The sequence below is a fragment of the Lampetra fluviatilis genome, chromosome 4 (genome assembly GCF_964198595.1).
Source record: "Lampetra fluviatilis chromosome 4, kcLamFluv1.1, whole genome shotgun sequence".
Classification (NCBI taxonomy): Eukaryota; Metazoa; Chordata; class Hyperoartia; order Petromyzontiformes; family Petromyzontidae; genus Lampetra; species Lampetra fluviatilis.
In genome coordinates, this window is record NC_136278.1 from 1934427 (window position 1) to 1997968 (window position 63542).

At 45.7% G+C, this 63542-nt stretch overlaps 4 protein-coding genes across 4 annotated transcripts; 1 reads left to right on the plus strand and 3 right to left on the minus strand.

Annotated features, from left to right (window-relative positions):
- Window positions 1–388: 388 nt before the first annotated feature.
- Window positions 389–8343, minus strand: LOC144931464 (uncharacterized). The gene is made up of 3 exons (XM_078855304.1): window positions 6899–8343; window positions 5984–6097; window positions 389–3866 (listed from the first exon to the last, which is right to left on the minus strand). Exons 1-3 carry the CDS (start codon window positions 7816–7818, stop codon window positions 2948–2950), a joined length of 1953 nt encoding a protein of 650 aa, XP_078711430.1. The 5' UTR covers window positions 7819–8343; the 3' UTR covers window positions 389–2947.
- A 2766-nt stretch (window positions 8344–11109) lies between these two features.
- On the minus strand, window positions 11110–37447 carry POLD2 (DNA polymerase delta 2, accessory subunit). Its single transcript, XM_078855306.1, has 10 exons — window positions 36847–37447; window positions 34446–34567; window positions 33586–33709; window positions 32784–32898; window positions 31317–31515; window positions 29660–29740; window positions 19655–19812; window positions 16006–16133; window positions 13940–14041; window positions 11110–12929 (listed from the first exon to the last, which is right to left on the minus strand). Exons 1-10 carry the CDS (start codon window positions 37112–37114, stop codon window positions 12763–12765), a joined length of 1464 nt encoding a protein of 487 aa, XP_078711432.1. The 5' UTR covers window positions 37115–37447; the 3' UTR covers window positions 11110–12762.
- Window positions 37448–42289: 4842 nt separating this feature from the next.
- Window positions 42290–48976, plus strand: LOC144931375 (uncharacterized). The gene is made up of 6 exons (XM_078855180.1): window positions 42290–42336; window positions 42628–42728; window positions 43142–43287; window positions 46200–46449; window positions 47544–47803; window positions 48317–48976. The coding sequence occupies exons 1-6, from the start codon at window positions 42290–42292 to the stop codon at window positions 48482–48484; spliced, it is 972 nt and encodes a 323-aa protein (XP_078711306.1). The 3' UTR covers window positions 48485–48976.
- A 383-nt stretch (window positions 48977–49359) lies between these two features.
- BUB3 (BUB3 mitotic checkpoint protein) lies at window positions 49360–56939 on the minus strand. The gene is made up of 8 exons (XM_078855307.1): window positions 56745–56939; window positions 55909–56130; window positions 54988–55057; window positions 54704–54855; window positions 54007–54165; window positions 53416–53593; window positions 52831–53047; window positions 49360–50224 (listed from the first exon to the last, which is right to left on the minus strand). Exons 2-8 carry the CDS (start codon window positions 56101–56103, stop codon window positions 50215–50217), a joined length of 981 nt encoding a protein of 326 aa, XP_078711433.1. The 5' UTR covers window positions 56104–56130; window positions 56745–56939; the 3' UTR covers window positions 49360–50214.
- Window positions 56940–63542: the final 6603 nt, after the last annotated feature.

A 63542-nucleotide genomic window follows, 5' to 3' on the forward strand; every position in this document is an offset into this window, starting at 1 on the left:
AAACACAAAGACAAGAAAAACAGACGTGGGGACATTCACGCAAGACAACTGGAGTGCAAACACAGACACATCACAACGTTCTGGATGTAGGTGTACCGAAGACATGCACCATCGCTTTATACTCAGGGGGTATAATTTAAATAGTATGGGATATATTGAAATCCTAGGGGGTATATTTAAACGCTTATAAATATACTCGCGTCATTTATCTTAAAAATGATTATTTGTGTTGCTGTTGTTGTTGCAAACATGCACCGAGACAAGCCGTGCCCCGTGTAGCTCTATAGACCGGAGAAGGCAGCGCTGTCAGCGAGAACCTATTACGGCTGTCCCAGCGTCATGCCTTGCTGATGGCGTGACCGGCACCACGCCCGGCCATCTGTGTCTCCGGTGGTGGCGTTTCCACATTCCTATGACGGTAGACCGATCCATCCATATGGAGACGTCCACTGTATTCGTTTGAGTAAAACCCCGGGGGGTAGGGGACTCAGGACGAACTCCATCCAGGAATTGAACTCAGGACTTATTTTGAGTGAATCGCTCCGACTACAGAGACACCCAGCCCGCATTTTATTTGGTCGTCTTTCGAAATTCTATTCCAAATGAGCGTCACGTGACGCGGTGAATACATCCGTTCGAAAATCCCAGCGAGCAGGGCATCGCGACGTGCTGGATAGCTAACGGCCCGTGGAAGGAGACATCGCAGAACTACATCTCATGTGATACACCGTCAAGAGGCCATGTATCCATCCAGTAGGGGGGTCGTTGAACTTTCCGTCACGCGCTGCTGCAGAAAAAATATTCATCACATGGTCATTTAAATATTTGTTTTATTATTATTATTGTATAGCTGGCCTTTGGACACTTTGTGATCAACCGAATGTAATGCATTGGTTTTCTCCTGTGCAGTCATCGGCGACTGTCAGGGGACATGTTGTTCGTGAGCACCTATGAAGGCCGCAACGATGAACGATGGTGGCGGTGTAGCGAGCACAACGATGATGATGGTGTAGCGAGCACAACGATGATGATGGTGTAGCGAGCACCACCCGCGGTCGCATTCGTGTATCCCCCAGTACTGGCGGTTCGACACAGAAACCAGGCACATCTACCGCACGTTCATCTGTATCAATGGTGAACTCTTTTGCGTGGCGATAACGATCTGCCCGCCACACGATTACAACTCTATAATAACGCAGTAACAGATCATCTGCGATGGGCTAGATCTGCACATGTCTTGGTTGCGTACTGCGCTGAATATACGCGCACACACACGTACAAAATACTATGTATACATTATATATGTACACACACATACACACCACGATAGTTTCAAACAACGAACACAAAACGTGCTCAGAGCACGCACGCGGCAGCAGCCTGCGCGCTTTGCACTTTTCCCCGCTGCGTGCGATTTGGCGGCCAGCGCACTCACCCGGTTTCGTCAATTTACAGATTTGATTACCACGGCAGGACAACGATACCGCCCGAACGTGCACTTACATTCTGGTCATCATAGACTCTATCGCCCCCCCTCCGCCCCCCGCAAGCGTACACACGCATACATCGGGCACGGCAACAACCTCCATTCGCCAATAAGTGGCACTGATGTCGCCGCATCGCTTTGTGCCAGGCTAGGTGCGCTTTGAGGCCACGTGAAGTGTCGAAGGCTCGCTGTTGGCAGGAGGTCACGGGACCGACTCAGGTGTCAATGGGGTTGACTGACTGAGATGACTGGCAGATGCACCAGCTGTACCCCCTACTGTGCCAACTTGCTGCGTTTAATCCACCCGGCGCTCCGCTCGTTGTTGTGAGCGTCGCTCCTCTGCCCTCCGCTGTTGTTGGAGGGCGACCGCCTCCAACTGCCCAGCAGCAGCAGCAGCATCCTTCACGAGCCTCCTCCACAGAGACCGATCTTGACACCGCTGGTACCGGTCATCGGCAAGTCCAATAAGCTTCACGTCCTCGTGTACCACACCAGCCCATCTCTTCTCCAGCCCGTGTCGCGCCCGCTTGCCAACTTCTATCCGGCCAAACCAACTGCTTGGCGGCTGGGCATGCGGGCTACGTAACCCACCCAACGCAGCCTCGCATGCCGGAGGAGCTCGCTGACGAGACTTTGTCCAGGTCACACAGTCCCCCCCCCCGTGTAGCCTTGAACAGGCTGTTGGGACAAGTGCTGTTAGCGAGCACCTATAGAGACCGGCACGGCACGCGATGAGGTGGTTGACCAACATGACGCCCGAACGACCATTGTCTCCCCAGTGCTGAGCTGATGTTTACACACCGCAGCGGGTACTCATTTAACGCCGAGTCGCTCAAATGGGGAGGCCCAGGACCGGTTCGGTTAATTCGTTAGCCACTCGTATTGACCGTGAGCGGAAATGGAACTCGGGACACCAGCGCGCTCGCCGCCACGCGATTGCTCCGCGGTGCAGCGGCACACGCCCGGGCAGGACAAAGGCGCGCGGACAACCGCGACGCACCCACGGCGCCTTCCGCAACAGACGCCTCTCAGCGGGGTTCTCACTCGGTTTAAATAAGGGAATTCTATTAGCGAAACCCGTGAACGCGAAGCCAACTTTAGCCGCAGCCTACCGCTGGTCCGCCCACTTCCCCCCCCCTTCCACTCCCCGTAGAGGAGACAACAAGGGCGCGTGAATTAAAACCCCGAGCCTCCGCGTCCTCCTCTGGGCGATTGTTCCGCGGAGTTTCGGGCAGCAAGACCTTCCATCGCTCGTCGAACTTTCAGAATCAAGAGCTGTCCGCGTGATGGACGACCACACCACCACCAGCCCCGGCTCCGAAACTCTCGCCTCTTGCCTCGATGTTCCTCGACTCGTTCTTTCGACGACGGTTTTCCGATGTCTCTCATTATTCCACCCGGGAACTCCTCACCCTCATCGTCATCATCCTCCTCATCGTCATCCTTCGCAGTCCATCCCCCTTACACCGTGGTTCGAGAGGGATTCGCCCTCGCGAGAGGCGATGTCGCGTTCTCCCCCGAGGGGCACGGGTTCAGGGTCGAGAAGGGCGCTACGGGACACGAGCCGGGACACGAGCCGGGGCATTCCTCCATCACGGTGCTCAGAGGGAGACTCACGCCTCGCCGCCCGGGCATCTTGCGGTCCGCCCTCTGAGGCGGCGAGGACGATGAGGACGTCGATGAAGATGGCGACGACGAGGAGGAGGAAGAGGAGGAGGAAAAGTCACCGCTGAACCTGTCTGCAGGTTTCAAAAGCCCGACTTCCTCCACCAACGCGCGTTCCGGGTGCGTTGCCCTCAGGGACGCCCCAACGTGATGAGGTCCCAACGCGGCTCCTCCAACTTCTCCTCCATCCCCGCGTTCTGCTTCTCCTCTCACCTCCTTCTTCTCCTTCTGCTGCCCACCACCACCGCCGTCGTAATCGTCGTCGTCGTCCTCGTAATCATTCTCATCTCCGATCCTGACGCGCGAGCTCGCAATCACCTCTGAGACCTCCACCTCCAACTCCATCTCCTCCATGGGCCCCGAGATGTCACAGGGATCTTCCCGTCCCACGGGGCTGTGCCTCTCCGTGAACACCACGGAGTCGCTGGCGTCAGAGGCGAGGGCGAGCGTGGAACGGGGTCCCGTGGAGCGCGAGCCGCAGAATCGGTGGTGTCTGTGGCGGCGGTTGCGGTGGCTGCTGTGGTGGTGGTGGTGGTTGTGGTGGTGGCTGTGGTGGCGTCGCAGGTGGAACATCTCGGCAAGGACGCGGCGGCACTGGCGGCGCAGCAGCGCGTACACGAAGGGGTCGAGGGCCGCTTTGCTGTAGGCGAGGCAGCGCGTGAACAGCCCCCAGCGGCGGTCAATGAACGGCACGGCGGGGCTCAGCTCCACCAGCCTGCACGGGGTGGGGGGAGGGTGACGGGAGGGGGGTGCAAGGGTGGGGGCACGGATGGGGGGGGGGGCGCAGACACATCCTCACTTTCGCGCTTTCATACTGGTAGGAACCTCCTGGTTAGACCAGCCCACAGGGGATTATTGTGTCCGTCCGACCGTCGTGAAGGGAGGGGCTGGGTGGGGAGGGGAGGGTGGGGAGGGGCTGGGTGGGTAGGGTGGGGAGGGGCTGGGTGGGGAGGGTGGGGCTGGGTGGGTAGGGGCTGGTCACCCCGTGGTGCCCTTATAAAACTCAACGTTTAACCTACTCACGCCGGCTTGTGCCCGCCCTCACAGTCGGCCATATTTGCGGAATAAACTACGCCGCCGTTGACCCTGGCCATTGATCGAGCAACCCAACGTTCCTACCAGCTCCCTCTGCAGGAATGTGTTTATAGACTGTATTGTGTGCACGACAGTCTATGTGTTGCCTGTGTAGACCGTCTCCACGGTTTCGACTTCAGGAATCTGATCAGCTATAAAGCTATTTTTCACAGATGTCCAGTAGACTAAGAGTATGTATTAGAGTGCCTCTGCGAGAATATACTGCCTCTGCCTCGTGGATAACTGTCTTAACAATGTGTACTGTATTTGTATTGTGTACTCTATGTACTGTCAACTACCTTGTGTAGACTTGTGTAGACTGTAACTGCATTGCGTAGACTATAAAGACTGTCAGACTGCGACTGCCCAATATAAGACTGCCGCTGTTTTGTTTCGACTGTCAGTAGCCCCTGTAGAATGTAAATCTATGTTGCGTACAACATTGACCGTGACCGCATAACGATCTGTCGACGCACCACCGTTTCCCCAATGCACACGCACGGTCCACACTTTGCACGCAGACTCACTCACGCGGAACGCTCAGAGAGTCAGTCGTCTGTTTGTTATGGGTGTGGGTGGGGATTTGATTTGAGATTCCTGGCACTGAACCCAGTGGGAGGAAGAGCGTGTCGGAGCTCATTCCACTCGAATTTTGAAGTCGTTACTTCAAGGTAATACCCATCGCTAAGAACTTGCATCTTGGAATCCCTGCCTCACTTGATACAGCAAATCTGGCTGTGACGGTCCCACCTGGTGACGGAGACTTGTGTTGCCTCCGAAACGTCGTGCTTTTTATTTTTATTTTTTTATTTTTTATTAATTTAATTTCATTTTTTACCTACGTGACTTTACCGAAAAAACTAAGAGTACTGAATGTCGTTACTTCTGTCAATCTGTGTGTACAATTTGTTAGCATTCTCTCCCCCACCCACTACCCAGGTCTCTTAAGTAAACAAATATATAATTGTCTCTGCGACCTTGCAGCTGTTTATAGATTAAGTTGATGTGGTGTATATCCATATCCAGATTATTGTTATCCATTTAGTTTTGTTGTTGTTATTGCGCCTGTTTAACCCTGGGAAATTCTCGCCGAGTCTCATGGCTCCTTTTTAAGAGAGTCCTGCCAAGATTTCACAGTATTGTAGTCGGGAATGATCGGTATCTATAATCTCAATTGGGTAATGTTATGGTAATTGTTGTTTTAAAATGTCCAACACAACAGTAAGTTAACGGCGTGCATGTCAAATGAAAAGATGTATTGAAGTCAAGCGTTTTGTGTTCCGCATATCAAGTAGGCAGCACTTCCCCGATATTATTATTAAGCAATAACCTTAATTTATAGCGCTCGTTCAATCCACTGCTGGATGTAGAAAACCGCCACGCCATGTCAGTCAAGAAGCTTGCTTCAGCCCACTTCACCACAACTCCCCACACGTCACCACACTTCACCTCACTTCACCACACTTCGCCTTGCCGGACATTGCGGGTTGGTAAAAAGTGGTGGGTGGGAGGTGGGGGAGTGGAAGCTACCAGAACAGTTTCAGACAATCAAACGCCACTGGTGTTTAATGATTATGATGATATCACGATGCTGATCGTCACAGTACTAATGCTTAATATCATCACTGATTATTCCAACTGATTGTTGATGATCGTCATTTGTATAATGGTGGCGATGATTGTGATGATTACCATTATTAGTATTTACGATGATCGTGTACGGTGGTAATGGGGACAACCTGCCGCGTGGCCTCTCACCTGGTGATGACGTAGGGCGCGAAGCAAAGCACGAAAGTGCCGATGAAGGTGCTCACGCGCCGGGGCGCGCGCGTCCTCCGCGCCTTCTGCTCCTCCAGGCAGCGCGCGCGCACGCTGCGGGCACGGGTTCACGCGAGGCACGGGTTCACGCGAGGCACGGGTTCACGCGGGCACGGGTTCACGCGGGCACGGGTTCACGCGGGCACGGGTTCACGCGGGCACGGGTTCACGCGGGCACGGGTTCACGCGGGCACGGGTTCACCAGGCACGCGCGCGGACTCTTGGACGCACGCTGTGGCGTGGCAGTCGAGTGTGCGTGGTGGTGCGACTGCATCGGGGCCCGCGGGCCGGAGTGAGCCAGGCGTGAGGCTAATGAAGAGTGGCGGGGATAGTGGAGCATAGCGACGGAGCCCCCAGTCCATTCCTCGTGCCATGCGACGTGCACGCTAACCGCGCGTGCATACGGGACATCGGAAATCACGACACGGGCACACTGGATAGTCACGCGACTCGGTGGGTTTGCTTGACAGAGCGCTGGAGCGTTGGTGTTGTCGTTAACGCACTGCCGAACTAAAAACCCGGCAAACTAAGTTCGATTCCCGACCCCCGGTTAACATCAGTGGCGATTATCTGAACCGGTCCAGGGGCTCCCCGAGGTCGAATCAACATTCAATGAAGTATCAACGCGATGTGCAAACCGTCAGTAGTTCGGGGAGACAAATGCAACCGGGCGTGGTTCCGATCACACCAGCCCCTCGCGCTCCGTGCGGGCATTCCAGAAGTGCTCACGAACCGCACGTGTTACCAACATCTTCCGTAGGCTACACGGGGAATGTTCGTCCTTGTACGCACGCACGCACGCGCGCGCGCGCGTGATTGCAGCTGTGATCGCGCGCGCGGGGCATCGCAACCCACCTGGGGTGGATGTCCACCAGCAGGATGAGCGCGTGCATGGTGACCACGTCGATGCGCTGGCAGTGCGAGCGCGCCACGCGCAGCACCTTCAGGTAGGTGAGGCACAGCACGAGCAGCGACAGGAAGAAGGTGAGCGCGTGGTAGGCGAACGAAAAGGCGGCGAACGACGCCGAGGACCCGCGGTGCGCGCTCGCGGAGCCCGCCGACCCCAGCGGGCCGCCGGGTGCCGACGGCGGCGGGGGAGGCGGCGGCGGTGGCGACAGCGGAGGGCCCTGCACCAGGGTGCACGAGGCGTACGAGGGCCCGTAGGCCAGCCACGAGGGCGAGTGAGCGAGGGCGGCGGCGGGGAAGGCGAGCGAGTGAAGCCACGCGTAGGCGAGGACCAGCGCCGCGTCGCGACGCCGCATGTGGGCGGCGTAGCTGAGCGGGAAGAGGACTGCGACCCAGCGATCGAGACCCAGAGCAACCACGCTGAGCATGGCGTTCGTGGTGAGGAAGGTCTCGGCGAAAGCGGCAGCCTGGCAGAGGCTCTCTCCACACGGCCGCGACGATGACGAGGACGACGATGACGACAGGGAGGAAGATGACGACGACGACGACGACGATAAGGACGCGTGCTCGTCCTTGGCGAACACCTGGTGCTGATTCTGCTGGCGCGGGTCGTTGGAGTTGGACGCCGTGAACGGGACGGTGGGAGTCCCGGTGTGGCCGGAGCGAACGACGCCGGCCAGGGTGAGGGGCATGTTGAGCAGGGTGAGCAGCAGGTTGGAGCAGGTGAGGTTGAGGATGAAGACGCCGGGAGCTCGCTTACGCAGCTCGCTGCTGGCGCCGTAGCAGCAGAGGACCGTGAGGTTTGACACGAGTGAGACAATCAGCACCATCGCCGTGGACAGCGCCAATAACAACTCGACGGTATCCATTACTCTCTGTCTCCCCCTCGATGCTTTCTCTGTCTCTCTCTCTCTCGAGATGATAAATTGGCTGCTGCTATTATTATAATTGTCGTATCAAAGAGAGAAGGCAATCAATGTAAGCGCACGCGGCCACGATGCCAACTCGACGAGAGCAGCAGCTGTTGCGGTGAATGACAGAGAGACGAGAGTTGACGGAAGACGAGATCAGGAACGCGCCTCCGCCGGTGATGTCAAGAGGCTGGAAACGCAGACGAGGCGTCGGTGTGCGGCTGACAGATCCGTGTGCTGTGCCGGCCAGAGCGCCCGGCCGCTTTGAACGGACGGATTCGCGCCGGGTGGTCTTGGGAGAGACACAAGAGACACACACGGACACACACACACACAACGACGCGACGCGACCGTTTGGAGCAGGTTACTGCAACAAGGAGGGGAGGCGTGAAGAGATGATCCCCACCACTCGTGCGTGATTACTTGAACCAGGGAGGCGCACGGGACTGCAAAAGGGTTAACTTGGATTGTGAGACGGGAGGAGGAGGTTCCTGTAGTGGCGACTCGAACGAACAGCAGCGCCGCCCCCCCCCCCACCTGTCCTCGCCGCCCGCCGCCCCCCTAATTAGGGGCAACTTCCGATTTGGCTAGGAAGGGAATTAAGTTCACGGAGGTAATCACGGACAATGCCGCAGAAGCTACCGCACCTCGCGATCGTGTATTTCTATTTTACCAGGTACAGTACCGCAGCTCTAGCATTGTGAACGCACAACCTTCAAAGTCTATTCCTACGGCATCCCATCCACTAACAGTGATGGTTTCAGGGCTTCACCCTGGCTGCCGATCTGTGGTTGCAACTCCAATGTCCGTCTTGCTATCCTGCCCTTCTCCATCCTGCACACGTGTCCTGCCGGTCACACCGCCTCGTCTCTCTTGCCACTCAACTTCAGTGCTGCATTTCATTCAAAACGTCCAAGTTACTTACGCTGTTACCTCCACAGTGGCTCTAGTATCCTCTGCATCCACCTCTATTCAAACGCCAGAATAATTTATTTTATTTTCTATGCATCTGATGAATATACTGATATGCTTTCTAACTACCAAAGAAAGCAAATGAAAGCGTTATTTTAATCTACAGAATGTCAATGTAGATCAGTTAATATCACTACCTTCAACGTGTAACACGAAGCCGCACACAGTATTCGCTCACGCTCGAAGGCGCTTGGAACAACAGACAAGCTGGAAGGTAGCCACACGGCGAGTAGGTGTCCACAATTGCCCACGCTCTGCGGCCCTATATATATTAAGGTGTTATGGACCGATTCATGAGTACTACACGTGGAAGAAAACCAGAGCACTTGGAGAGAAACCACGCACCTGGAACAGGTGGTGGGGGGGGTTCCACATTTTGCTGTACCACTTTCTCTTGGCATGCCAGCAGGGCGTCTCGATGTCCACGTGAATGGAGCTTCACAACATTTGTTTGATCCACCAACCGTCGCCTCGGCATTGATAGATTACAGGCGTGCATATGAAGGTGTATAACCTTTAATGCCACACTCACCCAATAATTACCGCGAAAACTGAACTATGGATGTCATATTTGTATTCCGCTGCCGAATCTGCTGAAATAGGGCGCCACGATGGCTAGGAAATGTTAACTATCTCACCTGGTATACAGGAGGTCGTGGGCTCGATCCCGACCCTGGAACCTATGTTTAAAGTTTGCATTTTGCGTGGATTTTTCTCCCGGTTATCCCCTCCACATTTAGAAGCGCGCGTTTATAGAGTATTTGGCTGCAATAAACTTCCACCTGATAAGCCACTTCGCTGAGTCATCATTTGCGATAGCTAGGTCGCTTTTGAAAAAGAGCTATATAGCTCAGTGAGTCTTACCTGGTAGTATAAAACTTGAGTTTATGGTCAAAAACACCATCGTGTTTGTTGTGCATAAACTACGGCCCACAGTACTCAGCAGTTCTGGTTTGACCAGCAATGAGGTCGGCTGGTAATATGAAGGAGCAGGGGGTGGCAGTGATCACTGGGGATCACCAGGACGCATTCTAGATATTTTCAATCGCGACGCACAACACATGGAATTAAGACTCTAGAGAAATTAAATTAGGACTCCATGGACTCAGCAGAGTGAGGAATAGAAACCAAGTAAAAAAATGGATAGTGTAGTAATTGTATGGGTCAGTGTTAAGGTCAATATGGAGACGTTTAGTCTCAGAAGCAAACATAGCATTTTAGAATTAGAAAGTATTTTACAGATAATTATCCATTTCATATGAAGGCTCTCCAACAACTGCAAGTCTGAACAATCTAGGACGTGTAAATAATCCAAGGACGTGTTAATTAAATACGTTTGGCAGCGATTAAGATAAGACGTCGTATTGTATCGGTGCAATGTGCTAGTTCAGCCACTCACCTTTCTTGTGACCTATCCAAACTATGTTGCACTCACAGAACCTCCACTCGGGGTCTGTACCATGCACCGCTTGTGAAGACTGTCCCTTGAACCGTTCCGAGTGCGCAAACGAGAGTGAAGTGGGCTACTCACACAATGCTCCTACACGAGTTGACCAGAACATGCCAATGTCACGTCGGTCAAATTAATAAATTAAACTTATGAGGCCAAAATAGACATAATTAATGGAGGACTTCAATGCAGAGATGAAGGTGCAGCGATAAAAGGGTGACTGGTATATTTAGCGTCAGAGTAACTGATGACAGCGCTGGAATATTAGTTTCATGCCAGCAGGAACTTGAAGCTAATGAACACATTTTCCATGAAGGCGTCTAAAAAGCTCAAATGTGACATTGATTTAGGTAATAACTTGGTGTAAAAAAATAAGCAAACGTTCAATGTCTCCCCAAGAATGGTCAATCCTTTATAAACAGCAGGTAGAAAAAAATGGTTGCGCAGAGGTCGTGGCGACCTTGAACTTTGCACCTTTGAACTGAAAATCAATCCCCAATCGCGATACTGCAGTCGTGAATGACCCCGAGGCTGTTTCAACGTTTATCAAAGGGATATCGGCGAGAATTCACGGCTTTTAAGCTTTAGTGGGACTGGGTCTATGGGGGGTAATAGGGTGGAAGTGATAATGAAGTGGTCTTATCAATAAAAACAAAACAATTTAGCAAACAACATTGAGCATACCTTGAGGAAAGATGAGTTTTCACTTGGCTGGAGAGGTTTGTCAATGTGCAGAGGTTAAAGAGGCAGAGTTGCGACATCAAAGCACGCAGATCACTCCAGACAAACACCACGGCTCGGCCTGTCATTTACAGACATGCGCGAGCAGCATTACAATTACTTTATTTTATAAATCCAAGAAACACATATATTCATCAACGTCCTTGTAAAGGGTTTATTACAAAAAAATGACTACATTTTTAAAACAAACTAATGCCATTCACCGCATCCGTAAACGGCACAACATGAGGAAATGACTCGGCTAAACAAAGGCTGCGTGCACGACACAAAGAGGCAAAACTCAAACATGAGAAAACCACACACACACAGAGGGATAGACACACGGTGTGAAATAAACTCTCAGGGCACAAAAGGCAGTGGGGGCTGTCACGCAAGTCCAATAACTCTGGCAAGTACAAGATGCAACTGAATCCACGTGTAGCTAAACAGCTCAAATATTATCCAACTCACGACTGGATCAATTTACAGAGCCCAATGGTGATTCTTGCAGGCAATGTTTACAAAGACCTGATAGAAAAAAAATCCATATTGTGAATGTAAGAGATCCAGTGGTATTATTTGAAATATTTCATCATTGTGTACGAGTGGCATCGCTCATATCAAATATTAAAATATGGCCCGCAACGGAATTGTAAATGAATGCATCTATGTCAATAAGGAATTTCAAACCTCCCTAGCAAAGTGTACAAATGTCAACGCCACCTTGCACAGCTAAGTAAAAGGTATCACTTGAAAACAAAATCATAAAAAGTAATCAACTCAAACGCAATTTAAGGAACTCGGTTACCTGCAGTGATTCACCGAGTTGGCTGCAGTGATTGCAATTTTAATGTGTTCCGAAAGTATGTATTTGTTTCCGCATTAATTAACGCGATAAGCTAGCATGCTAATCTACAAAACTGACACGAAGGAACAGGGCACATTTATCACTCCAGGCACTTGATATCGGTACCGCTCGGCCCTATCTTATTCCGTCCATGAAACAAGGAAGCAACGTGCTATTGAGTTACCACACTTCACTGTGGTCGACAATTCACCCTGGAAAACTGTAAGTTAATAGGCACATGCACAGCATAAGGAACTGTCTACTTGGCAAAATGTGATATAATTCCCGAAGCAAAGACAAAATGTGCGTTGTAATCTCAATTACGGCATACGCCGCTAGCTCTAAGACTGAGAAAGGTGAATCTTGAAAACTGGAAAAGAATACTGGGTCTTTATACTCATTAACCTTAAGCCAAGCAGTTATCCTAATGTCCGGGCATTGCCACACACCACCGATATGCATTGTGAATTTAAATGGACCCACCTTGAGCTTCTGATGTTCGGTGAAGGTTAAAAAAAAATGTTGTGTTTAAATTGCCACTAACGATTCGTCGCTTACAACCAACTCTTACACTTAAGATACATTCGTCGAAATGTGCGTGTAACAATGTATTGTGAGAGATGTAAAGTATTGCAAACTGTATTCTGCTACATGTCGGTTTATGGACAGGAAGGGATTATGCAACACAGCTGAACTAACAAGGCCGTACAGGACAAAAAAACAACAATGCAACAAAAAAAAACACTCTAGAAACAATTGAACCACAAACAAGACAAAAACACATTCTTGATTCTTGAATCGAAACGAGACTGGAGGAGGAGGAGGTTGCTGGTGAATTCTTACGCGACTATTGTTTGGAGTGCTTTTCAGGTGGCAATTCATTCCTTCTGCCTTTTTACAGTGGGGCTCCCTATCAATTGCCAACGTCCATCTCTCCATCGTCGTCGTCGTCGGGCGGCACCGTGAAGGCGGAGAAGCTGATCGGCTGGCACTGGAGGGTGCGCAGATTGAGCAGGCAGGCCGTCTGGGTGGTCGAAAACACCGGCACGCACACCAGCAGCACCCTCTGGCCCAGGGGTCCTGCAAAGCCGCGTGACGGGGGCGAGAGGAGGTTCGCGTGAAGACCGCGTGAGCACGCGCGCTCACACGGATCATGCGGTACACGTGATTGAATTTGAGTTTAATCAGTTTGGTTTATATAGATATGCTTGGTTTGACCTAATTATGTATTGTTTTAGCCTGAGCTTGCCCATTGGTGTTTGTAATTTTGATCTGCTTTCGTATTGTAATTTTACATTTGCGGTTTCATTTGCTTAAGTCTTTATTTGTTGCACTTTAGGCCCTGTTTGCTGCTATGATGTTTGCTGGTTATCATGATTAATTGTGAGTTTTAATTTATTAGCACGATAGAACGGTTGATTGTTGTTTTCAAAAAAATACAGCTGCTGGTCTCAATGGCCTCTTAAAAATAATTTAACAATAATTTTCAGCCACTGTCCATCCACTGCTGGATGGCCTCCCCACGCCACGTCACCGGGGTTATTTTCAAATGCTTCCCCACGCTTGTCAGTGCGGGTTGGCGAACAGGGGAATGGCCCACGTCTGGTTCAGAAGGCAGTGATGTTAAGCGCCGTGGCCAGGAAATGAACTCGGGTCGCCGGATTCGTAGCGCAATGCACTAACCAGGATGCCACGGCTCAACTAACAGGCTCTTACCTGGCCTTCAAGAAGGCATCGTGCTGCGCTGTGAGCGAGCGAGAGGCCTGTGTTTGTAAATATGTGCTGTAGGCGAGCAACACACGCAAGCTCGTTCTACTACCCCGCGGAAGCAGATATGCATAATGCATTTATAAAAGACATCGGGCCCCATGCTAACGCATACGAGCACACACGCGGTTGATCACGTACACATGCACACAGGCAAGCAGGCAGGCATGCAAACAAATCTCTCCCCTGTGCCAGCAGAAGATCGGTAATGTACAGCCAGAGACAGAAAAAAGCCTTGCATTACTCATTTGCGGGGGTTACCATTCGTGCTTGTAAAGTCATTGTCAACACTGAGCCCACGGGCACATACAAACCCTGCCCACCTGTGATGGTTTTTGTTTGGAACTTGGGAGCATTGCCGCTGAAATAAACATCTGGACAGCAGTTGAGAATGAATGGGTCTTTGTGTATGAAAGGATAACAGCCTGCACAAGGGGAGAAAAAAGGGGGTAAACATTGAACAAGAGGATACAACTGAATATACAGTCAACTCTTGATTTTATCTGCGGTAATGGTGGGGGTGGGGGGCTGGACAAAACCAAAACACACGTAATGCAAAACATTTGCAGATTAAGCTAATATATATAATGCTCATCTATGTAGAACGTGCATTCTATTTAAATTGTTTATTAAGATCATCGGCTTATCTGTCTCTCATGTTTGCAATCACGTGAGCAGTGAGCAATAATGGTACCATCGTGCAAAGAAAATATCATATTAAAACGGATAATCCACCCACGGATAATTAAGTGAACTGTCTATAATTGTATCCGTGTATTTGTGTAAAAACAACCCTTTAATAATTACAAAAAGCATTATTCACAATCCATTAAACCAACGTGTTGGGTGTCCAGCGATAAGCAGGGCGAGCCCTGTATAAAACATGAGCTCATTATAATTTACACTGAAAAAAAAATCTAAATGCACGCTTAGATCATCCCCGAGCCCTTGTGGAATGGGAGATTCGTGCGTTTTGCGAGACAAAAGAGATAGCACACATCCTTGCAAAGTGGTTCCGATTCCTTTATAATTGCAGCAACTGCACATTCAGTAACAGTGAGCAGACGTACCCCCCTACGGTTTCTGAAAGTTTTGCAGACTCCAAAGACAGAAAATATTGTGTTGGGGTAATAGACGTTACATAGACACACAAGTTAAGTTTTGTACGAAACGGTGGCTGTAATGTAATGAACGACAGTTTATTTATTACCCGAATAAAATATGAAGGAATGTCTTAATAAATAACTGATGCAACTGACAGGCAGAAATAATGTAAAATGTATACATTTGCAGTCTCGTAACATGAATGAAAGGCCTCCGTTGGTATTTTACATTTCTGTACATCGGGCTGCGTTGACCTTTGCGTGTTACCCCCTCTTTGTGTGGGTTCTCTACGGCTCTCCAGTTTCCCCGCACACACCACTCATCAAGAAGGAATTGGCCAAACTTCCCAAACACAACGCTCCTGTAAAAGGCATTTTGAGAATCAGTGAGGCTTCCTGGACAAATACGTGCCATTATCATTATTATAGCGACATTCAGTACACATCCTTCAGTGCCCATTTTTTGTAAAAAAAATACACCACAGCTAATAGATTCAATCAAACACTGCCAACTCCTCAGAAGTTGATAGAACCTGATAGAATCCATTGCAATCAATGGGACCCAAGTCCACATTGAGAGACTTTCATGAAAAATGCTCAATGTGCTGCTTCTTCTTGTTTCATACAGTTGATGTCGATGCAGAGCAACAACGACAATTTCACATTCAGGTGGTCAAGCGAGATAAGCGCGTCAGGAGTAGCGGAGTGGTGCATCATCGCTGTGATGTCTCCTTCGTATTTGTGGATCGGGCATTACGTCCTTAGATGCTGTATGGTCTGTTACGGATGAGCACAGTCGCAAACAGGATAGTTTTTAATTTTCCTTTTGTGTGTCAGGTATTCGCATCTGCCATGGTTTATGCGAATGGAGTTTAGGTTGGACTATGAGTATACTCTTAGGTTTTTTCCAGTAAAGTCACGTAGGTAAAAAAATTATTATAATAAAATAAAATAATAATAAATGAAAAATGACTAAATAAAATCACGACGTTTGAAGTCACTTGATACAGTAAATTTAGCTGTGACGGTTCCACCTGAAGACGGAGACTTGTGTTGCCTCCAAAACGTCGTGATTTAATGAAGTTATTTTTCATTTATTATTCTTTTATTTTATTATTATTATTTTTTCCCTACGTGACTTTACCAAAAAAACCTAAGAGTATGAATCCTTGCAGTCACGAAAACTTCAAATCTAGAATTGGACTATAAGCTTTGTCGAAGATCAAACCCTGTGTGGCGAGACCGGGTCATCCGGAGGGGTGGTGAGAGAGGAGATGGGCACCCACCTAGCGTGTCTGGCGCTGTGGGTGCCATGTGGCTGGCTCGCAGGGTCCACTCGAGGATCTGCAGGTGGTCCTCCATGCCAGAGTACTTGTAAATGTCCAACACATTCTGGCCAGACGTGCCCAGCAATCTGCGCATGTGTACACACAAGTGGGGGTTCTGGTTCAGTGTTTGTATGCACACCAAGGTGAGACCTGAAAACGGTGTGTTTCAGAATCAGAATCTTTATTCATACTGGAGTAATCCGATGAGCTAAAAAGTTATTTTTCACATATGCCCAGGAGAAAAAACAAACCCACCTCAAGATGCATTCATTTTCTCTTGCTTTCAATTCTCTAAATTAGCTCCTGAAATGTGTTTATTTATTTATTTTGTGATGTACAGCACTTTTGAACACTTTGTAGAAGGACGCTTTAGAAATGTCATGTATTGTTAACTGAGATATAAGATTTTACTTTATTGAATGTGTAGCGACATCACTGGATGTCACCATTTTGTGCGTGTAGTACCGGCCCTAGAGGGGCACGGTGTGCGTTGAGTAACAGCGCTGGATGGCACCATGCTGTAAGTGCAGTGCCGGCCCTACAGGACACGGTGTGTGGGTGCCGACCAAAGGGGAAGGTCGTGTGAGGCCATGGCACTCTGGTTGACCCGGGAGGACACATGACCGGCTAAGATGACAGAGGGGCCCCCAAGAGGGGGCTAGGGGGGGTCACGTGATAGGGACAAAGGTCGTTCCCGATAGTTCTGGAAGGTGGACGTGGTCAAGGGCGGAGCCGGCCACGCCGCAGAGAATATTGGGACCGGGGTTATACATCCTGGGAAAATAACCCTTCGTCTACGATCTCTGTTCTACGATCTTCCAGCACGTGGACCCGGGCAGATGCTGTTGGTCCTGGGTCCGTAGTAACAGTTACGTGGCAACTAGTGTAGTTAGCTGGGTGGTCAACACCCGAGGTTGTAATTCTGTTAAGGGGAAGTTACCCCGTGTGTTGGAACTAAATAAATGCGCTGCCTCCAAAGTCTACGTCTGCAACTCAGTTGAACCCACGACAAATGTAAAAACAAGCGATAGCGTTTGCATGGGTGGAGCGGTGGCAGAGTGGTTAGTGTGTACTGCACTGCTACTTGAGTTCGATTCCTGCCCAAGGCTAACATCACTGGCAAGTGATATCAGAACCACTCCTGGGATTTGCACCCCACTCCATCCCCTTCACCAACCCATGCGAAGTATAGTAAAAGTAAAAAAACATGACTAACACGGCATTGAGAGGTCTTCATCCAGAAGTGGATAAAAAAAATGGCTACATATTTTCTCTATATATATATCGTACTACGATAAAAAATAATCTATGCCTCGAGTTTCCTGGCTGGCTGCTGGCTGCGTTCATCTCCACCCCAACAATAATTCTGTTGTTAGTGGCTGCTGCAGGCCGTTGCCACTGAAACTAACTGGGTAACTGGCGACAAGGATTTTCCGTGTAACAAATAAACGTGAAATTGAACGGCGGAAGACATACTAGATAGCGACGCCCAAGAGGTGGGCGTCACTAAAATTGGTCTAACTTTTAAATTTGCGCTCCTATTAATGGAAGTCTTTCACCAGAATATTCTTGAAATCTCAAGAGAATGTTACAAAACAATCACAATACTTATTACCTTGGCGTTGTATTAGACATCAAAGCAGATGACGTATAGTGCAGGATTGTGAGAAGAGTATGAAAATGACAGCTGTCTCTTATTTTCCATTGCAGACTAACGGGTTCTCTACTCGTAAATATAAACTTCAGAAGTGTCCGTCTGTCCGTCACGCTCTGAATCTCCTAAACGGTATGCTGGAGGTAAACATGTATTAAACAAAACTTGCCAAGGACATTCCTGGTGTTTGAATTTCCAGCATTTTTTCCCTGACATTTCCACTACGACTTGGGGACATCCAATGGCTGGCCATTTGTAATTCTTGATGTCATTGGAACGCTTCCTGCAATTCAACACTCAAGCTGGATGCAGGAGTTGGCGATAAGTGTTAGGTGGATTAAAACAAGGTCCGGCTTTCAGCATGTGCGAATGTGTTTTGTCCGTGTTGTGCATGTGATGTGTGTCTATGTGTGTGCATATATTGATGTTAATATGAATGTATACCCTACGAACCCGGCGACCTGGGTTCGATTACCACTCACCGTCAACACCAGTGACAATTATCTGAACCGGTCCTGGGCCTCCCCTAGGTCGACTCAGCCTCAAACGAGTATTTAGTTCGGTGTGTAAACATCGCCACTCGGGCGACAAAAGCGGCTGGGTGTGGTGCTGGCCACCCACCCCTTCGTGTACCGTGCCGGCCTTCATAGGTACTCGCTAACAGCATGTGCGCCAACAGTATGTTCAAGCTATATGGGGGATATTTGTCTTTGTATACTGATGTTGATATGAATGCATGTGTATACAGTATGCGTAACTAATGTACATGTACTCACTCAATCTCTCTGGCCCCTCTATGTGCTGTAACGAAGCACCATTGCCTGAAATGTCACCTATTATATACTTAAACATTTTAAAGCAGTGTTATTGATGAATGTGTTCAGTTTTTGTAGTTATTAATATAAATGTCCACGTGTATGAATTCATTGGTTCATACACACGTGTGTGTGTGTGTGTGCGATAATGTTTATATGTACAACTCAGCCTCATATGACTACCTGGTGTGGTGTGTAAACATCGCCACTAAGGAAACAAAGGCGGTCGGGTATGGTGCTGGCCACCCACAGTGCCAGGCTTCATGGGTGCTCGCTAACAGCATTTGCCCCAAAAGTCTGCTTAGGCTATACGGGGGATATTTTGATAATGCATAATTCAGCGAACACACATTTGTCTAAGTTCGTGACTTCCATCACTTGCATATCACTTAAGTTATATCCTATCCAAATGCATGGGCAGTGCTAGTTATTTATTTTGCATATGTAAATGAGATACATAATGCCGGATAAGGAAACAAAGCTGTAGAGAAAACCACTCATTGTTCTCCCCTGTGTATCATCTTCCACCTTTGTCTAAACATAGGCCACATTGGTTCAGTCACTGTTCTTTTGTATGAAGTGAATATCAGAGTTCAAGGTCAATGTTTGCAATTGCAATCATTGTTTCGTTACACAAAAATAAGTGGGTCCACACTGTGCCATGTGCCAACTTTAAAAGATACCAACACAATTAACAGGACCTACTGTAACGTGAATGATGTAGTTTAGCTTGAGGAATGCAACTGTTGGTTGGAGAGAGCAGAGAAATGGATGGGCAAATTGTTCTACCACTTGACCACCATTAAGATGCTCGTTTAAAACTAAAACCCGGTGGTGATCAACCAGTAGTCATCGCACCATAAGCATGGGCCTTGGTAGAACAAATGAAATGGATGCACGCTGTCCCAATTTCCCCCTCTCTTCAAAGCCCAACACTCAGGCTGCACCCCCCCACCCTCCCCGGCAGTTGCACGACCAAAACTCTCGATATATACTCCACTTTGATTAACTCACGCGAACAACTCCTGGACAAACAATTTAAAACAAGCGTATTGAATGATGACCCGGATGTCACCTTCAGCTTGGCTACCACCAGCCCTACCTCCCCTGCCCCAGAGTGGGTGGTGGTGCCACTCACCGGACCCCGGCGATGTTTGCTTCGTATGGGTTCGTCTCCAGGCGCAAAGTGACGTAGGAGGCGGCGCGCGGGAACATGCAGCGGTGCAGCGGCTGCTGCGGCATCATGTAGTTGGCGGGGTCAAACTCGCCGGGCATAACGTCCACATCCACGGACGCCTGCGGGGGGGCCCTCACACAGTCGACACGGCAAAAGGCGCGTGACATCACCGCTCTGCGCACTCATAATATAGCACGAACGGGTGGTTGCGGGTTTAACGACACATTTATATTTACGCGATCTAACCCAAAAAACCTTTATTATGGGCAATTTCTACGTTACGAATCTGTCTCAATGACAGTTACTAACATAAATGCAGGTATAAAGCCCTTCTGTCACGTCATTGCCAGATGAAAACCTCCTGATGCTGTGTTTAATGTGGGGGTTGTTTTGTCATACTTCACCACGCTGGCCAATGTGGTTGGTGAAGTTGCAGTGCATCGAGATACACATAATACAGTACAACAATGGATTTGCAGCACTGCCCTCTGCTGCCTATAATCATAATTAATTGTTTATTTCATGCCTCCCACGCAATAAATCTGGAGGTGCTGGAACAAAGGGATATTTTAAATAATTACTCAGAAAGAAAGTGATTGCAGAACTAATGCAATATTAAAAACAGTACAGTATATACGGTATACACAATGGGAATAAACAACATTGAAAAGCTAAATTATGCTTGATAGTACTCTCTTTTGTCTATATTGGAATTATTCATGTGCCATTTGAAAATAATGTCTTTACATTTTGCTTTAAAGTTGTGGGTGCACTCAAATATCTCAGTAAGCTGTTCCACAACTTTTGTGCCAAAACACCAAATGCCCATTCAGAAATCCTTAATGTTGTCCACTTCTCTTCTCAATGATAATAAAATAAAAAATCTACCTTAGCTGGAAATCGTAAAAAAATATTGCATCATTATTACAAAAAGTAATAAAAGCATTGTTGTTGAAATAACGTCTGAAACAGACAATTACTAAAATAGCAAGAGAGTAGGTGAATGCATTAGAGGCCCTGGGCAGGAGTGATTGACTGATTAACCGATTAGATTTTAATAATTAAATCAGTAACAACATGCTGCTGAATTCCACAGAAATGTATTCCTGTGGTGATAAGCTCTAATTAGCCATGGGAAGACTTACTCATTAAGACCTGCCGCATGCTGGCTAGGGTGACCAGGTGGAGGATTGGTGGGGGTGGCATTTCGGTGGGGTGGTGGTACGGTGATTGGTGGCAGGGGTGCGATGTGCTCACTGGGAGCTGTTGCAAAAAAAGCAAATCCGAGGGAACGTTAACTGTTTATTTGCAGGACTTGAGTCGAACCTCCTGGAATGATTACAGAGCAGGAGTGAGGTTTTCTCAGTTGGTACGCAGCCAATTGTGTTGCGACTGGGGTCACACCTAGCCACTCGTCCATGTCATTTTAAGAATAAACCACGAGGGGCAAAAGAAGGGTGCCAACTTCCAAAATGTCACATCCCAGTTACATTGGACGACTCATACAGATATACTGGCATTTCCAGTTGTGTCAACTTTCTTGTAACACATTCCTGCGGAGGGAGCTGGTAGGAACGTTGGGTTGCTCGGTCAATGGCCAGGGTCAACGGCGGCGTGGTGTATTCCGCAAATATGGCCGACTGTGAGGGTGGGCACAAGCCGGCGTGAGCAGGTTAAACGTTGAGTTTTATAAGGGCACCACGGGGTGACCAGCCCCTCCCCACCCAGCCCCACCCCTCTAACCCCCCACCCTCCCCTCCCCACCCAGCCCCTCCCCACCCTCCCCACCCAGCCCCACCCCTCCCATTTTTGGATGCACGACGGACGGACACAATAATCTCCTGTGGGCTGGTGGAACCAGGTGGTTCCTACCAGTATAATATGAATAGATATACAATACTGTATTTAAATATGGAATAACTGACAACAATTTGGAAATCCACTGCTGTGTGGTCATGAAGTTTTGTTTGACCATGCGACACAAGATGAGTCAGTGCGGTGTCCATGGATCACTCGACAATGATGTTAGCCATGTCTGAGAATTCAATTCGGGTCACCAGATTTATAATGCTATGCGCTGACTACTGTGTCACCGCTCTCCCACATATATAAATCAAATAAATAAATAATATGTCGACTTCACATATCCACCTCTCTACACAACAGAATTAAAGTATTTCTCACACAACCCAACAGTTGCACAGCAATTTGGAAGTGCGTTATATCAGCAGTATTGTTCGAAGATAAATCTGGCCGGGTTTCAACACACAGTGTCTCATCAGCAGTCAGGCTTGCCTGAATCATGCTTGTAACCTGCCGATCTTACACGCAAGGACCCACCCTCACCTTAAGTTACGTAACACCAGATTGATGTAAAATTATATAATGCTTAACTCAAAATAATAATTTGCGTCTTTGTGGAGAATATTAATATTCAACTAATTAGATATTTGCTATTCATATTCTCCAGAACAAGTCTAATTATTATTTTGAGATGCATATAAATATATCAACTTGATAACCAAGTGAGAGCTTATTGAGACAAAATACCCTTTTGCATGGAAGACCTGGGGTACAAAATGAAACACTGAAAACAACATGCAAAAACCATCCTCCAGCTATACATTCCACATTGGAATAGTTTCAGTGCTACAATATAACATCGGCCACGACAACACATGTAATTTTGAGCGAAGTTTGCTCTCCAGCAAGCAGTCAGCCAGTCAGTCAGTGTCCTTTATTTAACCAAGAGCTGAAATAAACCCAATGAGACATGTGAAACATTGCCTCTTCTACAAGGGCGACCATCCGAACAAAACTCGTCCATAGCCACGGTGACCTAATTTCACACCAAACGAAAGTGGAAAGCACTGCAAGTTACAGAGGATGTCAGAATGCACAACCCTACTGCAAAAACCACCTCACCTCATACATATAATATGCAGGCAATGCATTTCAAGGGCTATTAATTATCCATGAAACAAAAAAAACCTAAGACATCTTTTGGAATATGATTTCTACATGCAAAAACCCTAACTTACCGATGACCAAATTACTAGGAATGCACATAATCTCATAAGATCTTGCAAGCTAAGCAGTGTCGAGTCTGGATAGTGCTTGGATAGGCGACTACCATGAATAAGACAGGTGTTATTGTAAGCTGTGGGAACACATTATGAGTTTCAGTGGGCATTGCAGCAACATAATGTTTATGCTCCCATGTTTCTGCTTCCCACCTTCAAAATCCTTCACTGTCCAGCATGGAGAAGAAGTATGGTCAAAACACCCTCACAACCCATACAGCGTGGCAATCCCCTCATCCAGCAGTGTATTGACAATTGAGATGCATATGCACTCACATCTAATATTGCCGTGGTGTTCTTTACTTCTCATTCGATTCGTGGCATTTGATGCATTTTATTTTGATGTTAACAGTGACAGAACACTGTGAAAAAGCACTCGGTCACAGTGTCTGCCTCAAAAGCAAAGTGCGCGTTGCGCTGCTTCAATATTAAACCCACCGCATTTTAAATAATGCAAATGCAACGTCATGCATAATCCATTATCTTGCTTCACCATGGGTGATGCGACCTTAACTTTTCAGCGCAGCGGTAGTTGCTAAGCAGTTCCGGTGCAGTTACAATCCCCGCCACGCAGACACCCAACTACTCTGCTAATCCAATTTTGAATGCCAAGTTAAGCGACACGCAGGGTCCCCCACGCATAGAATCGGGGCTCGTGAGCTGAAATGGGACCCCGACGAATGGGACCCTCTGTCCAATTTCCCTCCCTATTTAGTTTCTTCAGCACCTGGGATCCTCCAGTCGGTGGGCCCCTGTGCAGTTACACTTTTCCCGTACCTCCGATTAGCACGGTTGGCGAGGTAAGGTGCGAAATAAGTTCAACATAGATACATACATACACTTGCGGCACAAGTGACAGCTGCACCCCTGGCGCAGGGTGCGCGTGTTGGGTCTCGCTTGTGCCGGATCTCACACGTCGCTGCCGCTCACATTTATCCGGTGGCCCCCATGTATGAAGCACCTCTGGGGAATTTCGAGCGAATGTCGATAATTATATCATTATCAACAACATCCCAACGCACATTTGCACACTTGCAAACTGGAAATTTGGCCTGTAACGATTCACACGTCAGGTGTCCTATGACTTGGAACAATTCAGTGTCCTGATTTGATAAAACATATATATCTAGTCTGTTTTTCTGCCTATTCTTCTCTAGTTTTTAAGCTTGTTCTGTTTTGTACATTCAACCTAAATATCACATTAGCATAGAGTTTGAATATGCCTTGTATAAACCATAAACAATCACACCCACAGTTCTATTGCATGCATCATAAATGTAAGAATTGATTTCATTCAGTGAATCGATGGAGCATTGGATGTGCTGGCGCCATCAATTATGCAACAAAAAGGATATAATTAACATCAATATTTTCCCCTCGGGGATAAAAGCTTTTTTTTTTATCTCAAAAGATGACCAAAAGCCACAAGAATTGCGGGCATCGGTGACGATCTAAAACGGAGGAAACACTCCAGGCTTGCGCAACAAGTTGGGATGCTCCTGAGCCCAGAGTTAATCAGGTGTGCAAATCTGCTGTGCAAATGCCAAGCCACCTGTTGTTTCTAACCTCTAAATGCCCGACAATACTTGCACAGACCTCTGCACACCTACAAAACACAAGCGCTGCATGCATGCCCAGCATGGCGTTATCCAGCAATTTGGACGCAAGGGTTTGTGGATCACAAATTTATAAAACTCCCAATCTACTTTAGGTGCAAGGTGACCAACAGAAAGGAGTGCAGTGAGTTTGTGAAACCATTTGTGCGGAACTCTGAGTGTTATCCCCACATATGAGTGGTGGGTTTTCTCAAGGGTACTCCGGTTAGCTTCACACATGAAGCGAGAATAGAATTGGACAAACATCCCAATGCAACACTACGCTGTAAAAATATACTGATTCAATTAGCGGTTCATCTGGATTTATGAAAATATTGTTATTCTGGAACTATTAGACAAAACAATCTTTCACAAATTATCTGCTTCAAACCACTTCAAAAGCACGGACGTGAGTAATGGTCCGTAATCTACACGTTTACTACAGAAAGAGAAAATAGTAATTTCCTACATTTTAGACTTCTTCAATAAGCCTGGCAATAAAAAGCAAAACAATGGAAAAATATCAATGGGAAATGTCTAAGCTTCCGAAACATGTCTTTATCTTCAACAGATAAATGGGATGTCCAGCATGTTGCATTTGCTGCACAATTAAACTAAACAAAACTCAACGGACTGGCAGGTCTGTCTATCGTTTGGCTAAAATGGGGCCAAGTAAAGGCCCGGACACTTCCATTCATGCCACTTCTGAAATTAAAACAGCCGTGAATTGTTCAAGGAATATGGGAAAAAAATATAATACTCAAAGTGCATTTCTGAAATGTGAACCTCTCTACCCATTCATCTGCTTATCTTGACTATTAGATGCTTAAGTTTCTCATACGGACAGTGTTCATGAAGCTCAAAAGACCATGGTTAACTCTTGTCGAGAGCTGATGGGTTAGTTATTTCTTTCATCAAAAAAAGATTTGCAATTAAGTACATAGGAAAATAAATGTTTTTCAAAATTAAACATTATGCTGTCTACCAATACAATTAATTTGCATGCAATATAATTAGGGAATGAGTGTGAGCATTAGCGCCTTACGTGTGTTTTCATCTGTACGTGTTTGTACGTTTCTGTGCGTGTAGTTTCTTGGTACAATCAAAACCCCTCACACAGTGGAGGCTCCCATGATCCTACCGGTTTGTTAACTCCTGCAATCAACAGGGAGTATAAGGAATAGAACTACAAAGATATAAGCAACTGCCTGATTATTTTTCTATCTAGGGTAGGTCACTTCAACTAGAGAACATTTGGCACCAGTCAAAACCAAGAAAAACATTCAAAGTTCACCTTATAAAATAACAAATACAGGTTTTGTCATGTGCAGATATGGGATGTAGCCAACAGCACTATTGTATTACTCAAAAATTTAAAACCTGTATTCCACACCCATGAATTCTGCTTGCCTATGATTTGCAATATGTTCGATCTTGTCAGAGCTAAGCAATTAAGTCGGGTTGAGCCTGGATAGACCTTGGGTGGGGTGAACCACCATGTGCATATTGTTATTTGCCCGAAAGGCTATGTGGTGGGAAGTAGAGGGCAGCGTATCAAAATCAATGATACTGTAATTCTATGTTCCCAGGCTTCACCAACCCATACGGACAACTGCTTCGAAGCGTAGTTAAACAACCCCTATTACCTGCATGGCGTGGGAAAGCCCTCACCCAGCAGTGGACTTGATAAAAGGGCTGTAAGTGTACAGCCTGGCACAAAACATTAAAACCTCACAACACTGTCAACAGCACTGTAAAATCTTCTTAGGTTTTTTTTTGGTAAAGTCACGTAGGTAAAACATCAAAATGAATGAAAATAAAATAAAATCAAAAATCACGACGTGATGTTTTACCTACGTGACTTTACCGAAGAAAAAAAAACCTAAGAAGATGATTCCTTGCAGTCACGAAAGCTTCAAATCTAGAAGCACTGTAAAAATGTAATTTGAAACCCGAATTTGCCGTGCATTAATTCACTTCAATGCTTAAAGACCTTTTTGGTACAGAAGAGCACAGAGAACGTGGTGGTTATTTTAGACCCGTCGCCATTCGTGTTGATGCATGCACATTGCATCGGCAGACAAGAGCCTCCCATGCCTTGAGGGCTTACAGAAGGCAGCAGCCTGGAAAAAAAACATCCTCTCGAGAGCAGAACAAACGAGGCTGACTCACAGGACAGGTAAGCAGTGTCCTTCAGCTGCCTGTCCCTCTGCACGGACAAGCCCTTCTGATCTTTCTGGCGGTCGTGGCTCAGCGTAGGGTGCTGGGGAGGGGGTAAGTTCAAACGGAAGGTGCACAATCCCCTCTGGAAAAGCGCGCCGGTTCAAATAGGGAGGGAGTCTTTTTATTAGAGGCCACCTACTCGCCGCACCGACAATCTTCAAACAGCAAATGCGTGGCGAGTTTAAACTTTAAATGGCCCCTTCTTGACCCCCACGGGTGGTGTATGGTGTTGCTCACAAATATAATAAACTAATGCGGAATAATTCACGGCCCTTTCTCCATCCAGTGCTTGGATGAGGGACTCACCACACCGTGTTGGTTGTGGGGGTTGTTTGACCATAATTCACCACGCTGGTGAGTTCAGCTTGGTGAAAGCAGGCAGCATCGGCATGCAAGCATAGTAGTACCGTACAACACGTTTTTCTGCACTGCCATCTGCTGTCCAAAACATAGCCTCGCAGCCTTTTAATTCGGACAGAAAAAACCCTGAATAAGGGACAGCGTAGAAAAATATATTTTTATGCTCGCACATCTATGCCTCGCCACCTTCACCAACCCGCACTGACCAAGGTGGTGAAGTATGGTCAAACATCCACAATGACCGACAAGGCATGGGAAGGCCCTCATGCAACATTGGATTGACGAAACGGTTGTCCGTGTGCACACACACGAGAACGTTGAATAAGGAAAAACGTTTCTCGTTCGTCACGCGCACACACAAACAAAACACGCGCGCTGTGTCACGCCAACACGCGCTGACGCACGAGCACAGGTAAAGGCCACGCCGCACTACAAGTGGCCGGTAGGAGTAAACGTTGGGCTGCTGTGGGCGCGATCAGCAGGGTGGAGCGTGAGTCGGGACCAGTGTGGATATTTCTGTCATTTTGACCTTTTACATCCGCAAATGGCAACAGTTGGGGGCAAAGCGGGGGGGGGGGGTAGGCAAGCCAGAGGGAAACTAGAGATGGGAGTGAGGGAGGGGGCGATGGGAAGAAGCCGTTAAATAGAAACGTATGCCATACTCTCTGATCTCCTGATGGTTTAAACAGCCTAAACAAACATAAAGACAAAAATCCCCAACAACACACACCAACAAAAACTACAAACCCATAAACTATCAACAAAAATTGTGCACAACTATGAACACAACTTTCCAACACCGCACACTGTGCAGCAATTAAAACAGATAATTGAAACGATGTATACAGCTAGAAATGTTATACATTTCAGGGATTCATTTCAATTTATTCCGTGAATATAATTGGCTAAATATCCCAATTAAAGGACCCTCCTGAAAATGTGTGGTTGACTCAGTAAGGCTATCCTGGATACATTGAATTGTTAATTCTAACGATCATAACTTAAAGCCCTTTTCAACGACACTGCTAGAAAAAGCTCTCATGTGCTGTGGGTCATGGTGATTGTTTCACCATACTTCACGAAACTGGTTAGTGCAGGTTGGGGGCCGAAGACAATTTCAGATATCACTCACCACTGACGCAAGCCATAGCCACGAATCGAACTCAATTCACCAGGTTTCAGAGTGCAGTCTGCTAAACACAGCATCACCATTCCACCCAAGCACTATTACTGAAATAAGATTGTGCTACATTACAAAAATAAAAGATGATCGAGTGACGGTGCACATGACAGCGCAATACATGACAGAATAACAGTGTTAAACCACTTCGCTATCACCGCATGTTAGTGCACAGTAACCTTCACACTGGCAGAGTTCTACTTGCACACCACCGGAAATCATTAAGGATATACATCTCTAAGCACGGCATAACCATCTTACTCCAGGAAATGAATTATTAATTACGTTAAGAACTAAACAAGACGAAACCTGATAACCTCAGCACCAGGGAGCCAAATGTGCAAAAATTAGGTGCTGTGCCATCTGAAGAATCAGCAATTACACCGCAGCGACGAGGGATTTTACAGCACCGCTGACATTAAGTTGAGGAAAGCCCCTTCCCCAGCTGGGTGTTTGATTTGCATAATTAGAAGTTTTTAATTATATTTTTTAACAACAGGACTCACCCTTCCCAATATCTTTCACTGCTCCCCTTTGCTATTTATGCTTCAAAAACGCTGTCAATCGCTCAAAGACTGAAACGTATTCTTCCTTGTTGGCTGCTTCTCCAGTTTAGAGTGGTCTTTCTGTTTATGACCAGCTTCTCGATTAGATACATCTGTAATTGGTAAACTTCCCATTATGCCAATTTAATATATATTATTATACTTAAAAATATATAATCACTAACAAATGTCGATAAACCTGGTTAAACAACCTCCATTGCCAACACAGCGTGGGGAGGCCTTCATCCAGCAGTGGATATACAAGTTAAAGTATAGTGATTTCTTCCTCAAATGAGCATTGAGGTGGTGCTCAGCTCATGTTTACAGCCATGAGCCAGTGGTGGTGAGTTTATTCCTCAGACAGTGTTGAATTAACAAAAAAAGTGGTACTGGTTTTATCGATCCCAGAAGGATGATTCGTTCAGTTAACCCTCGAAACAGGAATTGAACTCGCAACCAGCCGTAGAGCTGCTCGCTCTACCACTGATCCTCTTGGCTGGATTTACAAAGGCATTATTGTTAAAATATCTAAACACTTCAAACCATAAACAATAGGAGTATGGATATATTAAATTGTGTGTGTGTGTATATGTGGGGAGCGGTAATGTAGCGGTTAGCGTGCTGCGCTACGAACCCGGTGACCCGAGTTGATTCCCGCTCACGGCCAATACCAGCAACTCGGCCTCAAGTCAGTACCTGGTGCGGTGTGTAAACATCTCCTATGGGGAGACGAAGCTTGGAGCTGCCACACACCCACTCGTGTACCATTCCGGCCTTCATACGTGCTCGCTAACTGCACTTGCCCCAACAGTCTCTTAAGGCTAAACGGAGGATCTTTTTCTTTATATATACAGTGTGTATAGGTAAAACAACCAGCATTACAGATTGTTCCCAAAGCCAGAGAGGCTCCATTTCCAGCAGGGCAAGAGGGCAGTGTGCAGAGCTGAGGTGAGAAAAGCCCATTCGCGGCTGCAACTTACGCAGAGCTGCACCAACAATTCATCGAGTGCCTTCATGGCCTCCACGCTCGCTGCCTTTGTCTTTTTGGTCAGGTACTTTGCCTGCACCCGCACAAACATGCACAGACATCAGAGTGACATTAATGCGCACGTACATTGGAAACGCATGTTGGCACCAAACTATCAGCTAAATAATCACCCATGCCACGGTGGCGAGATGTTAACTCGCCTGGTTTCCAAGTGGGCGTGGGTTCGATCCCGACCCTGACCCCTGTATATTTTGAGTTTGCAAATTCTCACAATGGTCGCGTGGATTTTCTCCGGGTTTTCCAGTTATTCCTTCCACATTTAGAAACATGCGTTTCTAGTACTGTATTTGGCTGATATAAATATCCACATGATAAGCCACTTTATTTCTATCATTTGTGGCCAGGTCGCTTCTGAAAAAGAGATATATATCCCAGTGGGCCTTACCAAGTAAAATGAAAAATAGTTGAATAGTTTAAAAGCTGAGCAAAGAGCCGTATTTGCCATGACAAGCGTACAATAATCCACCTACTCTGAATGTCCCTTTGGAAAAGTGCTGTTGGCAGGCACTTATGAAGGGTGAATGGTGGTTGTGATAATTCTTGGTATAACCATTAGTCTCCCTTGTGATTTATTAAATTAATATTCTTTGGGTCTTTCGGTAAAGTCACATAGATAGGTTCAAAGAAAATGACAAAATAGCCAAAAACTACGACGTTTCGATCGCAACACAAGCGGACGACCGCTTGTGTTGCGATCGAAACGTCGTAGTTTTTTGTTATTTTCATTGAACTTATCTACGTGACTTTACCGAAAGACCCAAAGAACATGAATTCCTGCAGTCACGAAAGCTTTAAATCAAGATTGATTTAATTGTTACGATTAAAGCTACAATTCAATTCAAGAAGTTTTGTTTAAAAAATCTGGCTGCTTTAAATTTCTACGTGAAAAGCCACTTCGTTGAGCTATCATTTGTGGACAGGTCGCTTCTGAAAAAAAGAGCTAAATAGCTCAGTGGGCCTTAACTGGTGAAAAAAATAAATAAAGGGAAACCATGTGGTGAATTTAGCAGCCACTATGTGATGGAGGAGTCACTTAAATCCAATGTATGAAACATCCGAATTAGAAAAAAACATTATTACATAGGGAACTTGATGCATCTTGGCTTCCCGTCTCTTAAATATTTTTTTCAACCACATCAACAGGGAAAGTCATTGTGAGTTCAGCTAAAAATTGTCAATCTTGCCCATGAGCAAGTAATGCATATTGCTCAGATGATAAGTAGTGCAATAACCGCTATAAAGACAAACATCCCCCATATAGAGGTATATAATGCTTGGGCAAGTGCTGTTAGAAAGCACCTATTAAGGCCAGCACAACTTTTTGTCTCCACAGTGCTGATGTTTACACATTGCATCAGGTACCAATTTAATGCTGAGTCGACCTAAGTAATGACCAAGATTGGTCCAAATAATTTCCATGTATTCTTGCCTTGGCCAGGTATCGAATTCTGGTGGCCAGGTTCATAGCCCAGCAGGCTAACCACTATGCCACTACTCCACCCACCCGCTAACCGCTACACCACCGCCACACACATCACACAAATCAGTTCTTTAAAACAAGCAACCTAAACGAAAAATACGAAATGCACCTTGCTCAGCGAATCCTTGCTCTGCGTGTCCTGGCTCAACAGATTCCCGGCGAGAATCACTCGGGCGATCCCAGCGGACGCCCGTTGCTCCCCGAGTCCCCCCAGCTGCCCAGTCGCCACGTCCACGAGCATTTGCAGGCCCAGCGTCGCGTCTGTGTTACGGCTGCCCAGTCCGATGCCCGATGTGAGCAACACATACCTGCACATGCCAGGGACGTGGGTACAGAGCATAAACATAACATAATCGTACACGTTAACAGCTGAAAAAAAAGTAAGCGTGCATGTCGCTAGAAGGGATGGCCGAGGGTGGAAACTATTGAAAAAGTATCAGCCAAGAGCGAGAACACACCCAAAATAATGTACCCCACGTAGATGGAGTAATGAAATCAGCTCGTGCGCAGATGCTAGGTGGACTGTTACATCGCAAGAAAGCAAGAGATGGTGATGGATTGGGGAGGATTTCATGTCGTAGTGTATTGATCATGGATAAATATGACAGAATCCCCAAAAGCTAAGCAACCTTATTTTTTTCTCAAAAAGTTTTAATTCAAGTGAAATAAATGTTTAGTTTTTCATTTGTAGGAATGTCAAGAAGATCCGACTGTTTTTCAAATAATTATGCATCCTTTTCTATGCTTTTTTGCCAACCAACATGGAGGCAGAGCCAGGGTTCCATCACGGTTAAGGGACTCATCATTTCACGTAACCTTTTGCGAACAGCATCCTGTACAGCAGTGTCATTTTCAAAATGTTGCCCTTGTAGGCCACACTTCAAAGACCAAATAAAAATCTAAGGATACCATATCTGGGCTATGCAGTGGGTGGATAAGGCTGCATGGTCCACCACAACAACAAAAACTGTTCAATGGCCTCTGATGTTCTCCGGCGTGTTTGGTCTTCTGTTTGTTGTGCTGGAGGAGGGCCTCTGACATGAATGTCAGGACAAATTTGCCATATGTGCACCCCTTTGTCAATCCACTGCTGGATGAGGACCTCCCCAAGCCGAGCAGGTTTCGGCAGTTATTTGACCATCCTTCACTAATGCTTGTCAATATGGATTGGTGATGGTGACGGGCATACATGTTGGGAGATAGAAATACAGTACAACTATTTATTTAGTTGCAATGCTCTCTGCTGACAAAGTATCCTTGCAGAAGCCTATAATACCTGTTTCATGCCTGGTGGTCACCAATCCAAGCACTATATAGGCTTAACTAAGCTTAGATTCTGGGATCAAGATGAAATCACATGCAATCCCGATTATTTGGTCAAAGGCTGAATTTGTTGAATTTTTACTATATATGTATTTAGCCTCTCAAAACTAAATGCGAGTAAAATTTAAGAAGCCATGCATACAAAGTTATTTCGAACAATAAAAAGCCATTGCTTTTGCAGTATATCCTGTGTAGTATTGCAATGAAATGAAAGGGTTAAAAGGTGATGCTCTGTGCTGATTTGGTTCCGTACGTGTCTTGAGTTGGCAAGGTCGCTGATGTCTGTGGCGGCAAGTCAGCCATGCAGTAATCTTCCACGTGGAACTTTCCGTCCTCTTTTTCAACTCCTTTCACTGCCACAATAACACCTATTCAAAAGAAGACACTTAATAATTTAAACAATCCCATTCATCATGCACACGAGTTAGGAAAATTGAAAGAGAAAAATGGCAATCTGTGGACTGATTTGAATCTCTACCTAACCACAGCCAACGGTCCTGTTTTTCACCACACACAACTCGTAACGCCCTCGTTTATAATGCAACACACCTGATTAACTATCAATGCAAGAAATAAAATTATACAAACCCCTATTAGTTTTTTTTATGATAAAAACATTGCATTAAACACTGCGGAATGACTGCACCCTTATGTCAGCGCGTCTTCATGCTCAACCATACAATGACGGCAGCATTTAACTATGTTGGTAGCTCGGGATCAGGGGTAAAAATTCCACATTCCCATGACAGGTGCCGGTTTACTGACAAGATTACTCTTGATGACTGTACACAAAGTGAAAGTTTTATCAACCTGAGAAATATAACAGACTATTATTTCGACCCATCACAGTCCTTTGTCAATCCACACCTAAATGAAGGCCTCCACACACCATGTTAGTCATGGAGGTAGCTTGACCATATTTCACCACGTTAGTCTATACGGATTGGAGAAGGGACCTGTTCAAATATAGCTCTCCACTGACTTTAGCTGTGGCTGGGAATCAAACTCAGGTGGTTGCATTCATAGCACAGTGTGCAAAGTACTGCAGGAATCACCGGTGACGAAGAGGTCGGGCTGGATATTCCCAACAAGACCCACTCGCTGGAGCTCATCCTCCAGAATCAGCTCATCCAAGGATCCCACGTAACGCTCGCGAGGAGGCACGGGCAGCAGGTTATGCTGCGAACATCGACCACATACGGCATTGGTGCAACCAGTCTTCCAACAAAAATTTTAATCACCAAAAATATCAACAACGCATTCGCAGCCACACTTATTGCACATCATATATCTGGATTCCACATGACCTTCTACAGCCGGTTTGTCATTCTCATGCTGAATGATAACATCACCATGCCGTACAGGTAGCATTGGTTATTTGACCGTACCTTAACCACGCTGGTTAGTGCAGGTGCAGAGATGTGAGAGAATAGAAGTACATGTAACCCAAGGCCCTGTCGTAACCTGGTAGTCACCAAAACAAGCATTGCAAAGGCTCAAACCTGCTTAGCTTTTTTACATTTTACAAGGTTGGGCACTTTCCAGTTGGTTTTCCCAAAGGTATAACTGGAGCGGCGATAGCATAATGCCCGCTTGTGTTTATAGAATATTTTATTTTTGTGAAACGTTCCCAAAAGTTGGGCTTTGTCTTGATTTTTTAAATAAAAAATTGTTGACAAAATATCAAGACCTATTGTGAACAAAATCAATGTCAGTAACACAAAACTGGAAGCGGTTAGGGATTGACAGCAAATTTGCAAAACTGCGTTCAGGAAGACTGCATGTGGGGAGACAGGTTTAATATGTTCAAGGGTTTATCAGTGTAAGATATGAAGGCAAAGCGTTTTGAGGCAAGCCAGCAAGAAGGTTTTCCTAAACATCTTCCAGTGGCCGGCTTAACAGAGCATTTACCAACCTCTTCACTGATCTCCTTGAGAATAGACGGCCGCAGCTCCATATGCTTGTAAAGGGTACCCACCACATAGCAAGGGACACCAACCACAAGCTCAAAGAGCTTCTTAATGACAACGTCCTTGCCTGCAACACATGCAACAGAAGAGACTGTGAGCTGTGTGGGTAGATGCAGGATGTCCATTAGCTCAGCCCTTTAATTGGTGGAACAATAATCAGCATTGATTGATGGCCCCTCCCACACAATTTGATGGCGAGTGTCACAATTCAGGGTCAAGACTTTATCTTATTTGTATCGTCTCGTTTGTAGAGTGTGGATTGTACATTCTAGCTTGCTCAGTCCATTTGCCTAAATTCAATATTTGCATAAATCATATTGTATCATGTATCGAGTGTGAATCCTGATTTTATTCCAAAAATCAATTCATAATTACACTCAAAATGTAACCTCACTACTGCTCTTAGGCAAGGGCTAAATCTTAAATCAGTGCCACTTAATGTCACATTTGTTTGTCATGGCACTCACTTATCTACATGAACAAATTAATTACGTCATAAGATAATCATTCCAAATGGTTATGACCTAAATAACTTTTATTTACCAATCAGAGAAAATAGTACCAATAATGATGCGCCACCGAAGGTGGTAATGAGAAGTAAAATATCCAGCCTGAGCCCACCTACTCTACCACATGTCAGGTGAGAGTATGGTTATTCCTAGAACAGACCCCCAGCACAAGTCTAGTTGAAATAATTATTTGAAAAAATAATATCTATACAGTAATACCCTTTAGAGAACAAAAGTCTGCTGAGAAAACCTCATGCAAGCTGGGACATGACATTGCTCTACTTTTGAGTGCATAACGTCAGGGTTAACAAAATCCAAAATGAGGACAGCTGGAGGTAAATCTTTAATGAAGCTCAGCTTAAGCTGCTCATCTGCCCCAGATTTCTATTGTTCAGGGAATTCAAAATCTTCATTTGTTAACAAAGCAGTTGAACTAGGTCAGTGTTATGAACAGCAGTTCGGGATATCAATAACCACAACCCAATTCAGGCTCGTATAGGAGGCTGTATAATGCAGTCCAAGAGCTCAGACGAGAATTCTCAGATGTCATACCACGTGAGGTCATATAAGTTTCGTCGTTCCAATTAATGTAGATAATAATGCGAGTTTTGCATTTTAAATTAGTGGGTTATCAAATAATTCATTGCATGCCTCTTAGAATATGGCAAATCCACGAATGGCTCAGGACTGTCAGTGGTGATGAATGCTGTTCCAATGCATATTTGAAGGGGTAGACAATGGCTTAGTTTTGTCTCATTTCACTCAAGTTACATTCCGATTGTGCTATTAACATCTTGTCAAGATAAAACAATATTTTATGGAAATCCCACCACAAGCTGCAACATGACATCTTGTCAGCAAACGGCTGGAGTCACTTCACTGGCCTATTACCCACACGATGTGACGCAATTTTGCATATCCCAACCCCAAATATTTTCTTTACTCATCAGAGTAAAAAAACAATCACTTGAAGATTATATTCATATTGTTAATACATTCATTAGTCTCGGCTTGAGACGCGTGTTTTATTGCTAAAAAAAATATTTAAAATCTTTAAAATACATAAAATGTCAGTGGACAAAAAAATCCACATATCCTGCAAGATTCCTGTAAATTACTTCAAGTTCAAGTTAATTTATTAGGTATAGCCCTGTGAGTGATTCGGCTCTTGCAACAGCAACAAACAAAAAACTAAAACATGAACAAGAAAACATCTTATAGTGACTATGTGCAAACAGAATATCCAAGAATAGACAGCTAAATATTGCAGAAAAAGCACCGTACACCAACACTGTGTGCAAAAATCCCAGTGGGATGCAAGTCAAACAACAACAACCACAAGACAACTTAGATTAAGGCCATCAGTCTAACTCTGTACTACAACAAACAAACATGGCCAAACCAAAAAACTTTTCGAAAATCACCAAAATAAAGCCATAAAAGCAATGAAACAATGGTCATAGGAACTGTGACCGAATTTTCACAATAAACGACATAAACAACATGTACTACCAAACTCTGCAGCCATAGCTCCACAACAGTATGAGCATCAGTCGGAGTATCAACATTTTTCAATGCACCTTTAAGATCAGCACACTAAACTGGGATTACGCATGACATCGTCACCCCACTCGTGCGAATACAGTACTTAGCAAGACCCTCCTGAAAAAAGATCTTGTGACTTGGTGATCATTTTACATTCTAGATTTTTCATTTAACTGGTAAACTGGAGCAGTCATAACGGTGTCTGCTGAGCTTCTGAGCCAGGCTCTCTCCTCCTTTCGCCTCGGTGCCCTCAGACGTTGGCCATTAATTAGAGCCAATCTCCCTCGCTCACCCCAATGTCTCCGAGCCCTGGCCTCCAGCATTCTCCGCATGAACACCAGGCGGCTGGCGTAGAGGTGGGCGAACTGGCGGCCGAAGGAGCGATCGACCAGGAGGAAGCGGTCGGACGGCGGGAGGGCCCGCGATGTCTCCTGTCCCGACTCCTCTCCCGTCCGCCTTTGCAGCCGCTCCTCACCGTCATCCCCAGCAGGGCCCACGGGTTCTGGCCGCGAAAGAAGACAGCTGCTCTCGCCCAGCGAGCTCGCCTGCTCTGAGAACATCGCTTGGAGTCGCCGCGCTTAAAACCCAACACGAATCACGGCCACGGCGCTGCCCCCCCCCCCGTCCCAGCGGCGGCCTAGTTCTTCGGCCCAAAAGGCTTCTGCTGAAAGTTTCAAGAAAGTGGACTTACCCCCGCCCCTCCTCTCGCGTTGATCGGTTTTGTTTATCTACGCGTAAATGTTATGCTAGAGCGGCCGATGGTTAAAATGCTTCAAGAAACGACGCACGCACCTCGCTGCTATTTAACTTTTTGTTACTTCACTGCCCGCGTTGCTAAGTGACAGCGGCGTGAGTGACCTCGCGAGTTTTCCCGCCAAGACCACGACGTGACCTTTAACCTCCTGGCGTCACGGTCACGTGATGGGCTTATTTAAACGGCATGTAAAAACATGTATTTAAAGCTGTATTAAAAACGAAGGAGAAAAGCTGTATTTATAAATAAAAATCTGCATTTGAACGACTGAGAATACCACGGTCATATGGCGGGGACTGAGTACAAACTGCCCAATAATCCCGTTGATCCACATTTGCTTTTTTGGGGGGGATAGGCTAAGTGGTGGCTTTATGTGTGGTCCCGTTGGAATGGAAGACTTTCTGGGGTTTTTCCAGGATGTTTCTGTTGCGTGTAGTCACTTTAAGATGTTTCTGGTTCATGTTTTTGTTTTGTTGCACCCGAGTCAAGTGCCGCATGGCTCACAGGGTTATACCTAATAACAGAGGTGTGGACTCGAGTCATGTGACTTGGACTCGAGTCAGACTCGAGTCATGAATTTGATGACTTGCGACTCGACTTGGACTTGCATAACAATGACTTTGTCCCACCTCTGCCTAATAAATGAAACTGATTTTTCTCCGGGTCCTCCGGTTTTTCCCATCCACATTTAGACTGAAGCGCGCCTTTCGAGTATTTTGGCTGCTGTACATTTCCACTTGATAGGCCACCTCGAGCTGTCATTTGTGGATAGGTCGCTTCTGAACAAGAGCTATGCAGTTCAGTAGTCCTTACCTGGTAAAATGAAAACCATTTAGTTTTTGTTAGTTTAGTATATAAGGACTCATACATTGGAGCAAACATCTTAAAATAAAATCCCATGCATGGACCCTGTGGGGAAAAAGTCCTTGCACTCAGTTCGACTTTCCTGGATAACGGAGTAATTATGATTGGCTCTATGTCAGAATTAATGTCATTAAGATTAACTGCATGGATTAGAGAATATACAGGTTAAAGACATACATTGTTTTGAAAACTAAGTGGGCTTGGCAAGTAGAGGTCGCAATATGGGATGATGACCAGTCGTCGAGATTACGTACAGAGAGGTGGCGATCGCCCATGGCTAAATTCCAGTTCAGAGAATTACAAATACTGTATCGGTTTTAATGTGTTGAACTTCTTTCGCACCGTATGTAGTCAACCGTACTAACCGGAGGTGCGGGCAAAGGATAACAATCTCATGCCTGTCAACCCATCCGGTTTATCCGTATTCTTGTACAGGGAAATTGAGTTAAGGTCCATACGGCGTACAGCCATTTCAATACGGGCAAAAAAAATTGTCTATTTGATTGTGTTTCTCTCTTGTGATGGGACTTTGTAGGATTAATTTTGGGATTTATAAAGGCACGTGGTGACCAATAAGATTTTAATTGGTCTGTAAAAAGGTAGGCACTGATCAGGGGTTGACGGGTATGCAAACTAAACACAAAAAGCAGTTTTATAGAAATTCGTTTTCATTTTTAGATTGAAAAGTGCATAGCTCCAGTGGCTTAGTAATAGCGGAAGGAAGAGCGTTCCAGACGGCCGCAGAAGCACATCTGAAAGTGTGCGATGCGGTGGCCGCCGTCTTTATTCGATGGTCAGCCAAGAGCGGCTGGTCCTTGACGAGATCAGCACGGTATCGTGGTTCATTTGTGATTTCGTGGCAATGGGGCCGTCCATAAATGACGTCACGCACCTAGGGGGGAGGGTGAGAAATGTGACGTCACATCAAAATGCGCAAATTTAAATCAATATAGAATTGTTATAACAACACTAATTGTTATAACAACACTCCTACAACATCAGAGTGCAGCGCCACATTAAATACGCACTACAATGACAATATTTTAAAGCGATTTGAAGCATGTTTTATTTTCAAAATGGCAATATGGTTTTGGGGGAGGGGCAGAGCTTTGTGACGTCATTTGGGGGGGGGTCTGACTTTTTGTGACGCCGTGTGACGAGGGGGGGGGGGTCAAAATTCGTCCAAAATCGCGTGACGTCATTTATGTACGGCCCCAATGGCATGCAACGAAATTGCTTGCAGTGGCAGGATGGGTGGGAAAGTGTTGCCCTCTCGTGTATGCAGTGGACACCATTTGAAGGAATCCAAGAGGTGGCGCTGGTAAATGCTTCCGTGGGCTGCTCTCCAAACATGGAAGAGTTTCACTGGCTTGTATTGTCATGGTACATGTTGCTATGTTTGACTCCCTATATATGCACGATATATTAAATAAGTGTATTAAACGTGTTGTCGACTTTTGAAAAAACGCAAATAATTAAACATAACAAAAAATATGTAAGAAATTGTGCCAATTCCGATGCACAATGTTGATAACTGGAAGCCTATTAACTATCATAAGCACCAGCGCTCAACGATGACCACACCTGACATGGAGGGCATTATAAGGAAGTCAAAAGAGCGGGCAGCACTTCCCTACGAGCTGTGCCGACTTCTCGTCTGTGGTCAAACGTTATTCTTAGGTTTTTTCCGGTAAAGTCACGTAGGTAAAAAAATTAAATTAATAAAAGTAAAATAAAAAATAAAATAAAAATCACGACGTTTCGGAGGCAACACAAGCTTCCGTCTTCAGGTGGAACCGTCACAGCACGCTTGCTGTATCAAGCCTAAGAATATGAATACTTGCAGTCACGAAAGCTTCAAATCTAGGGTCAAACGTTGCATTTCCTGAGCAGGAATGTCAAAAGCCCTTTCCTCGGCCTGTTTCCCATTAGGAAGCTCTCATTCATGACCGGTCAGACGAAATGTTGCCCAACCGTGAAACGCCATACCATTTGGACTGTTTGGATTGTAATAGAATCCACTTTGGAACTTTCTGAACTGTTTGCCCAATAGCAATGGAGCCAAGGTTACTTTTAATAATGTGGGATTATTACACGCAGCAGGGACTATATATATTGAAGGGCCCAGACTGCAGGTTTCCGTGACGGCGCAGGGATAAACGCTGGTCACCCGTGCTGACGAGCGGCTACGAAGGACGCATGAAGTCCAAGGAGTGAGGTCCGGAGAGTTCCATGGCGCATGGATCCTGACATTCTCAATTGGCGAGGGGACGAACGCAGCCAAAGCCTCAAAATGTTATTCCTGTCGCCTCCCTTCTACATCGCGAGGTACGTGGTGGGGTTGCGTGTGCCACCGGCCTCGGTCTGTGACCCAAGTCATCCTGATTGTTAATTGGATGGGAGACTGGCTGGCAATGCCAGGTATTGTTGGCCGAGGTTGCAAAGGTGGTCATGAGATGGTGGTGCAATGTGTTGTTGGATCTTTCTCTGTAGATCTCGGAGGTTGAGCAGGCTTGAGCCTGGTTAATATTTGGAGGGAGGCTGCCTGAGATAGGCTCAGGTGGTGAGATGACAGTACATACATTGATTCTGAAGTCTTTACGAAGCGTTGAGTTGTATCCTGCGATTTATGGGTTTTCTCTGGGTACATAAGTTACCAGCCACTCAGGAAAACTTTTCAGACCCATTAAGGCTTTCAATAATAATTAGCGGGCATTAGTTGTGTTTTTAGGGCACCAAAACTCCCCCGACCCCTTGAGACCCATACAATTGCAATATATTAAGCAGGGGAATTACAGTAAAGATTATTTTTTTGTTACATGAATGTAAAGCCACATTAAAAAAAAACATAATTTCTGGATCGCCCCCTCCACACATCCGTTTGCAAGTTTCTAGATCCACCACTGACGCATGTTGAACTTTCTCGCGCCGTACGTAGCCAAGCGTGGTCATCGGAGGTGCGTAGCAGCCCCTCAAACTAACTCGTCCATTATTCCCACACTCGAGCAGTGCACCCTGAGCAGCGGCTGTGGTTGTCACCCTTAGGGGTGAGATCATTCGTGAGCTGCAGTTGATAACACTTTTGTTTGATGTGTAGTTTGCAAGAACCAAAACATAGATAACTGGAGAAAATTCTGAAAGTATCACCTTGAATGTTTAATGTGCAAGGAGGGCTATGGTTTATTAAAATCGGGTGCCAGAGTATGTTCACCATGTACATATTTTTCACACGTAACAATGTCATGTTTTAACGTGTGCTGTACAGGTGTGTGCATACGTATACTCATGATACACAGATGTGCATGTCGGAAAAGGTTTAACCGTAAAGCTATGGGGAGACCGATATTAATTCATATTTAAATATTGAATGCATTAACGCTTGGTATTTAATGTCATATGTACAAATCTAGCCCAGCAAACGCATCACCACCATCATGCTTCCAAGGTCGGTTAAACGAGTACCACCTGGTAAGCTGTGCCACTTGGTGCGAAAGTCCATAGTAGCTTAGCGTGGAATTTCCACCACTGGCCCTGTCAGCACCCAGTGCTTTGTCAAGAATAATTTGTGGAAACTTCGTCTTGAGCCACACACCAATTACCGGACTGAACTCAAAGGGTTGTGGCGCGTGCTCATGACCGCACGCTTGCCCTGCAGACACATGGTGTCTCAGTTCCAAGCCCGGCTGAGCGAGGCGAAGCAAGCCAGTAGCCCGCCGGCCAGCCCCGAGCACCAAGAGGTCAACTTCGAGCGAGCCCTCGTGCGGGATTTCATCACCCAGCTCAGGTTGGTTCCAAGTCAATCCCCCCCTCAGATGCAGAGTAAGAGCAGTGGTAAGGTTGCACGGAGTAGACTTTGTGCAAGTGGACATCTGTGAAAAAGAGCTTTATAGCTCATCGGATTCCTCCAGTGTAAATATTATGATCCTGATGAAATAATATATATACACACACACTTGGTATGTATTTAACATTCAAATTCAGTGCTGGACGAAGGCTTCCCCACGCAGTGTCGGGCAAGATTGTTGTTGTTTGACCATACTTCATCACGCAGGTCAGTGCGGGTTGGTGAAGAGGGGTACCCAGGACCAGTTCAGATATCACTTACAACTCATGAGACATGGCCGGAAATGAACCTCAGGTCACCATGTGTGCAGTGCAGTGCCTGTACCGCTGCGACACACTAACCGCCACCGTTCACCACCAAGTTGTGTTTCAGACGAGGTGCACGTGCGCAAATATCTCGCCATATGTTTGTCAAATGCTGAGCAGAAATGAGGCAGTGGAGGCAATTGGGCCATCTCCCCACATGCTATTAGTCAACCCAGGGATACTCCCAATGTTTGTCAACGGATGCAACTGGGACCACAACACGCAGCGTGTCGTGTACTCATATCAAACACATGCGTGCCAGTTTAACACGTAGGCTTTCGCGACCGATATTATCCCTGCCGACAGGGAGGTGGCCGGGGTGGCACATGAGGACATCCTGTGCGGGGTGCGGGTTCCAGACGAGCGGCACAGCTCCCGGCGTGACGTCAGCGTGATCGTCTTCACGGGTAAGTCGCGTCGGAAACGCTCGGAGCAGGCTAAGATCGACAGCTGCAGAAGACTTCAGAATTCCCCATCGAGCCTAGACTTAAGGAGCATTCATTAATTTTGCATTCAGCACTTGCCAATTCAGGAACACTCCATTACCAGATTGACAGGGAAAACTTTTGCCCGATAATTCACCACACTGGTCGATGCAAGTTGATGAAGTGTGTTAGCTGGGGCTGGAAATGGAAGTCAGGTCATTGGGTGCTTAACGCCGTGTGTTAACCCCCACGCCAGTATTGACCCCACCTGTGGTTTGCAAGTCCATATTTGGACGGAATTGCGTGTGTTCGATCCGTATTCTGGGAATAGACATGAAAGATCTCACGGCTTGACGGTGCAACACGATGTTTACACTCTCATGCACGTGACCCAGGATCTGGACTCTACTGCATTGACCTGAAGACGTGGTCGGGTCTGGTGACCCCGCGCCAGGGTCACTGGGACATCCATGATCCAAGGGGTGGCAGTTGGCTGGGCGGCGGCTACACGCCGTGTGTCGATCCTGTGAAACTCATCAAGGTATGCACAACCAATGATCACAACCAATGAGCACAAGCTATTTGCTTAACAATTGTGATTTAAAAGAGTATTTGATTTTCTGTAAGTTAAGGTGATCGGGTGGCTATTCCATGTGAGGGCATTGAGCCAGCACTGTGGAGATTCTGGGTTTTGATATTCATCAAGATTCCATGGTTAAACAGAATTATATGAATTGTTGATTGCATGTACACGGTTAACAATGACAATACATTTATCCTTCAACTTAATTTGGCTTCTATCAGAGCCGAGAATTAACATATTTTTATTCATCATCCTAAAACACTCCTTGCAGGGAATGTAAAAGATGTCCCTAGTGTGGATATTGAAGTGGCTTCATTTTCTAACTGCGAGCTAAACATCTGGCTGTCGCCTAATGAAGCTAGTTGTAATTACTGGCGAAACGTCGTACTCAGATTGTTAATGTTGTGGCTTTGCTCTCCAACACACCGGTTAGTGCTGTACTAGTGACGAATTGGCTTGTTCTGTTTACTTGACAAACCTTACTAATTGGCTGTGTCGGGTGGTGGCGGGTTTAACGACACATTTATACATTTACGCGATCTAACCCAAAAAAATCTGTATTATGAAAGGAAATGTCTTCATTTCATGACATGACACATGACAACATTGGAATATGACTGGGTGGGGGGGAACCCCGAATATATTTCTTTAATATAACCACGAGCATCCATACAATTACGTGACTAACATAACTACTTTTTTTTGCATCAGTGATGCGTCGTAACAGAGCCGTTGCTTTTATCTGCACTCTGATCGTTAAGCTTCTCGAAAGTTTTTGAGAATAATTAATTAGAAGAGAACTGCAATGTGTAGTGTGCAGGGTGTACAAGTGCATGGGGCAGTTTGAAGCTGTAAACGATCTACATTTTCCATACTCCGCTATGGCCATCCTTTCGTCCCGCGCTGTGAATTTATGGCGCTGGATTCCAACTTGCGGTCACCACTGTTAAACCTACGTTGCACAAGCCCATGTGCTTCTCCGACACACCACCACAACTGTGTAATTTTAAAAGTGGCCGCATCTTAAGGCTCATTTTATGCCACTGCAGTACACTGCCATGTATCACTTGTCAAACTGCTCCTTCCTTGCTCAGGACTAGGGGTGCAAAATTCACCCCAGTCAGTAAATTGCTGAGATTAACTCCATACAAAACTAAAGTAATTGATTCTTGAACATGCAATTCGATGCACGTATTTTCAGCTTGAGAATTGACAATCGATTAACTTGTGCATCGTCACACTCTTGCTTGATACGTGGTAAAATCATGCTTAATTTAAATTGAATTTCGAAGGGATGCTATAGAATTTACAACCTCTTATCCGCCTGCAACTTTAAAGACTTCTGTATTTATTTTTGCACGGCGAGCGATGTGTGCAATGAACCCAAGATCGGTAGACATGCCGGGCTGGGGCATGGGGCAGAGTGTTGCTTTTTTAGAGATTAGATGACATGCCGGGCTGGGTTATGAGGGAGAGGGTTGCTTTTTTAGAGATTAGATGACATGCCGGGCTGGGTTATGAGGGAGAGGGTTGCTTTTTTAGAGATCGGTAGACATGCCGGGCTGGCTTATGGAGCAGAAGGTTGCTTTTTTTAAATTGTGCAACTGCCACCTCGTGCACCGCTATATGCAAGTGCCTTCCACACCTCCGAGTTCGCGATCGAATGACTTGTCCGTTTGCGCATCAGGGTCGCTGCCTCCAGGAAAGCAAAAATTGTGCGCATTACAAATTAGCATTAGTATTGTTAATATGTACGCGTTACAAAGTTTTGTTACGATTATTTATGGTGGGATAATTCCCTGCAATTGTGGTGTAATACTAGAAAATTGTTGAAGTGTTTACCGAAACAGTTGCACTTGCATGCACCGATTTTTTCCCCCCCCCCATTTGCGCACGTGATTACGGTCACATAAACCACATGGTTCTCTGCAGAGCCAGTGGATTCGGAATGTTGGCAAAACATGGTTAGTGGATAATTCAGACCAGCCGCTTGGTAGACATCCCCAAAAACAAACCTCCATGCCCCCCAGCGAAGCCTTGCCATCAACGCTGGGTGCGGTGGCACACACCTCTAATCTAGCGCTCTGAAGGCAAGTGTAGGTGGATCACGCAAATTTAAGAGACTCCCGAATCTGCCAGGGTGCGAGGTGGTCAGATGGGGCTACAGCAAGCGCATTCATAAAAGCCGTCTGTGAAACTTCGAGTGTTACTACATGCTACGTGTGGGTTTTAGCCAGGGTGCTCTGGTTTCCCTCCACAGGCAAAATATTTGGTTAAACATCCCAAAGTAGGACTCTCCAGAATAAGTATTGAGACTCAGAAATTACATCAAAGTACCATTTTTAGGGGGTTATACTTTGTCAAGAATTTTCCTTTAATAAGTTATTTACTTGTCTATATTGTAATTGTTTATGACTACTATGCGCGTAACAATGTGTATATATTAAAACTATTATTCTCATTATACATACAACAATATAAGCATACAGTATAATCAGTTCTTAATAATAATAATGTTGCTTTGCTATAGCTCCCTCCTATACCCCGGGACATCTCAGAGCACTTTAAACATTTAAAAAGGGCCATTCCCCAGTGGCAGCTGTCCCTTAGGGCATTAGGTGTCTCACCGCCTGTCCTGCAAGCTTGGCAGTAGGGAACATTGAAAGAAGTGTCATTCCAATCACGGCAATATATAGAATCTCAGCGAGGGCGGTTAGTTCAATATGCTCACTGTTTCTGCACAGCGTCTTGAGATGCGATCACATGGAGACGCAGTGTCAATTCGAAACGCATTGCATTGCCCACCTTTGAATGCCTGATGACCACACTTTCCCACTCATCCGTATGGCCGACCCGGGACCTCCCTACAGCTGAAGAGCGAGCAACTGCGCAAGCACCTAAGCGGTCTCGGGGTGGAGCTCCACAAAGAGGCCGTGCACGCCCGCCTGCTGCTGCTCAACCCGGCATGCGAACTGCAGGTCCCCAGCACGGAGCTGATCCCCAGCACGGAGCCTGAGCCGGTGGTGGTCCCGGCCGCGGAGGTGGCCGCTTTCGTCCGCTCGCTGCAACGTGGGTGGATGGCGCGGGTTACCGACTCGCTCACGCCGCACTGGCTCAACGGTAAAGGAGCACAGTGACCATCAAGACAACGCTCGCACACAAACACACAAGGGTGCTTCAACCGCGGAGAGGGACACTCGCGCCTTTTGCATTACAGGTAGTCCTCGTTTAACACGGGAGACACGTTCCTGAAAAGTGCCATGTTAAAAAAAAACTACTTCCCCATAATGCAACGGTAAAGTTTGGCGAGATGCGATGTACGCAGAGTGAGATGGTGGGAGAAATAACTGAAGGTACACTGCCACGTTACTGTACCACTGCACGAACTGTATTAATCCGCAAAGCTGCTCAACTCAAAAAAGTAGTTTGTCGTTGACCGCTCAGAAACCCCGTTATAACGGTGCACGTTCCGCGTTACAACGGGCACGTTCCACGTTGTGCAAAGTGTTCCCCAATGGATGAACCGCATTATAGTGAAAACACGCAGTGTGAACACATGTGAAGCGAGGACTTACCGTACTGATTTATCTTTGCCGAGAGGCAAACAGCCTCGGGCCTCTTGCCTTACTGAGCATGTCCTTGTCAGTCTTCTTCTGTACAGCAATGTTGCACAGACAAGCAACTGATTTTTGAAACAGCAACGAACGCTATTAATTAGTGCCCAAGTTCTTTAGCCATTCAACGGCATTGGCTGTAAGTTGATGAACGTCTTCGTTGCTGCCGTTGAATGGTTCACCTGTGATAGCATTTTGACAACTCGCCCTCTCTTAGCGAGCTAGGTCACAGAGTACATAGGGAGCACCACCAGACTTGCCGCTCCTATGCTGTTGATGGGAAGCATTTGAAGAAAGGCCCCATTGCTTGTTCTACTCCGCAGTCGCTTGCTTGTCAGTTATTATAAATACACAAATAAAGATCGTCTCCGCTCACCCCCCATCCACGGGCCTTCCGTGCTCCAATACAATATAGCAGCGTACTTCACTAATTTTCAGAGGCGGGCTACTTTCGCTTGACAAGACATCATTGCGAGGGCCGCCACACATTTGTGTATTGTCGGGGGCTGCAATAAAGGCCACCAGGGGCCGCCAGTGGCCCGCGGGTCTCGCAATGAAGAGCACTGCAATGTAGGATGTATTTTACCCACTGGTACGCAGGGCGGCTGTCGGCGGATGCTGTGCGGCGAGCGCGGGCCGGGCTGCGCGCCCTGGGCACCTGGGATGTGCTGGAGCTGCAGGGTGGACGCCGCCTTCTGGGCGACTTCCACAGCTGCTCCCACCTCGGCATGGATCGCGCTCACATCGAGACGCTGGAGTTCAAGCACCAGCACAGCACCATCCTGGGATATCTGTGGGCGCTGCTCGGGTACATGCCCACGGTGAGTCTGCCAGATTATCTTCCAGATAATTCGCAAGGTGTGTGAAGATGTAGCCCTCCCAGCGATTTCATGATTTGGCTTTAAAAGTTGTATAATCTCCCGTAGATGCCACTGGTTATTCATGTTCTGCAGATGTAGATCCCACCACCACCACCATCTATTGCACGGCAGTTGAACTTCCGACTCTCGGTCCGAACAGGCAACTGAACATAGACAGGTTTGTTCGTCTCTCTGAAATTCTTAAGTCAAATGTTTGTAAGTAGGAGTCCCTGTACCCCATGTTAGAGAACAAAACTATGGCATGACCTGTACTATGCAATAGGGGGACAGCACTTTCACTCCGGTGACAATATTTGTCGCACAACAATCAAACGATATCTTTATCAGAATAGAAAATGTAGCCAAATTTGATTTGCTTTTTTTGTGGTCACTGATGCTCATAAAGCATTGATTTTAACCGACGCATATTTACATTTCTTCCGCGTACTGAATGGGATGGGCAGGCATATCGACGTACTGTAAAGCACCGTTCTGTGTCCCGTGTGTAACCAGGTGTCCGTGCAGATGTATGAACGAGGCACAGACGGCTGGGCGTGGCGCCCCTCGGCTGGCATCACTGTGCTGCCCGCCAGCGCTGTTCTGACCTTCCGCGGCTGCGGGGAAGCTGCAGACTCACGTGTGCCCATCACCCATGTGAGCCGCGTGCTACTCAGCCAATAGCGGGGCTTGGTCCATCCTCTCGTCTGCCACCCCCCCCCCCCCATCAGTGTTCTTCACTAATTTTCAGAGAGGGGCCACTTTTACCGATAAGACATCAGTGAGGGCCACCACACATTTGAAACCATTGGGTTTGACAGCATGATGTGGTGTTTCATATTCGTGGGGGCTGCACTAAAGGCCACCAGGGGCCACCAATGGCCTGTGGACCTTGCAATGAAGAACACTGCCCTATCAGGAGCGCTACGATTCACATCTTAATCGCACACTATCGTGAATTAAGAAGCTGTTATGATTAGTGTAATTGTCACCGTATGCACTGCATTCTATTATAAACTATCTTTTTCATGGCCTCGGAAAAGAAAAAAAGTGAATAGCTCACTGCTCTAGTAAAGTGCCATCGTTATTATGGCCTGTTTGCTACGGTACTCCACCATAAAAATGTTATTGACCAATACAAAACATTTCATTCATGGGTTGAAGAATGTGCAAAGAAAAAACACATCTTCACGCGACGTATCTTGAGAAGTTGCAGCAGTAGTTCAAAAGGTCCAGACATTTCAGTTTAGTCCTCATATCTGCTTATATTCACAAGATTATCGCAGCTCACATCGAATCAAATCGGTAAAATTAAGAAAATCTGAATGTCACACCAACACCCAGTGCGCCATGTACATAGCTTCACTGTTCCATGCACAATGGCAGATAATTATTTAGTTTTGTATTAAATATCAGCTATATTCACTTAAAACTTTATGCTCTCTAAATTCTAAGACCAGTCTATAGGTGATGCACCCTCTTCACCCGAGTCTGCTCCATCACATTTCACGAATGTGGATTTAGAATAAACACACATAAGAATTAGCTGTTTATACTTATTTGTTTTTCTTTATTAAATGTAAACGGGTACATTTTAAACATGTTTACGCAAAAGTGTGTGAAAATTGTGTTGCATTAGATAGAGGGAAATTGTAAAGAACGTAACTTTGAAAGTGACAGCTTTGTGGTCAAAGGACGCAAGAAAATGTTCCCTATGGAGTACAATTCACTGGGCCCCTGCATTTTACTGTGTAACCAGTTTTAAAAAGCCACAATTGACCGATTCTTAAAAGAAAACCTTAAGTATTGACAAAAAGACACCATTGCACATCATACGCATTATGTGCACATCTAAGAAACTTTATCAGAATGCTGCCTTCATTTTATCAGCTCCTTTTGTTAAAAAAGGTCTGCATTGCTTATAACTAAAATCTGTGCTCAGCTGTTATCCAGTACACTTTACTGAATAACAGCGATGGTGCAGCTGAGCAACAGATGTTCTGTGACAGCTGTTTTTATGAGCAAACGTCCCTTGCTTCAAACACTTACAACACTTATATTCAAAAACACGCCATGCATTGATAGGGACAACTACCAATACACGATTGACTACGTACGGTGCGAAAGAAGCTCGACATATGGACTGCAAGTACTTGAAAGAAAATATAAACAAAATGTGCGGCAGAATCTTGGCAAACGGTCAAAGCACAGTGATGCAGGGACTGTGAATTGCCTCTTGGAAAGACATTTACAAAAGACCAAATGAACAATCTGCAACATCCCATTTGTCAAGCCCAACAGTGCTTCATACTAGAAGAAAATAATTTGAAAAAGTCACAAAGGAGATCATAAAGCAGGAGAGATAGTGGAGATGTAGAGTCGTGCTCTTCTGGTGTTACGTTGGATTATTCCCCCTAAGACGACCTGGAAAAAAACAAAGCACCAAATTATTATTTACAACTCTAGCATTTTTACATTACCTAATTAAATATTTTTTTCAAAAGCAAGTAAAGAAAACCCCAAATGAATAACATTGCTTACAGTATGTTAGTGAGGTCCTCCGCTCCAGTGCTGTTCCGCAGCCTGGGACTCATTGGAAAGTGCTAATAAAATAAATGGATAAACTGCAGGGACTAGCGGCAAGTGCAAATTTCTCAAGGAAATCTAGTGTTGGCATAATGCTGAATAAACGTATGTGAGAAGAACTGTCTTGCAAGCTCAAGACAACCAGACTCTATACAATCTACACCAGAAAAAAAGCTTGGTCTGAATGTAATAGGTAAGCCATCTTATTACATTGGTAGAATGGACAATATGCAGAAAGAAGGCTGGCGGACAGACGAACGCCGACGTCCAGAACAAACACCTCTTTCGAGACCCAAACATTGCACCTCCTGGCTTTGACATCCCTTGAAGACACTGGTGTAACTATCAACCGCATCTGAATCATCAACAGGCCGCTGCGCACATCTCCTTCAAGAATGTAAAGTTAAAGACAAGCCACAATGCGACTGGCCATGCAACCCAAACTATTGACCATATAGTAAACCACTTTAATCCGCGTATCTTAAATGGAATAGTAAAATTGCACCAACTCTCTCCTGAAGCACTCTAATGGCAACAAGATCTCGACATTGCCATTTAGCTCCTGAAAATATTTCCATTTGAAATAATATAATGGTCCATGACGAAAAAAACATTTAATAACATGTAGATTGTGACGCAGGAAGATACTGCTGTATGTGTTGTATAGCTAGTAACTGGTTCAGTGATTTAAACGCTTGACCTGTGATTTTTCTGCTTTTTTATATGCTAAACATTGTATTATGTAAACTGCTGTTTGCCACCAGACAATGGTTCATTGTAGACTGAATAAATTATCTCAACACATTTTTATTACTTTAAATTTCAAAGCATATTTGAGCTTTGTAGAAAGAAAAATAAAACATTTGGTACGCAATGTGCGAAAGATCTCCATTTTACGCTATGGTGTGAATTATGCAAGCGTCAAATATACTCGCACAAAAATGCTAATCACACACAGATGACTGCAAGTGAGCACAATCAAGAGTGTGCTCACATACGTGTAAGCAAAGACAATTTTGGATGACTTTGGCGAGCATGTGGCTTGAAGCGGTGGTGGGACTAACACCATGCCATGCAACCTCTGAAATTCCCAGCGGTGATTTTAACCACTCCGCATCGGGTATCGGTTTAACGATGATTCAGTCTTCGTGAACACCCGCGCTCGGCGGAGTTGACCAATGCCAATGACTTTTATGAACATGAAACCCAGATGATTGCGACGTTGTGCTCTTTTTTCCACAATGCTAGTCCAATGTGCCAACATGCGATGTGATAAAGAATCCACTCAGAACTCTTGCAAAAGCAATACAAGCCCATATACTAGAAAATAGTCATGTTTTCACACAACTTATTTTGATATCCCTTGAAGTGACCTTTTTATATGCACACTAGAGGTTTAAAAATATGTTAACTCCTCATTGTGTTTTTGCTCAAATTTCTTCACTTCACTGCTTTACCATCTTTTATTTAGCTTTTTTAAATTAGGTGATGTAGGTCACTCTTACAAATGAGACTACCCTTGGTTTCTTGAGTTTTCACCTGGTTAGAAAGAAAAAAACTTTAAAGTTTAACTTTCCCACACACCCTGCTATTGGAAAAAAATGTTGTTGCATGACACTTCGAAAAATATTTGTATTTCTCACAGATTATATTTTTTAATAAGTATAACCCGTAAAAACAAAGTTTTTCACTATAAATCCTTTATATGCGTGGCAGCGAACTTAATATAAAGGATTTAAAAATATATTCGCCTGTGGAGGACGCGGGGATCGATCCCGCGACCTTTGGCATGGGAAGCGAGGGCGCTACCAACTGCGCTACTCCGCCACGGCCTGTGGAGGGGTTACGCTCTGGGCTCTTATACTGTGACGTTCAGCCAAAGCCAAAAATGAGTTCTATTTGAATATATGTAAAATAATTTTTTTTTGCCTAAAAAGTGTAAAATTTTGGGAATTTTTTTTCACGAACATTAATTGTCTGTCACAACGAGTCTGTGTGGAAAATGTCAGCTCGATTGGATCACGGGAAGTGGGTGAAAAACGACCGAAAGATTTGCACGGTCGTAAGCAAGCAAGCACGCAAGCAAGCAAGCACGCAAGCAAGCAAGCGAACTTAATATAAAGGATTAAAAAATTACTGAAATTATTGGTGACAGGCTATGTGATGACCATTAGAGGGCAGTACAACAAAATAAATCGTACGATTTATTTCCATGGCTCTGCTCCCCACCTTCACCAAGCTGTGGTCAAATAACTCTCACAATATACAAGGTATGGCGTATGTATGTAGAATTACTTTCGCACCATATGTAGAAATCCGTGCTAATCGAAGGTGCGGAGAAAGGACAACAAACTAAACACAAAAAGTCGTTCTATTAAATTACTTTTCAAACTCATGAGCGGTGCTGTGCACTCAACCAGCGCACAGAGGCAGCGGGCACTCACTTGGGCTTGGTCTCGGCGTCGGTGACGTTGCGAATGTAGATCTCATCGGCGGGGTGTGCGATGTCCTCCTGCTCGTACATGTAGGAGGAGGCGATGGCAATCATGGAGCCGTCCATGCTGAAGGCGAGCGACGCAATGCTCGTCGGGTAGCGGTGGAACTGGCACAACCTCTTCTTGTTGAACGGGTCCCAGATGTTCACGAAGCCGTCCGAGCCACCTGGGAAGCCACAAAAGCAATCAGCCAGTGGTACATTAAGAGTATACTCAACTCTGTGAATTGAAGAAAAACATGTTACATTTTGTTCTAGCAAATGCAGCCGCGAATGAAATATTTAGTCCAGTGTTCTTCATTTCAAGGCCCACAGGCCAGTGGCGGCCCCTGGTGGCCCTTAGTGTAGTCTGACTTACGGCCCCCCGACAATACACAAATTTGAAAACATCCCCCATCATGCTGTCAAACCCCAATGGTTTCAAATGTGTAGCCCCCCCCCCACCCATCATTTGTGAAGAACACCGATTTAATGACACACACACTTTGCAGAGCTAGTAGTGTGTGCCTCTCTGCATGTTGGAAGTGCTACTGACCGGTGGCGAAGGTGTTGTGCACATTATGAAAGGCAATGGCGTTGACAGGGTAGATGAGTTCAACGCCGTTGTCCTTGAGGCGGTGGCACTTGAAGGCGTACTTCTTCTTCTGTACCTCAGGGTTCGGGTCCAGGTACTCGACGGCCACTCGGCCCTCGATGGAGCTCAGCACGTAAGCCTGCAACAAAAAAACCAACACTGTCACTGATCTATACGCAACTGTAGTTTTCTCCAATCTCAACAGCAGTGTGTGGCATGTGAATCAAATGCTGTCGATTGGCCTGAATTTTGTGGACAAGAGCACCCCCATCGTGGAGAATATTCAGAAATGACCAATACACTGTAGCGGTCCCACTACAGCTTGAGAATATCTACGTGTATTCCGTCATTCTCATACATTTTGAGCAACACGGTTGGTGAGAGGTGGAAAAGAGCATCACGAACGGGAAAATTCAATGCTTTTATTCAGTTCCCGAAGAAGCTCTCAGCAACATGAGCTGAAATATCAAACGTCGTTTCGAACGACACAGAACAACCCGAAAAAAACATCAGAATTGTACTGGGACCGTGTGGGACAGTCCGTGCACGCACCTGCTTGTTGGGGAAGGCGCGGATGCAGCGCGTCTGGTACTTGAGGCTGGACTCGCGACGCTGCTGCACGTAGCCCATATTGCGCAGGTCCCACACGAGGACACGCCGCCCGGCCGTGCCCACGATCAGGCGGTCGCCCGACACTGCCATCGTGTACACCTTCCCGGGCGCAGCGATCACGGCGGGGTTCAGAGGCAACAGCGAGTTAATGCTGCCGAGCAGAATTGTGTACAATTTTCTTTACTCCGTGAGCCTCAATATAACATTTCGCTTTGTACAAAATTTGCATTAATCTTATTCTTACACAGAATGGACTCCTCCACCCATGCTGATGGTTCAATCTACAATGCTGTTTCATCTCATACTGTGCTAAAAACACTTGTCTTTATGTTTCTTTCCTCACATTGCTCGACTTTTGAATTCACTCCCATCGTCAATTTTTTAAAGTTCTTAAAACCTTTATCAATTCAAGAAACATGAACTATTACACCTTAAAAAGAAAAGTCCTACTCACTTGCCATTTTAGGGCTGTGCTCAGCAACCGTGATAAAAAAAATACTACATATTGAATGTATCTTTCATTGCAAACATCTAAATGTAACTCTATATTTGGTCCTAGAAGGATGAGATGTAATTGTAACAGGACAACATTTTGAGTGATGCCCTTCTTCGCAGGGAGGTCGATGTGCATTGTTACCCGCTCGGGCTGGGGGAACGAGCCAGCGTTGCACGGTGTGCGGGGATCCCAAAGTTTCACCGTCTGATCCCAGCTGCCCGTCACCATTACGTTCACCTCCGGGCAGAACTCGACGCACCGCACTGCCGCCTCGTGCGTGCCAACCATGATTTCTAATAGGGCAAAAGCAGCAAAATGGGACTTTCAAACACGTGCTATGGGTATCCATGCATGCTATACGCCATACAGTGCAAAAATAAAAGTGTGCAAAAGCCAACAAAGAAAACACACAGCATGCGACATACCTTGTTCAGAGTTGAGATCGTACAATTTAACAGTGTTGTCCAGGCCTCCGCTCCACGCATGTGTCATGTCCTGCCAAAAATCAGAATCCATCTTAGGTCCATACATAGCAGTGACATGGCCTAGCGCATTCGCAGATTGTTGCAGAGGTTCATGGTTCAAATCCAGCAGCAGCTCGAGTTATTACTGCGGGTGTAATAACCGTAATACTACGCGCCATCTGCTCCAAATGTAAATGATGTCAAATTGCCCACAAATTGCTGAATTCGGATTTTATATTTATATAGCAATCATCACCCCCGACTGGCACACTAATGCCCCAGGTGATTCTTGAAAGTGAGACTATTCTGGTCTCCTGAGTTCTCAACCAATCTCATCATCACTTCTTTGACTCGTAGATTTTCCGCCTGTCTATCAACATTTTCACATCAATCGGCTTGCCATTATCCATCTGCCTCCCCATCTAATTACTGTTGGCAGTATTGAAGCTATAGTCACATTAGCTCGACACTTTCGAATGAATAAAATGTGGATGGTTTGGTATCCAATTTACTTCAATTTCGGAGGCAACAACAGAATAATCAACCTCACAATTTGGAGTTGAGTAAATTTCAGCAAGAGGCCTGAGTGGTGGAGTGAAGGGTGTCAGCAGGAGAGTATTGAGTAATGTGTGGGGGGAGAGTTGCGATGGAGCAAAGACCATTTCGGATTTTAAAAAGTGAGGTTGAATATGTAGCCCATTTTAATTTGTATTCTGAAACAAATGCAGGGATCTGAGAATTGGTGGGACGTGATACAATGTGGGTTCAAGCGGTATCATTTTGGCGAGTGCAATTAACAGTGCAACACACAAGACTCTGTACCTAAACGGTAGTGCGCATTCAAACGCAGAGAAACGCAACAAAGGCAACATTTGCGGGTACCTGGAAGGCACAGTCCAGCACGGGCCCCGCGTGCGTGTACTTGACGCGCTGCGTATTGCCCGTGACGTCGTGCAGCCGCACCGTGCAGTCCCACGACGACACGAGCAAGAACTGCGACGAGTTGGGTCCAAACTTGACGGCCGTGATGCCATCCTCGGGGCTTTGATTCAGCTTGAACTCACTCGAGTTGGTCATCGTTTCACAGCCGCGTGTTTGCTGCTGCTGCAGAACGCACCGCACGGGTTAACTTGGACCAAGGGTGAAATGTGTTAAGTGTGGCGAACGAAACGCTCATAAGTTGCGAAGCATCGGACTGTATCCGTCCATGTCCGTCTCCTTTTGATTGTCCCTCTTTCCGTCTCAAAAACCCCTCGTTCCTTCAGAATCAGAATGTTATTTATACTGGAATACGATGAGCTATAAAGCGATATTTCACACATGTCCAGTAGGAGCCGGTAAGAACGTTACAACAATACAAAACATGATAGTAGTGCATAGTAAAGGTAAACAAACCACTCAAACACGTACAAATTAAACTAAACCATCCCCCTCCCCACCAGGCAAAGCCCACTGAGGTAGTAACTTATTTTTCAGAAACGAGCTCGTCACCTATGCGACTATGAACCGCACACATCATTAACACGCTCCTCTACCCCAACACAATTGATCAAAGCCGTACATAAACACCAATGAGCACTTTGATAACTCTGAATACAAAAAAAACATCTTTAACACGTGCGGGCCTCCTCGCCTCTCGTCCTGAAGCCTGCGGCTCGCCTAAAACGACCTCGCTCGCGGCCACACACGCCGCCGCCGCCACGCCGCAAGGGACTTGCCTTGTTATCAGACAGAGCGCCCGGGTCCCACAGCACGCACTCGGACAGCCAGTCGTCGGTGACCAGTCGCCTTGCTAATTAATGCAGAGGACACAAATTTGATGTTTTTTTGTTGTCACATTGAATGAGGCCTGCGAAACGGCTGCAGAATGCTGAGGCCGCGCGATCGCGAAGCGCTTCCGGGTCAAGGGACACGAGATTCAAACGAACCAATCGGCGCTCGGCTCGGACAAGAGGCGCGGTTTCTAGGCGCGATCACACCCTCTGTGTGTGATGGATTAGAGGAGGGGGGTGGTCATGGACCGTGGCTTTTGCGGCAACGTGGTGGCACTTCAGCAGCAGCGGGACGGGAGTTTGTGTCTCGGGCTCCCAGTTCATTCACTCGGGAGGAGCGCCCACGATGGATTCGCATTTGCACGTGGAAACGTGGGTCACGAAAACATTTATAAATATGTATTCAAAAAGCTGAACTTTTTTTTCTCTCGAAAGTACAGCAAGAGAGAAGCGAATGGAATTCGGGGCAAAGTGAACGAAGCAGGAGGATTTCTCCACATAATCTGGCTGTCCGCCTGATGAAGCTGGTTGTAATTACTGGCGAAACGTCGTACTCAGATTGTTAATGTTGTGGGTTTGCTCTGCAACACACCGGTGTTGCTGTACTAGTAACGAATGACACGTTCTGCTTACGTGATAAATCTTACTAATTGGTTGTGTCGGGTGGTCGCGGGTTTAACGACACGTTTATATATTTACGTGATGTAACCCAAAAGAACCCACTGTATTATGGCAAAAGCAACTGTCACTTGAGAAATGGAACATGTTGCACAATATACATCATTGTTAAATAATAGATTTCGATTTAAAGCTTTCGTGACTGCAGGGATTCATATTCTTGGTTCTTTCTGTAAAGTCACGTCGAAGGAAAATAATAAAAATAAAACATAATAAAAATTCTCACGACGTTTCGGCCACAACGCAAGCAGCCGTCCTCAGGTGAAGAACAGAGCTGTCGGAAAGACAGCGTCCTAATTAGCTGTCGGAAAGACAGCTTCCTAACCTGAGGACGGCTGCGGCCGAAACGTCGTGAGAAATGTTATTATTTTATTATTTCCCTTTTACTTGCCTTTACCGAAAGAACCAAGAATAAATAATAGATTACCGGTAGCGCAAGTCGGTCGTGTTTAGACTGATCACAGTACAAATTAAGTTAGGGAAATATGCTAATGATAGCCCGACTGCTGATGAGACACTGCGTGTGGAAACCAGTTCACGCTTTGGTTGGTTTGAATCAACGCTTCTGAAAATATTCACTGATTGTGAATGTTTTGCTTATATTGTTTTATATGTGTAGATATATTTAGACGGAGCAGTGTCTGCTTATCCATTGTGTTACTATACCTGTCAACCTTTCGGTTTACCCCGTATTTTTGTACAGGGAAATTTAGTTTTCAGGTGCCATACGGCGTACAGCCGTTTCAATACGGGCAAAAAAGCTAAGTTTTGTCTATTTATTTTGTGTGCCCCTTGAACGTTTGTCTATTTGTTTATGTGTTTGTCTATTTCTTGTGTTTCTCCCTTGTGATAGGACTGTGTAGGATGAACGTTGAAATGTATAAGGGCACAGGGTGACCAATCAGGTCTGAATTGGTCTGTAATAAGCTAGGCCCCTTGATAAGGGGTTGACAGGTATGAATGATGAGAATAGGTTTTCCCCTTTTTTTATGGCAACAAAACAGGTGTTAAGATATTAAAACACCAAACTGAAACCTTTTACAGGGAATCATTTGCTGCATTAACCACAATACTTGTGGTCAGAATGCAAACAAAAAACATACTCTGATAATATATTCATTGTCTTTGAAACTGATTGGTCCACACCAGAGACAGCTTTCTTTTGAGCCTATTCTCAAAACGGTGTTAGACCAGAGGACGCCAAAAGGCGTACAGCACAAAGACAATGCGCTATCAGAGTAATCTGCGCTCGGGGTGAGCATCTACATAATGGTACCTCCTTTGCCATAAAAAAGGAGAAAACCTATTCTCATATTTTGGTACTGGCAAAGGAGGTCCCATGAGGTATGCAGTGCTTGTGTTCCCCGTAAGGACGCTGATGATTTTGTTTTCAGTTTGAACAGCCTCGAGTGGATATGGACCACGACCCCAATAAGACAGCCCGAAGCTGTACTTTTCGAGAGACTTGTAACGAGCTAGGGATGTGACATTGCAAGAAAAACCTCGGATATATCGAAAAACATTCATGTGTTTTCGAGATTTAGCGTTTTCGATACTTTCAATTTACTTATTCATAGGAAGGGGAAATGTCAATATAAAAACATGTTTGTCGAAATTGAAAGGCGGTGAGGTGCAAACCATGTGGGCATATATCACGGATGACTTCCCAAAAACAACACAGTGCTCTGGTGGAACAAGTTGACGATACTCCACTCAGCTGCTGCCACCACGGGTGCCGTGGAAGAGCTTACAACATTAAAAACACGCAATTTTAGCCTGCTCTTTTTTTCCAATGCCATATAAAAAAAATTATAATCAAATATAATGATGAATTCTAAAATAACATACTTAAACTACGAAAAGGAAAGAAGGCTATTGTCGCAGAATCAAAGCTCAACACAAATATTGGTTACTTGAGTTTCCAGGATATATAGCAAAAAAGGTTAATAGTGTATCGAAAAATAAATACAATGGCCTAAGGCTGTTACTGAAATGTCAACACTCAACCCCGATCTTAAGTCTACTTTCCAAAATATTTGGAAGAATGGAATCGTTTGTAATATTATGCAAAACTATACAAAGGCACAATGCTGTTGTTGCTGGATCAGCACTCAACCAATAGCAAACTTACATAATTTTCCCAGAATATTAACTTTAAACCTATCTACACAATATATAATAAGTAGAAACACATTTATACAGCATATACACCTGCCAGCGATGTTATTGGATACATCATCACCATGTGTCAACATCAATGTCAAAACATCAACATTGACGTAAAATAGTCCGTGTCAAAACGTTGCTGTATCGGAACCAGAACATCAATATTACCAACGAATTGATGCTTTTTTGCCCATCCCTATAACAAACTAAGCATTCACCTGTATGGAATATTCTGCAAATGTATGTGGCCATTGATAGAGAAACCTTTCCTGAACGAGATTTTTTCTTTCATTATCGGTTGACTCCTAGAACACTGCTATTACGTTTATTTTAGTGGTGTTGATGAATGCGTTGGGATTTTGACAATTGTGCTTGTTTGCACCAGTGCCAATTTTGCTTCGTGTTTGAATATAAGAACGGTTCCAAGTGCACACGATAACGCATTTTTAATCAGAAGATGAGTCGGTCAAGGAGATGCTATTCCTGCGAAGACTCTGAACTGCGACATGAGAAAAAAATCGACGAAACATAAGTAGGAAAAATAGAAACGCATCGATGAAAGGTAAAGTGTTAACCAACACAGATGTGCGGACAATAAAGTCAATATATAAACTAATAGAAATGAATGAACAACTTAAAAGGAAGATTGAAAAGTGCGTGTCAAGATAAATACGAGCAAAAGAAAAGTAATGATTATGATGGGAGGCTTTTAGAAAACTTCAGTAATGACTGGCAACATACGGGGATAATAATCCAATTTAAAAATAGTATTTACCCGTTGTTACAATCTTAACAAGTAATTCAAGAAGTTTAAGTACCAGTCTTATAGTGTCACCACAACCACCGCCACCCAGTTGGATGCCCTACCGTTGGCTAACTACTCTACCTCTGGTTGCCACTCAAAATAAAAGTCAAGCGTGATTATTACCACACTGCGTATTGTAAGATTGCATTTTTTATGAGTTTCTAAATCATAAACACTTAGCCACAATCATCAAAGACCATCTGGGCTGCCTTCTCGCACAAACATTACAACTGTTTTCACGGCTCTATTTGTCTTTTTTAAATGGGGAAAAGTATAGCATACATCGCCTTGATTTTATAAAAACTATGACATTTCCAATTCCAGGCTGGAGAACATTGACAAAGCTAAGGCATGACTTGACTGTTGAACAAACAATAACAACAATTTGAATTTATATAGCTTCTAAATGCAATCGCATTTCAAGATGCTTTATAAATATAAAAAAGCACTTAGATTATGGAATAAGGGGGATGGGTGATTGGAGGGGTGGGGTCAGGGTAGGGGAAAACGGGAGAGAGAGGAGGGAGAGAGCAACAGTGCAGCACAGCTCGAGAAGAGAAGAAACGATCAGCAGGGCCCGCAACCAACAACAACAGATCAAGGGCAGCACCAACTGGCCCCATGGACATCCGGGGCAGCCAGGGCAGTACCAATGAGCCCCAGGGACAGCCAGGGCATCACCAACAAGCTCTATAGGGACAGCCAGAAGGATTTAAATTAGTTTGTGATTTAATATTCCAGACAGTTTCGTAATTGCTTCACCGACAGGCATTTTTAATTTTGTATAATTATAATAGCATGCATTACTTAAAGTCGTAAACATTCATAAGACATGCAGAACACGACTATGTCATCTACATGTCTGAATTACCATAAGAGTGGCTATAATTATTTTCACAAACTAACGTGCAAAATTAATTGAGGGGTGTTCTGGGTAAAACAAACTTGATCACCCACAACAGCTCTCTGTCCACAAAGTAGGGGATGTTGTTGAGAGTAGGTGGAGTAAGTGGGTGAAGGGAGTGAACTGTGAAGTTCATTGTGCTGACATCTGTAGCGAAATTATTAAACGATAATGATCAAAAGTGGATTGTCAAGTGCATCAATAAATCTAGCATCGGTTAATCATCAGAAGCTATCATCTATCCACAGCTGGATGCATGCCTCCCCAAGCTATTGCCATGTTAATGGTCTTGCAATGTGACAATCCATTTGTCATCCTTGCCCATGCAGATGAGCTGATTGCATCACTTCTCCTTAGTGGTGGACAAACCTCTTGTAAGTATTTTCCTAAATATATAAATGTGTGTTTATCCATTGCTGGGTGATGTGTAGGTCATTGAGTCTTTTTTTACACGTGACATTCATCCAATCTCTATGGGTTTTCATCTCGAAAAATAAACATCGAATGGAATGAAATAGTCAGTTCAATCCTCGCAGGCACAGCCAATGTGTACCTGAGAGAATGACCACCGCGGTGTAGGAGCACAGGAGTGAGATTGATTGTGGCATCAGAAGAGCACGAGATGGTGTGGCGAGGCGTTCATCCAGCAGTGGATAGACAATGGCTCATGAGGATGGTGAATTTGAGAAGTCGTTTTCATTTGTACATGGAATGTGTTAACAGGGGTGGAGCACTGACGCAGCGGGTAGCACGCTGCACTGTAGCCCGAGTTCGATTCTCGGCCACTGCTACGATCTGTGCTGGTTCTGGGCTCTACCATTCACCAACCGGCATTGACCAGCGTGGTGAAGTCTTATCAAATCGCTCATATAACCGACACAGACATTCGTCCGATCTCAACAGGGTTCTCACCCAGATAACGCAAAATGTAATTTATATCTGAACCGGTCCTGAACCGCCTCCCCACTCCATTTCCATCCATCCCTCGCGAGCGTGCGGTGATGCCACGATCCATCTCGCCCGGGCAGCATCAATTGCCAGGGGCCATTCTCGCCGGCACATCTGTCCGTGCCATTTGTGACCGAGCGTGTTTACTCCGTTCGATTCGAGCAACCGCACGGCCAAAACAATCGCCGCGGTGACCGGCGCTTTCACGCAGCGGGCGGATGAACAAAGGTTGCTGCGAGTACGGGTTTTGGCAAGCGAGGCGGCGGTGGCGGCGACAGGGGTTGTGTTAAGACGCTCGGCCGGGCTTGCCTCTTTCTTTTTTCGTGTGTTTGCCTCGGATGCAAACATCACAGCGCCCATCGTCGCCTTGCACATCAAACGGCGATCCCTCGCCACTTTGTGAAGGACCCGTGCGGTCTCTGCGCACGGAGAGAGAGCGAGAGACAAGAGTTCTTCTCTGTTCCCACCTCATGCATGAACATGAGCGGCGCACATCTCAAGCAGGGCTTTCTCAACCCTATCCTCCCGAGGAGGGCTCATATTTCCATCGGCGGGATGAGCGAGATTAGCGACCTCTGAAAAGATGACAGCGGCGACAGATATCTCTGATAATTGTGTTGTTTTAGGTTTCGCGGGTGTGTTTAAAAACAAAACGCGCTGGGTATGAGAGACAAATTCTAGATTTGAAGCTTTCGTGACTGCAAGGATTCATACTGTTAGTTTTTTTCGGTAAAGTCACGTAGGTAAAAAAATGGAATTAAAATTAATGAAAATAAAATTAATTTAAATTTCATTTTTTTTACCTACGTGACTTTACCGAAAAAACGAAGAATTTGAGAGACAAGTAGACACGTGTGTGTATGCGTGTGTTAGCTGTTTTGTTACGTGTGTGTGATATCTGTTGCATTTATTCGCACGGTTAGATGTGTGTGTCTCAGGGACACACAAATAAGCCACTTTTTTTCTGCGTGCACATGCAAATATTCACGTCGCAACGGGAATTAGAAACGAATTCAACCATCGTAGCATTGCCTGTCAAAATACACAAGGGTCATTTTTCAAAATCTCATCAAATGCTATTGAGGTGCGTCGCTAGTATAGTATTTAATTTCCACGTGAAATTTGATACACACCCCCGTATATATTGCACTTTCAAACAGTAAACAAGTGTGAACACACAATATACACTGTGCTGTGACCTTAATCATTATTCGAGCAAAGATACACACTGTGTACATGTACA

Bases quoted from the DNA above. Each gene is read 5' to 3' on its own strand.
- POLD2 (XM_078855306.1), bottom strand. From the start codon at position 37,114: ATGTTCTCAGAGCAGGCGAGCTCGCTGGGCGAGAGCAGCTGTCTTCTT. The intron at 19,813-29,659 runs GTAAGTTGCAGC...GCCCCCCCGCAG, and splicing joins AATTGTTGGTGCAGCTCTGC to GCGTCCGTGGATGTGGACGT. The intron at 12,930-13,939 runs GTGGGCAGGGTT...GCGGCTTTGCAG, and splicing joins CCAAACAAAAACCATCACAG to GACCCCTGGGCCAGAGGGTG.
- BUB3 (XM_078855307.1), bottom strand. From the start codon at position 56,103: ATGACCAACTCGAGTGAGTTCAAGCTGAATCAAAGCCCCGAGGATGGC. The intron at 55,058-55,908 runs GTACCCGCAAAT...GATTTTTGGCAG, and splicing joins TGCTGGACTGTGCCTTCCAG to GACATGACACATGCGTGGAG. The intron at 54,166-54,703 runs GTAACAATGCAC...GCGCCCGGGAAG, and splicing joins CGTTCCCCCAGCCCGAGCGG to GTGTACACGATGGCAGTGTC.
- LOC144931375 (XM_078855180.1), top strand. From the start codon at position 42,290: ATGGCCGGAAATGAACCTCAGGTCACCATGTGTGCAGTGCAGTGCCT. The intron at 42,337-42,627 runs GTACCGCTGCGA...CCCTGCCGACAG, and splicing joins ATGTGTGCAGTGCAGTGCCT to GGAGGTGGCCGGGGTGGCAC. The intron at 42,729-43,141 runs GTAAGTCGCGTC...CACGTGACCCAG, and splicing joins CAGCGTGATCGTCTTCACGG to GATCTGGACTCTACTGCATT.
- LOC144931464 (XM_078855304.1), bottom strand. From the start codon at position 7,818: ATGGATACCGTCGAGTTGTTATTGGCGCTGTCCACGGCGATGGTGCTG. The intron at 6,098-6,898 runs GTGGGTTGCGAT...CCGTGCCCGCAG, and splicing joins CTGGTGGACATCCACCCCAG to CGTGCGCGCGCGCTGCCTGG. The intron at 3,867-5,983 runs GTGAGAGGCCAC...CACCCCGTGCAG, and splicing joins GCGCCCTACGTCATCACCAG to GCTGGTGGAGCTGAGCCCCG.